The 72,089-nt window shown below is 36.4% G+C and overlaps 4 protein-coding genes across 4 annotated transcripts; all 4 read right to left on the bottom strand.

The window, feature by feature from the left end:
* Window positions 1-2,276: 2,276 nt before the first annotated feature.
* Window positions 2,277-7,082, bottom strand: LOC136706626 (uncharacterized). The gene is made up of 6 exons (XM_066680224.1): window positions 7,019-7,082; window positions 4,009-4,182; window positions 3,562-3,912; window positions 2,587-2,685; window positions 2,471-2,505; window positions 2,277-2,387 (listed from the first exon to the last, which is right to left on the bottom strand). The coding sequence occupies exons 1-6, from the start codon at window positions 7,080-7,082 to the stop codon at window positions 2,277-2,279; spliced, it is 834 nt and encodes a 277-aa protein (XP_066536321.1).
* A 22,576-nt stretch (window positions 7,083-29,658) lies between these two features.
* Window positions 29,659-31,727, bottom strand: LOC136706625 (uncharacterized). Its single transcript, XM_066680223.1, has 6 exons — window positions 31,659-31,727; window positions 31,170-31,537; window positions 30,714-31,032; window positions 30,153-30,254; window positions 30,001-30,035; window positions 29,659-29,913 (listed from the first exon to the last, which is right to left on the bottom strand). The coding sequence occupies exons 1-6, from the start codon at window positions 31,699-31,701 to the stop codon at window positions 29,791-29,793; spliced, it is 990 nt and encodes a 329-aa protein (XP_066536320.1). The 5' UTR covers window positions 31,702-31,727; the 3' UTR covers window positions 29,659-29,790.
* Window positions 31,728-38,074: 6,347 nt separating this feature from the next.
* LOC136706624 (uncharacterized) lies at window positions 38,075-41,529 on the bottom strand. Its single transcript, XM_066680221.1, has 5 exons — window positions 41,478-41,529; window positions 39,986-40,162; window positions 39,545-39,895; window positions 38,865-38,890; window positions 38,075-38,239 (listed from the first exon to the last, which is right to left on the bottom strand). Exons 1-5 carry the CDS (start codon window positions 41,527-41,529, stop codon window positions 38,075-38,077), a joined length of 771 nt encoding a protein of 256 aa, XP_066536318.1.
* A 4,789-nt stretch (window positions 41,530-46,318) lies between these two features.
* On the bottom strand, window positions 46,319-53,943 carry LOC136706623 (T-cell surface glycoprotein CD8 beta chain-like). Its single transcript, XM_066680220.1, has 5 exons — window positions 53,721-53,943; window positions 48,810-49,160; window positions 46,990-47,100; window positions 46,857-46,891; window positions 46,319-46,519 (listed from the first exon to the last, which is right to left on the bottom strand). The coding sequence occupies exons 1-5, from the start codon at window positions 53,941-53,943 to the stop codon at window positions 46,397-46,399; spliced, it is 843 nt and encodes a 280-aa protein (XP_066536317.1). The 3' UTR covers window positions 46,319-46,396.
* Between the last annotated feature and the right edge of the window lie 18,146 nt (window positions 53,944-72,089).

Below are 72,089 nucleotides of genomic sequence, written 5' to 3'. Positions count from 1 at the left end.
ATATTTTATATGTTACAAGATCACCATAATCTTCATAGAATTACATTTTGAAAATGAACGAACTAAAATAAAATACATTTTTATTAAATACTCAATAATTATTTTCAAAAGCTGAGCCGCATCAGAGGGATCAAAGAGCCGCATTCGGCTCTGGAGCCACAGGTTGCTGACTCCTGCCCTAGGGGGAGCCCCGGGAGCACAAAGAAACCCAAAATCTTACCTACTGTTCCTAAATGAGTATAAAAATATGATATTTACGCTAAGTGTTTTACTTAGTGTCCTATGATATTGTGAATGTTTATATTTGTGCATTGGCATCTACATCACTCTGCATTTACACCCCCAAACAGTAGGGCTGGATTTCAAACATCACTGTCACCCCATGTAGTATACAATGTAGTGTTGTAGTGGTATTAGTTTTACAAATCTTTAAAGTGCACTATTTAGGGAGTGTAGAGTAGAGCAATTAATATTTCTGGACTTCTTGACTTGAACCATGTTCAATTGACTGCAGACCAATCAAAGTTCCTGTGGTTTGCACAGATGCAACAAATTTCTGGAGAGGTGTGCATCAGGCTCAACACAAAAGCATAAAATGGGCTTAATACTCAGAAGACGGACCTCTTTGGGTTTGAAGGGGCAGTACCTTGGGTGTATGTACTAGTTTATATATCACAGTGTTTCTCAAGTGTGGGGCACGCCCAGCGCTACGTGTGTATTGCAGGCGGGGTACAAGGAATCTGAAGAAATGAGCAGTCTTTATTAATGCCTTTCTGTTTTACTAATAAACTACTTACTCCATAAAAACCCATTGTCCACCCACTGACAATGGATTCATTAATAGCCCTTAAACATACTAAAAGAACATTAGAAAGGAGACCAGAGAAATGATGCTTGCCTGGAAACAAAATATGCTTTTTTTTTTAAAATGCGCCACAAATATTAACGTGTTTTGGCAGCGACTCAGACAATATAAGCCTACTTTAAGTCTTTGTTAAGGCTCAAGTGTTCAAATATAAAGCTGCTCTAATCATCAGCCTCACTGTCCTCCGATTCACTGTCAGAGTCTGGAAATGAGAGCTCTGTCTATTCAAGCTTAAGGCTATATCCTGGTGCCTGATGTTTGACACATTAACAAGGAAACAAACTGTGGTAATATGAATATTAACATTATATATAAGCACTTACAAACATTAAAAAAGTGCTGCTATTTCCCTAGATATATTTTATTACACATCATATTTAGGTTTTGTAACTTTAGAACAAGATCCATAACATTGCAAACAAACACAGAAAAACATTACATTTATATATTTATTAATGTAGGCCCCAGTCAGAAAGAATTACATGAGTACCCTTTAACCTTAATGTTAATCAACTGTTGGAATCAGCTTATAACTATCGAACATTTTGGGTAAAAAACTTATTCCTATGCCCTTGAACCTGCCTTTGCTCATTTTTGCACAGATTGAAAAGTGAGAAACCGAAGTAGAGTTTAATTAGTAGGACAATTTTCTGTATTTTTGAACATTGGTGTTAATGTTCTATTTAGGGTTATGTTAAGCTACTGATTTAGATATAGAAGCTGATGTTACTTAAATAAATGAGAAAATTGTAAACTTGCATGTGTATTTTATTACAAATGTTTCGGGGTGGTATGGTACAGGTGGGCCGTGGGAATTCCCTTTCTTCTGAGGTGGGGAATGATAAAAAAAATTTGAGAATCACTGATGTAACATCATTCATTGTATTTTAGTTTTAGCCATTTCTGATGTGTTCAGTGTCAGCCTAATTAAAGACATTCTGGGGAACAAAGTGAGTCTTTTCACCTACAATTTGTTAAGCATGAGTCTAGTTAAAAAATTTATATTAGGACATTAGAGCCATAATACATCATGTTACTTTTGATACTGAAGTATATGTAAAGGTAAATACTTTTGTACTTTTGTTTTTAAGGCTACATCCTGGTTCTTAAGGCTACATCCTGGTGCCTGCTCTTTGATGCATTAACAAGGAAACAGGTTGTGGTGATACTAATATTAACATTATATATATGAGCACTTACAGCCATTAAAAAAGTATGTGCTGGTATTTCCTTAGAAATATTTTATTACACATCACATATTCTTTTTTATAACTTTCAAACCAGAGCCATAACATTGCAAACAAAGACACTTTAGAAGAACATAAAATGTACATACTTATTACTATAGGCCCCAGTCAGAAAGAATTACATGAGTACAGAAGAAGAAAGAGCATTAAAACCTTTACAAAGTTCACTTCTTTTGGTAGTAAATGATCTGGGAGAAAATATCAGCATTGTTAATGTGACGAGGTTCACTGGTGTAATTTCCTGCTGCAAAGTGTAACGCTTCATCACGCACAGCCTGCAGAAAAATACTTTATTTAATAATTCTACTGTTTATTAGCAGAACAAATAAAATTTAAAAATGTTGGGGAATAAAATCACCTGCTTTATTTCAGCTGACTGATATTCAACAGTATCTACATCAAACAAATACATTTTAAAAAATATAGTACTTTAGTAAAAGTCTTGGAACATCATCATCATCCATATAAACATACCTTTACGTTGATGTGTGAGTAATTTCTGTCCCAGATACAGAAGCACAACCACAGATATCATGACTGATACGAAAAAAACAAGATTCAAATCACCATCCTCTAAAAGAAGAAATGAGAAATTAATTGTAAAATAAACAATAAACTAATATGATTGTGAGCATGAACGAAAAGAAAAGTGGTTTTATAAATTTCAGTTTCTTGAATTTCAAAAGCAGATCAAAAGGTCGTTTTCATGATTTTGAGCCACAAGCTGCACTGTTGCATTTACTCTATTCAAACATTTGCCACACTAAAGCACACCTTGAAACTTTACTCAGCAAGTTAAGATCCTAATAAAAAATAAATAAATAAATAAAAATCTAAACTACACTGAAATACTAAATGCAAGTGAAAAGAAGTGTCCTCTGTTGTGTTTGCTGTTCATACTACACATTTATCTCCCTCCAAAAATACAAGGAATTACTAGGATTTTATTTTAAACAACAAACACTACTGATGAAAATATAATTCAGTGAAGTTGATTTTACACAGAGTATTTGTTTTACATTTAACTACTCATCATCAAAAATTTCCATCACAAGAACTTTTTTAAAAACCGTAGGGACAATACATTTAACTGTGATTATTTGCTGCAAACATTTTTTAAAATAATTCACTGATAGCCTCAATGTATATAAGCAGACAGTTTGAAGTACATGAGACCAATATTTATTTTGTTCCCCCCCCCAAAAAAAAGAAGAAACTGAGGGGAAAAATTTGATTGTTAATTGTATCAGTGCAAAAAAAAAAAAAGAAAATAACAGAACAAAAGTTCTAGTTTTACTCTGGGACATATGGAATATAACTTTATTTCTAAAGCTAATTTAGACAATGTAAATGTCACTTAAACAACAACAACAACAACGACAATATAATTTGAGTGAAAAGTTAAAGTTGGACATAAGATTATTTAAAAATATTTTGAATTTTTCTTACCCACAAAGTCCAGTTTAGTCCCGTTCCCAAACAGTATCTGTCCACACACAGCCACAGCACAGTAGTAAGTTCCAGCATCAGAGAGACTGACGTTGGTCTTGGGGAGTTTGTAGACACAGCTCTGTGTAGGAGAATCAGTCTCAGAACTCCTGCTACACTGACTGTTAGTGTCTCCATGAGTGTAAATGATTCCTGGAGGAGATTCTCCTGATCCATGTCTCAGCCAGTACACACTGTGTTCTCCTGCAGATGCATCTGTGAGGACTGAACACTGCAGAGTTGTATTGCTTCCCACTTCAACAGAGTCTAATACAGGAGTCTGGAGAACAGTGTAGAGACTTGAAGATGAACCTGAAGAGGAAACATTTATTGATTATGGAATGAGGAGAACATTTTGATATGGATTTTAAAATGCAAGGTGAAACAGACTATTAGATAGGCACTTACCATTAAGGACTACAACTGCACAGTCTGATAAAGCAAGTTCTGAATAATATGAAACTGCACAGTAGTAGGTAGCAGAATCCAATGGTTCTGCATTTGTGATGCTCAGATTAAAGCTACTCTCTTGTCTTATTGCTTTGAAGCGGCTGATCTTGTCGAAGCCGTTATGGTACTTAACTGTAGTAGAACGAACAACAGTAGCAATGAGAAGAGGCTTTTCTCCTGGAGTTTGTTTAAACCATGAAGAGACTAATGCATCAAGGGATGAAAAAAAGCAACTCAGATGTATATTATCTCCATTCTGAAAATACTTCAGTCCATTTAGGCATGGAAAGTCAATCTTAGAGGTGTCACCTGGAAAAACAAAGAAATAAAAATAAAATTAAACTACATTATTTTAGTTTTTAACAATAAAGTGTTCTATATTGTCCATGAATGCATATGTTTCTTAGGTCTGAAATGTAAAATTAACTTAGGAAATGAATATTGAAATGTAAAAAACATCTTACACTGTACCTAATGCTGCTGAGAGGAGAGCCAGTGCATAAAATCCAGTCAATGTGCAGCATTGTATCTCCTGATTAAAGAGAAATTATATGAAATAAAGGGAAAAAATTATACTATATAATATGTGTTAAAGTAAGTATAAAGGTAACAATTCAGCAAGTTCACCTACCATTGCACAGGTAAGAAGTGTGTTAAACCTCTAAAAGAGCTGCTTTATAACATTGCGCTGAAAGCTGATTGGATCCAGTGACAGGAAGTAGACTTTAATACCAGCCACTCACAAAAGAGGGTATAAAAATAGACAATTAATATGCAAATCACTCCTGTTACACAGACCAAAATCAAGTTTTAGAATCAAATGTTTAGTGAGCCCCTACCTGACGCACACCCCCCCTTCAGACTTTGGAAGAACAGTATTGTGGTGGCCATGAGTATATAGTGCAATCAGAATGCTAAAATGTTCTCATCACAACCACAACAATGTTCTTCCTAAGTCTGAGGTTTGTCTTCTAAGTATATCATTATTTCTCATAGTGTGACTCCCCCAAGTCCATTGAGACCATATTACACAGAAATTGTATGTAAATGTTTCACTTCACAGAGCTGAAGGAAATCTAACATGCACTGAAAAAAACTGAAATCTTTTATTTAATGTGTTGACATGAAGTACATAACATGAATAAATATTCACAGAAACGGTCTCATCCAGGAAAAAAATACTTTTATTTATACTAAAATGCTGCCATTCACATGATCTATGATCTACTATTGTTATTTTCCCCTTCTTATACTTTCTTCCTGTAAACTTTACCTTATATCTGAATATAGGTGCACCAGTAAAATCCCAAGCATCTGATTTGTTCCAGATCATCCCAGCTAAAGGAGGAGCTATTTTCTACCACTTGTCATTGGTCATAATTGCATGGGCTCAGGGGGAATTGATTTTATTATTATTAAAAATATCTTTACACTGTATTTACTTTTCCACACCCTGCTAAACAAAAGTGCAGACCAGTATGCCTGCTGTTGTATGTTGGCTTTGCTGCTCTGGTGCTGGTTTAGCTGGTCACTAAAAAGATGCCAGTGCTGGTTGTCCAGCATAACAATCTCCAGAATATAAACATAGCATATGCTGATTTTGCTGAAGACAAGACACACTAGTCGGTGCTGGTATTGAGTAAAATAGCCAACTGCTTATTTGATTATCCATTTCTACATATGATAATGTTATTTAATATTGAAGTTCATTTAGCTTTAAATCATATTTATTTGAAGTTTCTATTGCTTAATGTTTGTTTTACATTCAATAATTGTACCATTAAAACTACATTTAAACTGTAAAATATGGTCTTCATCAAATGCTACATTTTTTAGCATTGGCATATCCTGGGGTGATGAGGCCCACAGTCATATGTTTTCATGGGGCCCAAAATCCTTAGCCCTGTTTGAATATATATATAGAGTTTTAACCGAAGTGTAGATGTCACTCAGATCCTGTAGTGAGAGTGTATGGCTGAAACAGCTAACCACATCAAAGCTAAGGCTTAGACCATTAACAGCTTCTCAAGAAAAATGCTCTTTTGCACATTGAAAAACATACTTTCTATTGTCACAGCAGTTCCCACAATTACCTACCAGCAATTTCAACTGACACATTTTCAATGTACCCTTAAATATACCTTAATGTATGTGTTAATATTAACAGAGTATTAAAAGTATTAATGTTTATATTAAAACATAATGTTAAAAAGTAAATGCTTTGTCAAGTATTGGCTGCTAAAGTGAATCTTACAAGGAAGTGTTTACACAGACAAAACACAATGTAAATCAAAAAATACAATTGAAGTTTATAGCAGTTTTAATCAGTGGAAAACTTTCAGGTCCCTCCAGTAATTTAATTTTAAATGTAGAAATCTCAATTTAATTAAACTCAAATTTGTTTATAGAGCACTATATATTACTGGTGTTTTAAGGTAACATATTAGCTACTGAGTGCCACAGATGTGACAGCAGCAGGACAATTCCTCTCAGAGAATAAGGAAGAAACCATGCAAAGAATTAAGTCTTATAATGGTCTCTCTGAGTCAATATATCTCAAAAATAATTTGCTTTTTAGATATGTATATACAAAGCGGATTCCAAAAAAGTTGGGACACTAAACAAATTGTGAATAAAAACTGAATGCAATGATGTGGAGGTGCCAACATCTAATATTTTATTAAGAATAGAACACAAATCACAGATCAAAAGTTTAAACTGAGAGAATGTATCGTTTTAAGGGAAAAATAGGCTGTTTCAAAATTTCATGGCGTCAACAAATTCCAAAAAATTTGGGACAAGGCTATTTTTTACCACTGTGTGGCATCCCCCTTCTTCTTACAACACTCAACAGACATCTCTGGACAGAGGAGACCACTTTCTCATGTTTAGAAATAGGAATGCTCTCCCATTCATGTCTAATACAGGCCTTTAACTGTTCAATCGTCTTGGGCCTTCTTTGTCGCACCTTCCTCTTTATGATACACCAAATGTTGTCTATAGGTGAAAGATTTGGACTGCAGGCTGGCCATTTCAGTATCCGGATCCTTCTCCTACGTAGCCATGATGTTGTGATTGCTGCAGAATGTGGTCTGGCATTATCTTGTTGAAAAATGCAGTGTCTTCTCTGAAAGAGATGACGTCTAGATGGGAGCATATGTTGTTCTAGAACCTGAACATAGTTCTCTGCATTAATGGTGCCTTTCCAGACATGCAAGCTGCCCATGCCACAAGCACTCATGCAACCTCATACCATCAGTGATGCAGGCTTCTGAACGGAGCATTGATAACAAATTGGGTTATCCTTGTCCTCTCTGGTCCGGATGACATGGCGTCCCAGTGTTCCATAAAGAACTTCAAGTCATGACTCATCTTCCATTTGGCCACACTCCATTTTAAAAGACCCCTGGCCCAGTGCAAACGTCTGAGCTTGTGGAGCTTGCTTAGAAATGGATTCAGCTGGCAACGGCAGATGGCATGGTGGATTGTGTTCACTGACAATGCTTTCTGGAAGTATTCCTGAGCCCATTCTGTTATTTCCTTGACAGTGGCATTCCTGTTTGAGGTGCAGTGACGTTTAATGGCCCAGAGATCACGAGCATCCAGTAGAGTTTTATGGCCTTGACCCTTATGCATAGCAATTGTTCCAGATTCTCTGAATCTTTTGATGATGTCATGCATGGTTGATTTTACGCTGGGTAACACCATTCTGGTATTGCTGCACTATCTTTCTGCGCAACAATGGTGGAATTGGTGATCCTCTTACCATCTTGGCTTCAGAGAGACACTGACACTCTGAGAAGCTCTTTTTATACCCAATCATGTTGTCAATTGACCTAATTAGTGTTAATTGGTCTTCCAGCTGTTCGTTATATGCTCAATGTCCTTTTTCCAGCCACTTATTGCTACTTGTCCCAACTTTTTTGGGATTTGTTGACACTGTGAAAATTTGAATCAACATATTTTTCCTTTAAAATGTTACATTTACTCAGATTAAACTTTTGATCTGTTATCTATGTTCTATTACGAATAAAATATTGACATTTGCCATCTCCACATCATTGCATTCAGTTTTTATTCACAATTTGTTTAGTGTCCCAAGTTTTTTGGAATCCAGTTTGTATAATACAGCCTAAATTTGTAACGTATTTGTAAGATTTTGGTTTAATGCAGAGGTGTCTAATCTTATTCACAAAGGGCCAGTTTTTGTGTAGTTTTTCATTCCAAATAAGAAGCGCACAACTCATTTTACTTGTTTCATCAATCAATTTCAATTTTTAAACAAATGAACATTTGCTGCAACTTATATCTGCAGCCACACTGGCCCTTTGCAGTTAAATTTGGATATTCCTGCTTCAAAGAGGGAAAAACTGAAGGACACTTGATTTCATAGGTTGGTAAGGTTGGTAAGATCCAAACACAAATTAAGAGTCAGCAATGCAAGTCCAGCAATCTAACTTGCACTAGCACTAGAATTCCCAAGATTGCAGATTACTAGAATGGCCATAGTGGTCATATTGACCATTTGAAATTTGCATTCTTATTTATGATATAATATAAAATAATAAGAATAGATCATAAAATATCTGAAACACAATAATAAGCTTATTAGGTTTTGACAGTTATTTACTTATTGACAAAATGAAGCATTCAGTTCTTTGTTAATCAAAATATACAGTTACAATATATGGATACATTTCATATCCAGTTTTTTCTGTAAATTAAAAACTACTAATTACAAGAATATGTATTAATAGTAACAGTAAGAAGGTGACAACCATTATTAATACACATCTTATAATTATACAGTGATATAACTATCTAATTATATATATATATATATATATATATATATATATATATATATTTCATGCCTAATACTCCTTCCTATTTCTTCTTATTGTTGTTAATAAATAGCTTATATATTTGGCAAACTTGATCAACCTACCAAAAGAGTCTGAAATATTTCTATCAGTTGGTGTAGATTTTGATTTGATCAGATGCCTATTTTATAGTGTGATTTGTGCATAATGCTTTAAAATAAGACTACAATTATGAAGGTTTATAAATGGCTTATAAACCTGTTTATTATATGGTTATTAATTAGGTTGTAAACACCTTAAAGGCCATTGATAAACATTTGTAGCACAATGATAGGAAGTGTGATAGTAATATTTAATTGAAAATTAATATTTTTTTGACTAATACACAAAGTGTCAGAGAACTTATTGAACATATCAGGGAAAATAATTATCTCAGATCTGAGAATGTGAATATAGTATTTTAACATGTTAAGGTACAACATGTTTATTAGTTTATCAGGTTTATTATTACAGGTCCAAGTCCGGATAGGACAGCGTCTGGTCCCAGACAAGGACTGCAGTCTGCCTATTTGTGACCCTTAATGTAGATGAATGTGGGTTCACTATTTAGCATAACAACAAGTCACTGTGGCACTTAAAAAGTGTTAATAACTGATTACTAACAAATATTAATGTAATAACTACATAATAAATAACCCTTAATAAACATATTTTATAAACTTTTATAAGTGTAGTCTTTTTCTAAAGTGGTACAGTTTTTTCTAATTCTTTCACAGTGCCTGAGCAGTCTGAAAAAGTGCTGACTTGAAACCATCTGAAGTTGACGCTCCTTACCGCTGTCATCATTACTGTCTTCAGACTCCCTGAAGCATCATTACATCATTTTAGTTGCCTATTATGCTGATGTCGTCTTAAGGTATTTTCACAACTGCACTTTTTGGTCCAGTTAAATCTGACTCTGGTACGTTTTCACCCTTGGTGTGGTTTGTTTGTGCAGGTGTGAATGCAGTAATCACACTCAGATGCATGGTGTCTTTACATTATGGGATGGTATATTGCCCAGATAATTGTCAGTGCTATAACCAAGTGCAATTGCTGCCATTGTTTCATGTTAAATTGTACAGAAACATGCACAACTCCACACACATCTTTCTTGCACCCTCAACTTTCATAACAATGCCAGACTAAAATATGCTCTAAAAGTCACAGCTCTTTAAACATGGGTGGTTTATTATGTCAAATCTGATACATGTAAAATTTTAGTGGAAAAAAAAACATTTTTAGTGCTTGTCATATGGAGCAAATGCATGTTATTATGAAACCTTAAAGCTTGGGAAATGTAACATTATATATTATATACTGCATTTAACCCACCGGGTTACAGTGACGAAGAGAATGGAGCTTCAGAAACCGAGGGGTTTTATGCATATGATGAAAGAAAAAAACAAAGATATAGCTGGTTATAGCTTTTACACAGTGAAGCATATACTTATGGACAGACAATGACCTTTTACACAGTAACTTAAGTGTTATTAATGTTTCGTTTAGTCAAAGATGAATGAACATTTTGACCTGTAGAGTGAGAGATGACACTTTTACTAAAAAAAATGATTTTATTAAATTTAATTTTAGATGTTTATTACACATTTATACAGTATTTAATTCATACAATCTATTTTTGTGACCCTAAGACTCTGATAAAACCATTTCAGTCACAAAACAGTTAAACCACATGACCAAAGGGATTTATTCACTAAAATTAGATTTAGCTTTTTCAGGGTTAGAGACAGATTATCTCTTCATACAATGCTCTACATCACATGGGCATCTCTTAATGAGTAAGCTGGGATTGTTCGGAACATTTTGATATAAAACATGTGGGCAATATAATTATAATTAAAAAAGGATGACACCATTACTAAAAACAGTATGACACCAGCATCATGAAACAGAGACATTTATATGAATATTCAGTGGCTGGACGCAGAGCCTATGCCGTAAGCTATGCAAGAGCTTTTGTATTTTTGTGAGCATTTGTACTTCTGCGTTGGTGTCTATGTTGCTCTGCAATTACACCACTACACCATTAGGGCTGAATCTCAGACATCTTCCTCTACACTATGTAGTACACTATATAGTGGTGTAGTAGAATTATTCTTTACAAATATTAAAAGTGCACTATTTAGGGAGTAGGTCATTATTTGGGACAGACAAGTTTACATAAGGTGCCAGGAAAGTAGCTAATACAAAGCCGGCACGTTTTTCCCGCGTGGTATCGCTTCTCGTTGAGTTTTTTTTTTTTTTCCTGGATACCTGTGCATTTACCCTTTGTTCAACATTTTGATTGATCCCCAAAGCCCACACCATGTCTTAGGAAACCTTTCACTGTGAATATGCTGCTGTCTGCATCTCTGTGTACTGTGTACATGTTTCTGTACTTTGGTTCTGCATAAACAATGCCCATCCGACTCCTGACTAATCACAGCCATTTGGGTCTGCATCGATGCGATGCATAGTTAAATTTTGGAGAGGTGCATATGAGGCATGTCTGCGTCTGCGTGTAGTATAAATTGGGCTTAATCTTAACATAATATATAAGCACATACAACTATTAAAATATTTTATTACACATTAGAATTACTTCAGAAGAACCAGATTCATAACATTATAATCAAAGATAGTTTAGAAAACCCCAACATTTATGTATTTATTAATATAGGCCATAGTCAGAGGGTACAGAAGAATAAAAAATATTACAAGCTTCACAAAGTTCACTTCTTTTGGTAGTAAATGATATGGGAGTAAATATCAGCACTGTCAATGTGACGAGGTTCACTGGTGTAATTTCCTGCTGCAAAGTGTAAAGCTTCATCACGCACAGCCTGCAGCAAAATAATTATTTTATAATTCTACTGCTTATTAGCAGAACAAATACGATGTAAAAATTTGCAAAAAATAAATTAAATCACCTGCTTTACTTCAGCTGACTGATATTCAACAGCATCTACAACAAACAAATACATTTTAAAAAATATGATACTTTAGTAAAAGTCTTGGAACATCATCATCACCATCGTCATCATCATCCATATAAACATACATTTACATTGATGTGTGAGCAATTTCTGTCCCAGATACAGAAGCACAACCACAGACACCATGACTGATACGTAAAAAAACTAGTTTCAAATCACCATCCTCTAAAAGAAGAAATGAGAAATTAATTGTAAAATAAACAATAAACTAATATGATTGTGAGCATGAATGAAAAGAAGAGTGGTTTTATAAATTTCAGTTTTTCTTGAATTTCAAAAGCATTAATGATGGCTTCATGAAGTATTTTTTATGACTTTTGAGCCACAAACTGCACTGTTACCTTCATTTTCTCTATTCAAATATTTGCCACGCTAAAGCACACCTTGAAACATTACTCAGTAAATTAAGATCCTAATAAAAAACTAAACAACACTGAAATACTAAATTCAAGTAAAAAGGAGTGTCCTCTATTGAGTTTGCTGTTCACACATTTATCTCCCTCTAAAAATACAAGGAATTACTTGGATTTTATCTTTGATACTAGACACTACTGATAAAAATATAATTAAATCGGGTTGATTTTCCACTGATTATTTATTTCATTTATTTTATTTATTTATGTTATTAAAAATTTCAGTGTTTTAGAAAACAGTCAAAAGAAGGAACAGTAATTTTAATTGTGATTAGTTGCAGAAAATTGTGCATTTTTAAAAAGTCACAGACAGCCACACAGTTTTGAAGTACATGAAAGAATATCCTGTAAGTCATAAAACCAATTAATTTTGGCCACATATAAAAGAAACTGAGGGGAAAATAACATTGTTAATTATATCTGTACAAAAAAAATTATTTTTTAAAGTTAGTTTATACAATATAAATGTCACTTTTAAAAAAAATACTGAGAAGTGAAAGTTGGACATAAGATGATTTATTTATTAAACTTAAGATGATATTTCAAAAGAATTTTCTTACCTGCAATGTCCAGTTTAATCCCATTCCCAAACAGTATCTGTCCACACACAGCCACAGCACAGTAGTAAGTTCCAGCGTCAGAGAGACTGAGGTTGTTCTTGGGGAGTTTGTAGACACAGCTCTGTGTAGGAGAATCAGTCTCAGAACTCCTGCTACACTGACTGTTAGTGTCTCCATGAGTGTAAATGATTCCTGGAGGAGATTCTCCTGGTCCATGTCTCAGCCAGTACACACTGTGTTCTCCTGCAGACGCATCTGTGAGGACTGAACACTGCAGAGTTGTGCTGCCTCCCTCTTCAACAGAGTCTAATACAGGAGGCTGGAGAACAGTGTAGAGACTTGAAGATGAACCTGAAGAGAAAATATTCACTGATCATTGGGAGATTTTGATTAGTAATTTTAAATGCAAGGTGAAACAGACTGTATTAGATAGGCACCTACCATTAAGGACTACAACTGTGCAGTCTGATAAAGCAAAATTTGAATAATATGAAACTGCACAGTAGTACGTAGCTGAATCCAATGGTTCTGCGTTTGTGATGCTCAGATTAAAGCTACTCTCTTGTCTTATTGCTTTGAAGCGGCTGATCTTGTCGAAACCGTTATGGTACTTAACTGTAGTAGAACGAACAACAGTAGCAATGAGAAGAGGCTTTTCTCCTGGAGTTTGTTTAAACCATGAGGAGACTAATGCATCAAGGGATGAAAAAAAGCAACTCAGATGTATATTGTCTCCATTCTGGAAATACATCAGTCCATTTAGACATGGAAAGTCAATATTAGAGGTGTCACCTGTTGGTAAAAATAAATAAAAATTATAATGTGCTCAGGAATGTGTGTGTTATTCTCGGGTCTGAAAAATAAAATTAACTTAGGAAATGAATCCTGAAATATAAAGAAACAGTTTAAAGTGTACCTAATACTGTTGAGAGGAAAGCAAGTGCATATAATCCAATCATTATGCAGCAGGGTATCTCCTGAAAAACAGATAACTAGAAGTGCAATACAAGTTCAAAGAAGTATAAATAGAATTCAGTTAATTCTTTGAGTTCACTTACCCAAGTCTAAGAAGTGAGCTAAATGTCTACAAGAGCAGGTTTATAACACTGTGCTGGAAGCTGATTCGCTCCAATGAGAGGAAGTAGAATTCAACACCAGCCACTCACAAAAGAGGGTATAAAAATGGACAATAAATATGTAAATCAGTCCTGCTGCACAGACCCAGATCATTTTTTTTAAGATTAAACACTTTCAGTTAATCTTGTATAATTTTTATTTCTTAGTGTTTGTGTTTTGTTGGTCTATCATTCTCTCTGTTGTAATGCAACCTTGGATACTAAAATGCACTATAAACATTTTTATTACTATTCTGATCATGTTTAAGGCAAGAACTATTATTTCTTTCTTTCTGTGAACATTAAATTAGATCTGAATATATTGTGTATAAATAAGTTTGAAAAGTGATTTTGTTTAACATATAATTGTAATTAAACATTATTGTATTATAATTGTAGTATTAAAAATGACAATTGTCATTTTATTCAGCAAATAATATACCTAAAAAATTGAGTTTGTTGTATATGGCAAGTGAGAATAATTTATTGGTCACTGCATTAATTATTCCATCAAGTAAAACATGCTGCAAAAGCATCTGCACTGATTTGTCCTGATCTTGGGGATAATACTGTATCCACAATTAAGGGTGAATGTCTGTGAGGAGTTTTGGTGTGTTTTCCCCCATGTCCACATGGGTTTAATCCAGGTGCTCCGGTTTCCTCTCACAGTCCAAAAACTCATGTTGGTAGGTGAATTGGTGACTCAATAGTTTCCATTGTGAATGTGTGTTGCCTGTGAAGGACTGGCAAACCCTCCAAGGTGTGATCCTGCGTTGTGCCCAGTGATTCTGTGTAGGTTCCTGACCCATTACAACCCTGAACTGGATAAGCGGTTATAGACAATGAATAAATTAATATATATAAAATAACTGTATGTATATATGAACTTGTTGATGGCATTATGCAGCAGCTTCTCTAGCCCCTGGTGTTATCGTTAAAGTTAGCATTACTAATTTTATCATGTCACCTGCTTTGAATGAGTCTGAGTATGCGTCTATAAGGACAAATAAGGAATGAGCACACACTTCCTAATCACTGGATTCAGTTGTTCAATTCAATTTCATTGCCACATGTGTATAACATCAAGCATCTAAGCACACAGTCTGCCTTTACAAACATTTCTGAAAGAATGGGTCTTTCTAAAAAACTCATAAGACTTGAGTGTGGTACTTTCAATAGCATGCCATCATTGTAACAGTAGGTATTCTATAAGCCACTGTGAGTGGAATTATTTAAAAGTGGAAGTAATGCACCACAGGAACTGAAGTGGCAGACCACAGAAAGTTACAGAGTGGTGTAGCCTCGCATTGCCAGACTCTCTATAGCGAGTCTTGACCACTCTCCTAACATGGCCAAGAACCATCTACTACTGCAAGAAAAGAAATTTGAGTGACACCCAAAAAACATCCATAAGCTATTTTGACATAATGTGTGGAAGTAGTCTTCCATGTCAGACCAGTACCAGATCTGATACAAACCATGCGTATACGTGGGTGTACCGAGAGCCAATCAGAATGTAACTGGCAGAATCATGACAGAGAGGCCAGATTAGTGCAGACTTGGCGTATCTATTCCTTAGGAGCACAGTGCATAAAAGTCACCAATTCTGTGCTGATTCAATAACTGCAGTGTTCCAAACGTCCTCCTGCATTAACATCAACACAAAAAGTGTCTGCCTGGAGCTGCATTGCATGAGTGTCCATGGCTGAGCAGCTGCATATCTGATCAAGGCCACGTAAGAAAACATGGTTGGAATCACTGGGAAAGCCCTATTATGGTTCAAATCTTACTTAAGGGAACGTTATCAATTCGTAAAAGTAAACAATCTAAATTCAAATTATTCTAAAGTAAGATTTGGAATTCCACAAGGCTCTATTTTAGGATCATTATTATTTACATTATACATGTTACCGCTAGGCACAGTTATAAGAAACCATGACATTAACTTTCACTGTTACGCAGACAACACGCAATTGTATATTTCAGCCTAGCCCGATGACAAACACAGATTAAAGAATATAGAGGACTGTGTAAAAGACGTGAAAGGCTGGATGTTGCGTAACTTCCTCCTTCTAAACAGCAACAAAACAGAGGTCCTGCTTTTGGGTCCAAAGGTGGCAAGAAATAAATTATCAGATTTAATTTTAAATCTAGCTAACTTTCCAGTTAAACCTGGTTCAGCAGCAAAAAATCTTGGTGTCATAATTGACCCGGATTTATCATTTGATCAACACATAGGTAGTATCACTAGGACAGCTTTTTTACATCTTCGCATTATTGCTAAGATTAGAAATGCCTTATCCCTGCAGGACGCAGAAACATTAGTACATGCCTTTATTACTTCAAGGCTTGACTACTGTAACGCACTACTGTCAGGATGCACCAGCAGCAATTTAAGTAAACTTCAACTAGTTCAAAATGCTGCAGCCAGGGTCCTCACTAAAACTAGAAAATTTTAACATATTAGCCCAGTTCTATCATCACTTCATTGGCTGCCTGTAAAATTCCGCATCGACTACAAAATTCTGTTACTAACATATAAAGCTCTACATGGGCTCGCTCCTGAATACCTTCAAGATACTGTTTCCTATTATGAGCCTCCACGTTTACTCAGATCACAGAATACTGGATTTTTAATTGTTCCCAGAATTCAGAAGGCCTCAGCTGGGGGAAGAGCCTTTTCTTATAAAGCTCCCAAATGTGGAATGATCTTCCAGAAAATGTTCGGGTCTCAGACACAGTCGCAATCTTCAAATGTAGGCTAAAAACTCATTAGTTTAGTTTATCTTTTGGTAGCTAATGCTCCCCCATAAATAAAGGCGGCAGATCCGGGGGGTCCATGGACACAGGGAATTATAGTAAACTGAGACGCTGGTGCTGTCGTCCCTCCGCTTCACGCAATCACTCAGGTTTGTTGACGGTGGAGCGGAGGGATGTCAGTGTTTCAGTCTGTGTGTCCTTCTGGTTCTCTCCTTTTAATTAAAGCTGTCATAGTCAGATCTGCCGGAGTCATTAGCCACACTCTGGAAATGTTCACATTTTCTGCTTTACAAACACCAAACAGTTCAAAACTAATTCCATCCCTTTACCTTTTTCCGAGTAAACGACTGCCCACCTGTCAGTCTGGACACTGATGGATGACTGTCGAGATCCTCCTTGTAGCTGCCCCTACACTGAAGTTCTCACAAACTCCTAACTATTATTACCAGTAGATTGACCAGAGAAGGATGGGTCACCCCTTGTGAGCCTTGGTTCCTCCCAAGGTTTCTTCCTCAGCTGAGGGAGTTTTCCCTTGCCACTGTCGCCCCTGGCCTCGCTCACTTGGGGTTTTTTTTTTACATTTTTTTTTACATTTCATGTCAAATCTTTGTTTTACTGGAATTCTGTGAAGCTGCTTTGTGACAACATCAGTTGTAAAAAGTGCTATACAAATAAATTTGATTTGATTTGATTTGCATACAAACCTGACCTCACTAAGTACAATGTTATGTGCCGGATGGAATGGTGTGTCGTACGCTGTCACAGTTGTAGAAATGTGCTCTGTGGAGTGATGAATCACTCTTATCTTCCCAGCAGTGTGATGGATGAGTGTAGGTTTGGCATATACCAAGAGAATGTTACCTGCCTGACAGCAAACTCCAAGATTAGTGGAAGAGGGATTTGTGGCAATGCTTGGGGTAAGGTTCAGTTCCAGAATGGCTCTGCCCAAGTGCACAAAGCAAGGTTCATAAAGGCATGGTTAGGTGAGTCTTATTTAAATAAGTAAATAAATAAATAAATAAAAAATCTCTGGAACAGATTAATATCATTCATTCGTTCATTCATTCATTCATTATCTGTAACCACTTATCCAATTCAGGGTCGCGGGGGTCCAGAGCCTACCTGGAATCATTGGGCGCAAGGCGGGGAATACACCCTGGAGGGGGCACCAGTCCTTCACAGGGCAACACAGACACACACACACACACATTCACTCACACACTCACAGATTAAGATCATGTGGCCTGAAAATAAAACAACATATAGATGGCCCTCTAGGAAAATCTACACATAAAGCTTTTCTAGTTTTAACGTGAGAGATTGTATTGCATCACTGTATAAAATAGCTTTTTAAAAATGTAAATGTGCCCTCAAATTTAATAAATACATATATTTATTTTTAATTCATATTTAAATAAACTTTACCCTAGTTCCTCAAATAAAAGCTTCTGAGAGTGTAAGTTGGTTATAAGTTGATTTATTAAATGATTTATCTTACCAACATTGTTTTCTTTAGTCCTGTATCTGTCCACATACCATTAAAGCACAGTTATTCAGGCAACACAGAGACAGGTCTTCTTTCTTTTAAATAAATAATATGTAAGAATGGGATTTTTTTTGGTCTCCTAGGCTCTCTCACACACAGACAAACACATGCACTTTCTCTCTCTCACTCTCTGTGAGCTTCTGAGTCAAGGGGTATTCACATCAGTCACTGGCTGTTGGCTCTTCTAGTGATAAACTCTCATTCTCTCTCTCTCTCTCTCTCTCTCTCTCTCTCTCTCTCTCTCTCTCTCTGTGCAGTGCTGAACTTTAATAGGTTGAGCCTAGGGAATGTAAGTAATCAGATAAAGTGATGTTAATATCATGATAAACTGGACATTGATATTACATGAAAAACTGTAAAACCGTGACAGTAAATGACTGTAAACTCTAAAAAGGCTGAAAACTATTTTGTAACAGTGAATTACCCTAAATATTTTTTCAGCCCAAACACTAATTTTTACATCTCTTAACTGTAAAAAAATATATTATTTCACTCTTAAATGCGCCAACTATTATGATAGGTACAAGTGTCCAATGACTGGGAGGAGCTGAGACTCATTAGAGAGGTCCCAGCATGCCTTGCTGCTCCATATTTTCTGTGATTTCTCTGTTTCTTTGTTTTTCTCTGTCTTTGATCAGGGACAGCTTTGGTCAGGAAAGCTCACCAATAGCCTGTGTTCTGAGTGCTGGAGTGTGGCACCCAGATGTTGCACATTTCTTTGCTCCTTTCCTCATTTTAAAGGCTGTATATAGGATGCAGTATAGCTATATCTATAGTATAGCTCATTTTATGTTTAAAACATAGTTTACAAAACAATGTTTCTTTGTTATTTTTTTTTATAAAAATGCTTTCATTGTGTATATCTGTTTTTTTTACAGAAAAGTACCATAAACAAAATAGTTCTTGAATGTAAAATTAATGATTGCCAAAAATAATACTATCCTTCCATCCATCCATTATCTGTAACCGCTTATCCAATTCAGGGTCACGGTGGGTCCAGAGCCTACCTGGAATCATTGGGCGCAAGGCGGGAATACACCCTGGAGGGGGCACCAGTCCTTGGAGCTGTGTGACTGCGACACTACCTGCTGCACCATATATATGAGACTGTATATTTTACAGTGAAATTTTGGCAACCACTGCTGCATTTTGTTACCATGAATTTTACAGATTTCTTATTTTTACAGTGCACTTATTATAAGAAACTATGTCTATCGCATAAAAGTGACCTAATCCGGCTTAAGACAGCAGTGGCAAACCCTGGCTTAATGCTCAGTAACTCACAAAACCTTATTATAACACTTTTATCAACAAATTTTTTCACTAACACAAAAACACACAAAGAAAGTGTAACAACATATTATTAGTCCAACAAGAAGAAGGCATATGTCTTGCGTCATGTATCTCTCAGCTCTCTCTGCCAAGTTAATGGCAGTCCAGTATTAACTCTTGTACAGCCACTCTATCTCTGTTTCTTACTTCTCCTTGCTTGCTCAGGCCCAGAGTACACAGCAGTATTTATGCTTAATATTGATGCATGGTTTTCCCCTTGCATAACAGAATTTCTGGTTGTTTCATGATTCAGTATGTAAAGTGACAACAGTTTTTCAAAGTACTCCCAAGCCCATGTGGCAGTATTTATTACAATAGCATGTCAGTTTTTCATGCAGATCCATCTGAAGGCTTGAAAGTCAAGAACACTGTAACCGCTGGTATTTTGTCAGACGTCCCGAATCTTTTCTTAAAATAATGTATGACAGAGTCTTAGTTATTTGCAAAATTGCATTCAGAAATTTTATTCTTGAATTTTTGAAAATCCTTTCATGAAAATAGCGTGGCAATGTTGAATCAAATCAAATCAAATCAAATTTATTTATATAGCGCTTTTCACAACTGATGTTGTCACAAAGCAGCTTCACAGAATTCCAGTAAGACAAGATTTGACATGAAATGTAAAGACAAATGTAAAACCCTCAAGTGAGCAAGCCAGGGGCGACAGTGGCAAGGAAAAACTCCCCCAGCTGAGGAAGAAACCTTGGGAGGAACCAAGGCTCACAAGGGGTGACCCATCCTCCTCTGGTCAATCTACTGGTGATGATAGTTAGTAGTCCATGAGAACTTCAGTGTAGGGACAGCTTCAAGGCACTTGGTGGTTGCTGGAGCGTGGGCAGCTGGTCTGAAGCGTGGAGGAGGATCTCGACAGTCATCCATCAGTGTCCAGACAGACAGGTGGGCAGTCGTTTACTTGGAAAGATGTAAAGGGATGGAATTAGTTTTGAACTGTTTTGTGTTTGTAAAGTAGAAAATATGAAAATTTCCAGAGTGTGGCTAATGACTCCGGCAGATCTGACTATGACAGCTTTAACTAAAAGGAGAGAACCAGGAGGACACACAGACACGGGAGCATCCTGAAACACTGGCATCCCTCCGCTCCACCGTCAACCAACCTGAGTGATCGCGAGAAGCGGCGGGACGACAGCACCAGCGTCTCAGTATACTATAATTCCCTGTGTCCATGGACCCCCCGGATCTGCCGCCTTTATCTATGGGGGAGCATTAGCTACCAAATGATAAACTAAACAAATGAGTTTTTAGCCTGCATTTGAAGATTGCGACTGTGTCTGAGTCCCGAACATTTTCTGGAAGATCATTCCAGAGTTGGGGGGCTTTATAAGAAAAGGCTCTTCCCCCAGCTGAGGCCTTCTGAATTCTGGGAACATTTAAAAATCCAGTATTCTGTGATCTGAGTGAACGTGGAGGCTCATAATAGGAAATTGTATCTTGAAGATATTCAGGAGCAAGCCCATGTAGAGCTTTATATGTTAATAACAAAATTTTGTAGTCAATGCGGAATTTAACAGGCAGCCAATGAAGTGATGATAAAACTGGGCTGATATGTTCAAATTTTCTAGTTTTAGTGAGGACCCTGGCTGCAGCATTTTGAATTAGTTGAAGTTTTCTTAAATTGCTGCTGGAGCATCCTGACAGTAGTGCGTTACAGTAGTCAAGCCTTGAAGTAATAAAGGCATGTACTAATGTTTCTGCGTCCTGGAGGGATAAGGCATTTCTAATCTTAGCAATATTGCGAAGATGTAAAAAAGCTGTCCTAGTGATACTACCTATGTGTTGATCAAATGATAAATCCGGGTCAATTATGACACCAAGATTTTTTGCTGCTGAACCAGGTTTAACTGGAAAGTTAGCTAGATTTAAAATTAAATCTGATAATTTATTTCTTGTCACTTTTGGACCCAAAAGCAGGACCTCTGTTTTGTTGCTGTTTAGAAGGAGGAAGTTACGCAACATCCAGCCTTTCACGTCTTTTACACAGTCCTCTATTTTCTTTAATCTGTGTTTGTCATCGGGCTTGGCTGAAATATACAATTGTGTGTCGTCTGCGTAACAGTGAAAGTTAATGTCATGGTTTCTTATAACTGTGCCTAGCGGTAACATGTATAATGTAAATAATAATGGTCCTAAAATAGAGCCTTGTGGAATTCCAAATCTTACTTTAGAATAATTTGAATTTAGATTGTTTACTTTTACGAATTGATAACGTTCCGTTAAGTAAGATTTGAACCATAATAGGGTTGTCCCTGTGATTCCAACCATGTTTTCTAACCTTTCTATGAGAATATTGTGGTCTATTGTATCGAAGGCTGCGCTTAGGTCAAGAAGCACCAACAGGGATACGTGGCCTTGATCAGAGGCAAGAAGAAGATCATTTGTTATCTTGACTAGAGCTGTCTCTGTACTATGATGTTGCCTGAATCCAGATTGGAATTTTTCATATATATGATTCTTATGTAGATATGAACTAAGTTGTTGGGCCACAGCTCTTTCTAAGATCTTAGACAGAAATGGCAAATTAGAAATAGGCCTGTAATTAGACAGTGTACTAGCATCAAGATTTGGTTTCTTGATCATAGGTTTAATAACTGCTAGTTTAAAAGCTTTGGGTACATGGCCCAGACTAAGCGATGAGTTTACTATAGTTAAAAGAGGATCAATAATAGCTGGTAGTACTTCTTTGAGCAACTTTGTGGGAATTGCATCAAGTGTACAGTTGTACAGTTTGCGGAGGTGATAATCTTCTCTAGTTCTAATTGTGGGAGTGGGTAAAAGGTTTCAAGTCTTTCTTTTACAGTTATATTATGTTTTATTTCATTCACATCAGGTGGCAGCCAGGATAGATTTGATCCTGTGGCTAGAGTTTGTTGTCTAATATTCTCAATTTTATTATTAAAAAAGTCCATAAAATCTTTACTGGTGAGAGTTGCTGGAATTAGTTGTTCAGAACCTGCTTGATTTTTTGTAATTCTAGAAAACACACTAAACAGTGCTCTCGGATTATTTTTATTATGGGAGATCAGCGAGGCCAGATATGCTGAGCGAGCTTTAGTGAGGGCATTTCTATACTCTATAAGGCTGTCCTTCCAGGCAGAATGGAACACTTCAAGCTTGGTTGATCGCCATTTCCGCTCTAGTTTTCGTAATGTTTGTTTTAAAGTACGGGTCTTATCGTTATACCATGGTGCGAGCTTTTTCTGTCTTATACTTTTATGTTTAAGTGGTGCTACCTTTTCTAAAGTAGATCGACAGGTATTTTCTAGGTAATCAGTTAGTACATCTAGGTCCATTGGGTCTGATGGAGTTGGAACTGGGGTCGATAGTTCTGGTAGGTTTTCTATAAATTGTAGGGCGGTAGATGGTTTTATTATACGCCTTGTAGAATAGCGAGGGTTCTTACATATATTATGGATAAAACGTAGCTCATATGAAATTAAGTAATGATCGGAGATTGCTGAGGATTGCGGTAAGATATTAATTTTGTCAATGTTAAGACCTAGTGTCAGAACTAAGTCTAAAGTGTGGCTGCAGTAGTGTGTAGGCCCTGTTACATTTTGAGTAATTTTGAACCATGTTCCCTTTTGGTATAAATTGAATGTTTTATAAATTCTCAAACTTTTTCAGCCCACAAGGCAATATTTTATGAATGTGTTGCATGTAGGAAATTCTGAAATTTGTCCTTGGATATTTCAGCAAGTCTATACAGGCCTCATTTTACTCATATATACACTGTAATTGTGTGGCTTTGAAAAGAGTACCTGTGTTTCACTGACCTGCTTGCAGCAGAGTTCTGGGTTCTTATTGTAAATATATCATGCATCACATAGAGGGGAATCAGACAAAAACAGCTACAGATTTTTGATCAGCTGAAGTCTTTTAATAATGGGCAAATATTTCATGTGGATAAATACAAAAATTAATATTGTCATTTCCCAAAACTAAAGAAATGCCAGTGCCTCTAACTTTTGTTGGAGTGTATTGCAGAAATAAAATTGTAAATAGATTTAGCACAAAAAGAATCAGATTATTAAATTATTATATTTGATAGGTTTTCATTTTACTTTTGTCAGTTAAATGTTCATTATAGATATATTGCATTCAAAAATTGGGTTAAGATCCCATATTATTTAACACAGTGTAAATACAGCACAATTAGAATAATATGTGAGACTCCATGCCAGAAAATATTTGATATAACACAAGAAGAGGATTCTTCCTTTTCATTGTAAAAATTAAGTTTTACTTGGGATGTTTGACCTGGGAGTAAACTTCAGTGTCTGTAAGCTTCTGTTGTCTTCTAGCTGTTTTGGAGGACGATGCATTATTGGTGAAACTCAGAGCTGCGTAGTTCAAATCTTCATCACATGAACCCTGCAGAAACACAGTGTTTAACATGTTTACAGCTAACTAGCCAAGAAAAGTAGAGATTAATATAAATATTCCATACTTAGTACATTTACATAAAGAGAATAACATTTCACGAATGTTATAGACTGTAGAAACTTATTCATTTATAGTGTCTTTTACAATAACTATAAAATCTGTATTCATCAGTATATTTTGATCACACATTGTTAATGAAATCTGCTTGGTTCGAATGATGTAGAAGAATACTTTATTTTTGTAAGAACAATGTATTTATAAATTGACCATTTTATAATTAGATTCCATAGCTTGATTTAAACAGAAAAAAATAGTTGAATTAATTAATCACCTTGTTTACTTGGACTGAGTAACTTTCAGCAGCACCTTTATCATAAAAAATAAAGACAACATATCAAACATTCTATTTTTTAAAGTTCTTAAATTATTAAATAGCAAGACTAAGTGTAACTTGAACAAACTCATAAATCTCAGTGTAAAACCTACCTATCTGATGACTGCTTGATAATTTTCTGCACAGAAATAAAACCACAAACCCGAATATGATGTTTGATGCAGATAAAACAACAATGACGGGGACCAAAGTGTTTCCTGTAGAAAAATATTACTAAACATTAAAAATTATTAGCACAAATTAGATCAATCATAACAGGAAAAAGGTGTAATTTTGGAAAGTATCTATTGGCCAAACCATCCTGAAATGTTAGCCTGAGTCTAGAAGTGCCATGGGTAGAATGGAACATTTTTTGACGGAGCAATTTAAAAATATATATATTTTAAGGAAAACAGCTTTTTTATTAATTCAATTTACAAGTCCTCTTGTTGTTGAAAATTTGGATTGCATGAAAAAGAAATAAAGAAAATAGGGTGATTTTTTTTTTAAATCTGTGAAACTAAGGTAAATGGCAGAGCAAATTTAAACCCTGAAACAAAAGACAAATTGTTGCCAATTATTAATTATTTACTTTTTTTTATCTTATCACATATTCTTATATTCTGTAGCTGCATAAAAATGTTTTGCTATTCATAACAAAAAAAAAAATTGTAATTTTTAGTAATGATTCAGTAATGATTTACAGGTCACTGGATATAACAGGTATGCTTACAATAGAGTTAGGCTTCTCAACATACATATACCTTTACATTTAAAGAAATTTAAATATTCACTCTTACCAACAAGGTCCAGTTTAATCCCGTTGCCAAACAGTATCTGTCCACACACAGCCACAGCACAGTAGTAAGTTCCAGCGTCAGAGAGACTGAGGTTGGTCTTGGGGAGTTTGTAGACACATCTCTGTGTAGGAGAATCAGTCTCAGAACTCCTGCTACACTGACTGTTAGTGTCTCCATGAGTGTAAATGATTCCTGGAGGAGATTCTCCTGATCCATGTCTCAGCCAGTACACACTGTGTTCTCCTGCAGACACATCTGTGAGGATTGAACACTGCAGAGTTGTGCTGCCTCCAACTTCAACAGAGTCTAATACAGGAGTCTGGAGAACAGTGTAGAGACTTGGAGATGAACCTGAAGAGAAAATATTCACTGATCACTGAATAAGATGTAGATTGGGATTTGAGTTTTAAAAGGGATGCCCTATTAGACTAGCACCTACCATGTAGAACTACTACTGTGCAGTCTGATAATGCAAGATTTGAATAATGCGTGACTGCACAGTAGTATGTAGCTGAATCAGATGGTTCTGCGTTTGTGATGCTCATATTAAAGCTTCTCTCATTTCTTAATGCTTGAATGCGGGTGATGTTATCCAAGCCATTCTTATAATCAACTGCTGCAGGATGAACAGCAGTAGCAATGAGAAGAGGTTCTGCTCCTGGAGCCTGTTTAAGCCATGAACTGGCTGATACACCAAGGGGTGAGAAAAAACAACTCAGATGGATGTTGTCTCCATTCTTAAAGTACTGCACTCCATTCATGCATGGAACATAAATCTTTGAGGAGACACCTGGAAGAGAAATAGATAAAATAATAAAATCTCTCTCTCTCTCTCTCTCTCTCTCTCTCTCTCTCTCTCTCTCTCTCTCTCTCTCTCTTTCTCTCTCTTTCTCTTTCACACTCACTATAATATATATAAAAGAAACACCTTAAACGTTACCTAGTGCTGTTGAAAGAAAAACTAGTGCATACAATCCAATCATTTTGGAGCAGTGTGTCACCTGAAAAACAAATAACTATGCAGAATGTGGTTTATTACAGTGGCAAAGTGTGCTAAACTTATTGAAGTGTAGCTATATAACACTGTGCTGAAAGCTGATTGGCTCCAATGACAGAAAGTAGAATTCAATACCAGCCACTGATAAAGTGGGTATAAAAATAGACAATAAATATGCAGATCACTTCTGCTGCACATATCTGGTTCATCAAGGTTTAGACTCTGAGCACAAATGTTTTAGTGGGCCACTAACTAAACCTCTTTCTTCTGGTGGTTGAGGACATTTTAGCATCCTGATTACAACATGTTAACTCATCATCACCACCACACTTTTCTTCCAAAGACTGAGATTTGCCTTCTAAGTGGTGTGTGCCTGGTGTGTGACTCCTGCAATCCTGTTTATTTTTGGGGTCCATACATACCCAGGTCATTTGTAACCAGTACTTTTGTGTAACATTGTCAATTTTCTCTGCGCTGCCAGAAATCCAGCTTGTTTTTTTCAGACTGACTGAAAATAAACCCATAATTTTAAAGTGCTTTAATTTGATATTTGAAGTACATTATATATAGCAAAGGATTCACTGAAATCAACTCATCCTGGAAAATCTGTTTAAACTGAGTTGCTGTGTTTCATGAAATCTGATGAAGTCAACAACTCTTCCTTTTTATCTTTTTCTTCTTTCTTCCTGTGAACTTTATCTCATATCTGAATATATATGTGTAACATTAACAAATGTGTTGATGTTGTCACACTAACACTGCAGTGAGAGTGGACTGCTGAACGTGCCAACCACATCAAAGACAAGGTTTAAACAGACTTTTAACGGCTTTCAACAGAAAAAATGTTTTGTTTGTCACTCTCTTAACAAACATCTTCATGTTGTCATAATGACCCACAGAATTAACTACCAGCATTTACTGAATTACAAAACATTGTCATTATTAACTGTAAAAATAATCCATTTATTAATAGCAGTAATAATCCAGAATAATTAGTAATAATCCAGAATTCTGAGTCCAAGACCAAAGTGAGCACTGTAGATGTGATAGCAGCAGGGACATCCACCTCAGAGAATGATGAAAAATCCTGGAGAGTAACCCATCCTTCTCTGATCCACAGCCATGTAGAGAGTGAGAAAGAGAGAGAGAGAGAGAGAGAGAGAGAGAGAGAGAGAGAGAGAGAGAGAGACTTACTTCATCTTTTTACCTTCTAATTGTAGAGCATCGTTTTTTTGTGGAAATTAGCAGCAAATAGCAGAGCTTTAGAGTTGCAGTAGAAAAGAAAGTATATGGTGCACATTTAAAGAGTAAGACAAAACTATCAACATTGATACGATAAGTACAGCTAACATATATCAAAGCATGTTATTAGGTTTTTACCCACTATTTTAGTAGTTTTAAGAAACATGATATTAGAGTATAGCACTTAGTAAAGATGGCATCATAATATTAACCACGAATTGTCTGTTAAATGACCTCCACTTAATGTCATTTCATGTTTAATTCTGTTGTGTAATTAGAAAAAATATTCGAACATTCCGGGCGGCACGGTGGCGCAGCAGGTAGTGTCGCAGTCACACAGCTCCAGGGTCCTGGAGGTTGTGGGTTCGATTCCCGCTCCGTATGACTGTCTGTTAGGAGTTGGTGTGTTTTCCCCATGTCTGTGTGGGTTTCCTCTGGGTGCTCCGGTTTCCTCCCATAGTCCAAAAACACACGTTGGTAGGTGGATTGGTGACTCAAAAGTGTCCGTAGGTGTGAATGTGTGTCTGTGTTGCCCTGTGAAGGACTGGTGCCCCCTCCAGGGTGTATTCCCGCCTTGCGCCCAATGATTCCAGGTAGGCTCTGGACCCACCGCGACCCTGAATTGGATAAGCGGTTACAGATAATGAATGAATTCTAACTAGAGAAAAATCTATCACTGTATAATTTGCTTGTTGCTGTAAATCATTAGAAATGGTAAGATTGCTCCTGCTGACTTTTACCAAACAATCTCCTCTCAGTGGGGAAACTAAATTTCAGCTCTTTTTTCCAAACCAGGGGCAACATTAGACCCATTTTGCAGGGGCACAGGTTCATGAATGTTTTGGTTGTAGCCATTTATTACTGTATAATCTAACACAAATAAATACACCACTAAAGCAAAGGCAGTAATTAAACACAAAGAGGTATCAGTTACATTAGCGTTAGCTTTATTTTAGCTTTCTCATGAAATGTGCATTGATAACACAAGCTCAAACATGGAGGATAATTATACCATTTCCTTATATGTCTTTAAGAAATGCACATAAACAAAATTAATTCAATTTTTTTTCTTTAAAGCACACTTTATTAATAAAATGAAGGAATCTATGTAATGGGCTTTTTACTGGATTCACAGTTGTGCTGATTGGCAGTACAATACAGTAAAATAGGTAGTCTAATATGGAGAGAGATTAGTCTCAAAATACTTTACTGATGCATAAATATTAATCCACAAATTAACACAAGTCACAAATATGTTTCACTGTTCACAAATGAATACATCCCAATCTGTTTCTCACAGTGTGCAATTTGTACAAATACATTTAAATTCATATATGTTTTGTTTTTCATAGATATATCATAATTCTATGTGAAAATAAATACATTTGTTTTAATTTACATTGCATAAATTTGTAAAGTTAAAATCTCTAATTTAAAATTTATTTTTAAATTGTTGAATCTGCGTTTGTGGATCAGGTCGCTCACATGTTTTCCGTGACGTGCATTTGTTCATTTTCTGTCGCAGGTTTTTGGATTTTGAGACTTTCCTTTAGCATTTCACCCGATCCAAATAGAAATGCAGCCTGATCCACAAATGTGGATTTGTGGATTAAAATGTATGCATTTGTAAAGTACTTTGAGACTAATCTCACTCCATAGTCTATCGCCCCTGCTCCAGGCGATCACCATGCAGCACATAAATGTTGAAGAATATGTACATGGACAGCATTGAGGAAAAGTCACAGACAATGGCAATTAAATCTGAATTTATTAGAGATTAATATTTATTTATATTGAATTAATTGTTTCTGGTAAATAACTTCATACCAAAATGAGAAGTTACATAAACTATATTTTTTTCATATATACAAACCTAAGAATGTGTTTTATTGTGCTCCTGTCAGTACACATAAGATAATTTGTTTAAAAGAATAAATTTTTAACAGCTGGTTTCTACAGATACAAACCAAAAAGATTTTTATTTGACTCATCCTCTTGCTTATCTTAGACATTAAGATTACTTAGGTGCTCAGTTACCCTAGGCTTACTGAAAGTATCATGAAATAAAGATATGTTAATATTAGAAAATAAGCCCAAATTTAATTATAAAACATTAATTCAACACAATTTAAATATATCAGGAAACTTCAGGATATGTTTTTTGTTGACTATTGTATATTGTGAAATTGCTCAATGAGAAATGAGCAGGAATCTGCAAATCTTGAGGTGGGTCCTAGGAGAATTGTTGGTTCTGTCTCATGCTCCGTGGTGAACACCCATCTTTAATTAAAAGTTTATTTAAATCAGTGAGAATTACATGAGCATAGAAAAAAATGAATCATTTCACAAGGTTTGGTTCTGTTGGTAGTAAATGACCTGGGAGTGAATGTCAGCATATTTAATCTTCTGCTCTGGTTCCCTGGTGTAATTTACTGCAGCAAAATGTAAAGCTTCATCGCACACAGCCTGCAGAAAGAGACTGTATTTTATCTTACTGCTTAATAGCAGAATGAGACATGAATTTAACATTTTTGGAATGAATAAATTAATCACCTGCTTTACTTCAGCTGAGTGATATCCAGCAGCATCTTCAGCACATAACCAATAAATAATGTATAGTATTTAAAAAATTTAACACCTATTACTTATTCAGACATGAGCATTAATACCTGACAAATATTCTATTATTATCAATGTAAACCTACCTTTATTTTGATACATGAGTAATTTTTGTCCCAAAAATAGAACAACGATCACAGTTAAGAAGATTGATATGATCAATACAAGAAGATTCAGACCACCATCCCCTAAAATAGGAAAATAAATCTTGATTGTAATTGACACAGACAATAAACTAATATGATTGTGTGCTTGAAAAACAGCTGTAAATAATAATTATTTATAAATTATGAATAAATACTTGTGTGTGTATATGCATGGGTAAGGCAGGTAAAAGTACACACTATTAAGTAAAGAAGAATAAGCTGTATGTCATGAGAAAAATTTGTTTTGGCCATGGATAAAAATACAGTAAATGGGAAAAAATAAGAGATTACAAAATGCAAATTAACTTAACTTAACTTAAATTAAAAATCTATCATTGAATGAAATAGCTTCAAATTTATGAAAAATGTAATGAAAAAATACATTCACATACACATTAGATTACTACCCCAACAACGAGCTTCTGAAATTTAAGTTGGACTAAAATTAATTTTAATATTTAGATTTTAAAAATTTAAATGAAATTAAATATTCACTCTTACCTACAAAGTCCAGTTTAGTCCCGTTCCCAAACAATATCTGTCCACACACAGCCACAGCACAGTAGTAAGTTCCAGCGTCAGAGAGACTGAGGTTGGTCTTGGGGAGTTTGTAGACACAGCTCTGTGTAGGAGAATCAGCCTCAGAACTCCTGCTACACTGAGTGTTAGTGTCTCCATGAGTGTAAATGATTCCTGGAGGAGATTCTCCTGATCCATGTCTCAGCCAGTACACACTGTGTTCTCCTGGAGACGCATCTGTGAGGACTGAACACTGCAGAGTTGTGTTGTCTCCCAATTCAACAGAGTCTAATACAGGAGTCTGGAGAACAGTGTAGAGACTTGGAAATGAACCTGAAGAGAAAATATTCTCTAATCACTGAAAATGATGTAGATGGTATTTTGGCTTTAAAAATGAGAGTATTTTCTAAAACAGTTTCTATCAGTTTAAGACTATCACCTACCACTAACAACTACAACTGTGCAGTCTGATAATGCAATATCTGAGTAATGTGCGACCGCACAGTAGTATGTAGCTGAATCAGATGGTTGTGCGTTGGTGATGCTAAGATTAAAATGGGTTTTGTCTAATGATGCATTAAAGCGATCATTCTTGTCAAAGAAATTATAATATGCAGCTGGTGTAGAAAGGAATGCAGAAGCAATGGGAAGAGGCTTTTCTCCAGGAGTCTGTTTGAACCATGTAGTTAGTGATGCATCATGGGGTGAATGAAAAATGCAACTCAGATGAATATTGTCCCCATTCTGAATGTACTTCAGTCCATTTAGACACGGAACATCAATTTTTGAGGGCAGTCTTGTTTCACCTGAAGGAAATAATGCTATATTAATATTTGAAATTTCGTAAAATCCATATGCTTTTCATGTAACATACTCATATTAAATGAAATTAATGTTTAAAATGAAAGAGAAAAAATGAAACTGTACCAAATGTTGTTGAAAGGAAAACCAGTGCATAAAATTCAATCATTGTTAAACCTTCTTAAAGAATACTTCCTGAAAGAAAAATCATGCTTTGAGTTAAATTGTACAAAGAGTATTGACAATAATAATCAACATGCAAAACTAGATAATAGTAACATAATTAATTATGTAGGTCACTTACTCTTTTTGAAGGACAAAAGTACCCATTCAAGCATTAGTTAACAAGTGTGAAAGTCCTCTATAAGTGCAGCTTTATAACACATGCTGAATCCTGATTGGTTCACATAACAGGAAGGAGAAATTGGTTCCAACCACTCACACCAATGAGAACAAATATGGAACTCACTACATAATAACCAACTCAGAATTTGTTTGTTTGAGATTTTACTGAAAATCTATTAATTTGTATAATATATATTTGAAATAGTAAATTGAATAGTTGAACATTAGAAATATAGAATAATAGAATGTGGTAAAATCCCTTTGTTGTTTATTATAGTACTAGTACAGCTAAAGAACACCAGGGATCTTATTATATCACAAAAGCAATATCCATAACTGCAGTAAGACTTATAAAAGGCCTTAACTAACCAGTAAAACTCCTTCCTTTAATAATTGGCCGTTGTAGCTTTAATAAACAGTGCTGGACCAAGGCCAGGAAGACTGTGAAGGAACTCAGTTTTCACAGCCATAAATACTTTTTGTCTCTTTTGTAATCAGGGAAGCTTTTTTGTGCTTGATGAAGGCTAACACATGGAGAAAGAAGAGGAGCTATAGGTCCCTATAAAGATATTTTTACACTCTGAGCTGTAATTGGTATAAATTGTGTGTTGACTGTGGTTTATTTTTTATTGTCTCTGAAAAAAACATAACTTGGTTTGTACAAAGGCAGGGCTGGTACACAGCTCTATAGTAATGAGAAGATGTATCCAAACTTTTGACTGGTACTGTATATATCTGTGTATATATAGTAGCAACAGGGACCGTGAACTGGATAAGCATTTACAGACAATGAATGAATTAATGAATATATAGCAGCAGTTTATAATACTGACAAAAATAATTTAATATAGTTAATACACTCCTTAATCAAAACAGTAGAACATTTTCAGCTCTATGTCTCCCAAATGTATGTTGCCAGCTCAAGGAAAAGCATATATGCAAAAAGGCTACTCAAAATGGTTCTGCTGCCTTCAAGGCTGAAGGAACAATGCTGGTTAGCAGCCAGCAGGAGGGGATGCATGTGATTTGTTATATTGGGCTGAGATATTTTCAAATACCATGCAATAAACCAGTCAAGGTCTGCCTAGAACCTCATGTTTGCCTGCTGTGACTGTCAGAAATGACTTAGTGACATTTAGTTCTATTTCATAATTTGTTGAAAGTGGTGCAAAATCTAAGCATCTTGTTTTACTTGAATGGAGGAAAAAGTATCCCGCTGAGAAAGCTGCAAAATGTTATATTGCTCTGCTTCCTCTGAGACAGATTCTAAAGAAGTACATTCCTGCACACTTAACTTTGTAATTCATGATTTGAATTACATGACTTCATCCAAGAAAAACAACAGTTGGTTTTTTTCTCCTCAAACATGCCATTTCACCTTAAAAGATGCTTAGCGTTGGAATGTAAACAACCAGACAGAACTGTGCTTGGCCAGAATTGTAGACGTTCCCTTTAAGTTATAACTGCTGTAGTGGAGTATAGATCGAGAAATGAAAAGTTCTTCATTAAAGAACTGTCCTCTCTGACCAGGACCTTCGCCTGCGACCAAGTCAGCATTCCACAAACCGCGGGGGTGGAAAGACCCTGCAGCCCGCACACACATAAGATACATCAAAGACGGAGCGGGACACTTTCCAGCGACACCTGGCCCCGACACCCCTTCCTCCCTTCGGAAATTTAAAGATAACAAACTTCATGATGCTCTTAAGGAACAGGACATCAAACAAGTTAGCCGTTTATGACTCCTAAGTGTCTCAGTCCTTATCTCGAGCCCACTAAACAGACAGCCCAGATGGTCAAACTGATTGAACTCGACATGACCTCTCGTTAACCATCCGCACCGGACGAACAGCATGGATCAACGACATGGACCAACAGCGACCCCAGGTGGACGTTTGCGAAATCACGTCTCGCCTAAGGCCGTCTAAATACATGATGGACTTAATGAAATTTTAATAAGTATGTCTATGCAGTATGTATAAATGTCACTTTCTGTGTCCTAAGATTAACGTCCCCCTTCTAATGAAATGATGTGTATTACTGTTGTCAATCATGAAGGAAGTTTCTGTCTCTGATTAGAAAAACGAATTAATACTAGAAATAATACTTCTAAAAAACGATATTGTGAATGGGACGTAAACACAACGCACCCAAGATGAAATCTTATGTAAATGTTTGATATTAATAATCCAGGGCGCTCATTGTTGTATATTACTTACATGTATAAGAAATTTCAATACACGAAATTTCTATTCCTTCTGTGTGAATCGCTGATTCAAACTCCCCCTCCTCTCTCTCTCTCTCTCGTGAGAGTCACGTGAGCCTCGAACTCGCACCCAATCGGAAAAAGGACACCTCCCAATAGGGCGTGACCGCGCTGGCTTTGAAAAGAAGTTCAGCTCGGCACATCAGATCAGTTCAAGAAAGTTCAGAAGAGAGATCAAGAAGAGTGGAGAGAACAACACAGTTCGCAACAGGAAAAAGAGAGCGTGCAGTTCATCAAGTTCGCCCGTGCAGCTCAGAAGCTCGGAAGCTCAACTCAACTCAACTCGCTCTTTCTCTCTGACTCTTAACTTCGCTTCCGCTCTGAACGCCTGCACGCGTTCTCTTTGTTCTCCTTCAAGTTCAACCTCTCCCAGCGAGAAGTTTTCTCCTATCTACGACGATGAACCAAAGACTTTTGAAGAAACCTCATTAAGCTCCCAGGAGACGTCTTGAGTTAGCTAGTGTGAGAAAGTCTAAGAATACGTCGAATGATTTGAATACTTTCTTTTCTTTTAATTGTGTTTTTGTTTTATCGCCCAATCTAAGTTTAATCTCACGACTGATCAAAGCAGGTGAACTTATTCGTGGCCAGAGTAAGAAACACCGCCGAGATATAAAAAAGTCGTAGAATAAGTAAGTCTATTGAATCGATTTTCAGTTCTGGATCTGCAGTAACTAGCGAAACTTTTCGTCCAAAACGTCCATATGGTTGGAACCTCCTGCTCAGGACAGTAAGCCAAAGAGAGGATCCTGCCGCCTGCGTCATCAAGCTCCGAGTATGCCCGAGGCGACTCAACCGACGAAGAAAGACCTCCACGCTGACTCAGCCTGGAAACTTCCTCAGGAGAACTGCGAAACTAAGTGAGACGCCTTCACTCCCAGGACCTCAGAGAGCCTCTGTATCCAACGAGTGGTGAAAATCGACGAAAAGTAAGCTAAACCTACGCATCTCCAGAGCTGAAAATTGAATCAAGTCTCTTGATAAATTTTTGTATTAATTAAACCTCAGTTAGCAACACTTTAGTCACAAGCCAGAGTGCCTAGCTTATCTTTAAAGTCGAATCGGCTTCCCCTGCGTTGATGCCGAGAGATTTCAAGATTACGCTATGTTAATTAAATATCCTTCTCTTTGTTAATAAAACTTTCATTGTTTGGAATCACAGTGTATGCAGTTTGTTCATTAAAATCTCTGAAAATCCTGAAGTACTCACTTAGCTTGACTATTATCCATTCTCAAACTAATTATTAACGTTTTAATTGCTTAAGCCAATTATAAAATTTAATTAATATCATTAAGTCAAATATCAGAGATCATAAGAGTTTGGATAAGGTCAACGCTATAAACACAAACTATAAATATAAATATAAAAATATATTTATATTTCACGGTGTATGACCAACATACACTACACTGCTGTCTCTGAAATAGCTACAGAAGGTTATACAATAATGCTCTGTTGCCTCTGAGGAAGCAAAGCATTATTATATATCATTCTGCAGCATCTTCATGAATCATGTGTTCACTTCTTTAGAATCTACCTCATAGGCAGCTGAATTGTTTTGTATAACATTTTGCATCTTCTTCTGAAGCAGTATTCATAACTCATATGTACTGTACTTGAAAGTACATGAGAATCTGCCTCAGAGACAGCAGAGCATTGCAGCATTCTGCAGCTTTCTCAAAGTCATTTAATGTGTGTGATGCCCTTCGATAGACTGGCACAATGCCCAGGGTGTCTTCCTGCCTTGTGCCCACTGATTACAAGTTGGCTTCACCCTAAACAGCATACGTGGAATATATTATGACATACACATAATCTGAGCATCAGTGGTGAACCTTGATGTAGTTCTCCACTTGAGTAAAAGTACAAAGGTATTTACTTTCAAATATACTTAAGTATCAACAGTAAAAGTACCATGCCATATTTTTATAATTTTTGTAAAAAGACTAATGCTTAACACATTGTAGGTGAAAAGACTCTAGTGTCACTCTTGGTTCTCCAGTCTTTTAACCGAATGTCATTAATTAGTCTGACACTGAAGACAGCAGAAATGGCCAAAGATTAAATACAATGAATGATGTTGTATCAAATACACCCAAGGTGCTGCCCCTCCAAACCAACAGAGGTTGCTGTCTCCAGAGTATTAAGCCCAATTTAAGCTTCTGTGTTGAACTTATGTCGTAGACAGCATGGCCCGATGCACTCCTCTCCTGAAATATAACTTGTCACATCTATGCAGACCACAATGACTATGATTGGTCTGCAGTCATTTGAACATGGTTCAAGTTGCTCAAGTGAAGTAGTCCAGTAATATGAACTCCTCTACACTACACTCCCAAAATAGTGCACTTAAAAGATTTGCAAAACTAATACCACTACAACACTACATTGTGTAATACATAGGGTTGAAGGTGTTTAAAATTCAGCCCTAGCGGTTTGGTTGTGTAATTGCAGAGCGACGCAGATGCCAATGCACAAGTATAATCTTTCACAATGGCATAGGATACTTGGTGCCTAACATAGTATTTTACTAATTTAGGAACACTAGGCACAATTTTTCTTTCTGCTTCTGGGGCTCCCCCTAGAGCAATTAACTTTTACAGCACTGTACTGATATTGGTAAGGAAGGGAAGGGGTGGTTTCCTACCCTTCTCCAAAAGTTACATAAGGCAGTTTCTGCAGTGCTGAGCTGAGAGTAGCAGCGACAGAAGCTATGTTTTCCCTATTACAGGTCAGTGAAGCATCACAATGATTTTGAAGCCGTAATTTTAAGGTAAAAATATCACATGGTGTTCCTTTAAGCTTTCTGCATTGACTACATAGTTGCAGAGTATAGTTTGAACTATTTCTGCAATTCTGAGACACCTTTTTATTCAACAGGCTACGGTTTGATGTTTCAGACTTTTTGCCTGATACATGTTTTTGTCTTTTGGACTTGTTTATCTCTCTGTACTGATTTCTGCGTTCATTTATCTCCTAGCGAGTGTTGCTGTGTGTCGATGAGACGGTACGGTTTTGTACATACATAAACCAAAAGGAACAGCAGATTTTCACAATGTAGTGGAGTAAAAAATAAGATATTTGACTTTAAGTTGTAGTGGAGTTGTTAGTTGGTCAACCAAAATGGAAATACTTATAATATACAGTATCAAATTACAATTTACTTACTGTCCACCATTGCTGAGTATGACATTTAGTATAATCTGTCTACAGAATTACTACATTTTCTTTTCCTGTAAAATTATCTTTTGGAAATATCTTTTGAAATTTAGCACCATTTTGCTGTACTTACTTTTCCATTTGGATATGTAACATTAGCCAATTAATACTGCAAGTGATGATGGGCTATTGAAACTTTCTATCATGACAAAATAAGTTGTTTAAACAGAACTTTGAAAAGCTGAGGTCAGGTGTTACCTAGGGTGCTGTAGAGGTGAGATTGTTCATATTTACTATGAGAAACCACAGGAATACAAAATCAGATAATCATTGTTTCTGTGTCCCAGTAAATTAAAGTGAGGAATCAAGTCTAAAATCAAAGACCCATACATGTTCAATGTTCTTTCGTGATTGAAATTTGATTGCATACTTTTCTTTGTACGTTTGTCATCTAATATCTTTAAGAGCTGTAGCCAATAACACATTCCTGTTTTTATTGCATTTCACAAAATTGTCACAAATTTTCTTCCTTTCTATCCTTACACAAGGATACATTTAATTTGCCATATTTTATATATGCACAAAAAAGAGACATGTGCTATGTTAGATGGTCTGAAAGACAGTTGAAACATGGATTTGTATGTTAACAACAATCCTATATTATTTTATATCATTTTTAAAATGTCTTTTAAAATCAACTGTAAAATTATGAAGCTTTGTGTCTAAAAACAGGAAAAGGACAGTAAATGTTTTGCCATTTGGAATCGGGTTTTATTGGAGACTTTTGATCTGGGAGTAAATGTCAGTGTCTTTAAGCTTCTGTTGTCTTCTAGCTTCTCTGGAGGATGGTGGTTTACTGGTGAAACTCAGAGCTGCATAGTTCAAACCTTCATCAAATGAATCCTGCAGAAACACACTGTATTTAAACTTTGACTGCTACTAGCCAAGACAAAGGAGATATTATCAGAAGAATTAGAGCACCTACTAAATAAATAAGCAAGTTGAACACGAGAACAATTGCATTTTTAAATATTTACAAACTTATTAAAACATTAGTCAGTCAAAAATGCGCGTGCGCACACACACTCACACACACATATATATATATATACATATATATATATATATATATATATACATATATATATATATACATATATATATATATATATATATATATATATATATATATATATATATATATATTACATTGAATAATAATCAAACATGATATAGTGGTAATCTGCTTTGTTCAAATTTGGAGGCTTTAAAATCGGGGAAGTTTGTATACAGATATGTTGGATAATAAATATTATATAATAAATACATTTATCACAAGACCTGTTGTAGACAGACAGACAGCTAAGATTACATAAAGTGATTTAAACAGAAAAGTTATAAAAAGTGAAAGAATCACCTTGTTTACTTGGACTGAGTGACCTTGAGCAGTATCTTTAAGAAATAACAAATGTAACAAGGCAACAAATTAAATTATTCAAACATTAACAAAAATACATTACAACAGCAACTACACATTCACTCTATTCTCATTTCTACTTACCTTTCTGAGGATTGCTGTGTAATTTTCTGCACAGAAATAAAACCAGAACCACAGATATTATGTTTCCTGTGGCTAAAACTATAATGACAGGGACCGCAAGACTTTTTGCTGGTAAAAGACAAAATATGTCATAAATGTGAAGCAGAAAAAATAAATACTAATGAAGTACAATGCTAGAGCAACACTGTATGTACTTTTGGAAAAATTATATTGTTCTAATCATTCTAAAAATTTAACACAATATGAACAACAGCCATAGGTAGTGCCATAGGAGGAAAATAAGTCTATTTTGTAGGACCAGTTAACAAATTGTATGCATGTTTTTTTTTTTTTTTTTGACACAATTTCTTTCTTACTAACATTGACCAGAAAGGATTCAAGATGACCTTCTCTTCATTTCTGTACATTGTGCACATCATTTATTTTATTTGTGGCTTTTATTACATATTATTACATATAATAACCATTTAAATGGTTCATTTCAGAGTTTTAACATTGTTGAACAAGTTACTAGGTATTTCAGATACGATGCTATAGTATCTTAAATATGTACCTTTCCACATATTTCTATCTTTAAATTGTTGTGTGAAGGCCACTGTCCCCTGTCGTAGATCAAGAGAAAAAGATCTCTGAATGAGGCTAAAGATTTAACTGATATATAAATAAACAATCACTCTTACCTACAAAGTCCAGTTTAGTCCCGTTCCCAAACAGTATCTGTCCACACACAGCCACAGCACAGTAGTAAGTTCCAGTGTCAGAGAGACTGAGGTTGGTCTTGGGGAGTTTGTAGACACAGCTCTGTGTAGGAGAATCAGTCTCAGAACTCCTGCTACACTGACTGTTAGTGTCTTCATGAGTGTAAATGATTCCTGGAGGGGATTCTCCTGATCCATGTCTCAGCCAGTACACACTGTGTTCTCCTGCAGACGCATCTGTGAGGATTGAACACTGCAGAGTTGTGCTGCCTCCCACTTCAACTGAGTCTAATACAGGAGTCTGGAGAACAGTGTAGAGACTTGAAGATGAACCTAAAGAGCAAATATTCATTGTAGATTTTATTTGAGTTTTAAAACTGATGGGTTTTAATAAAAAATAGCCAGTATTAAACTAGCACCTACCTTGAAGAACCACAACTGTGCAGTCTGATAATGCAAGCTCTGAATAATATGAAACTATACAGTAGTATGTAGCTGAATCAAATGGTTCTGCCTTTGTGATGCTCAAATTAAAAGTGTTTTTCTCTCTTATCACTTTAAAGCGGCGGGTCTTATTGAAACTGTTATGATAGTCTACTGCTGAAGAATGTAACGCAGAAGCAATAAGAAGAGGCTTCTCTCCTGGGGTCTGTATGAACCATGAAGTGGTGGGGTGTGAATAAAGGGATGAAAAATAACAACTCAGTTGAAATTTGTCTCCATTTTGAATGTACTTCAATCCATTTACACAAGGCACGTCAATCTTTAAAGTGTCACCTAAAACAACAACGACAAAAAGAGTTTCTACTGATGTTTGAAAATTCATAAATAATTGGATATTGAACAGAAATCATTATGGTTCTCATGTGAGCTAAGCAAAATAAACTCATGAAAAGAATGCTGGCAATTAAAGAAACACTTTAGACAATACCTATAGCTGCTGAGACTAAAACAAGTGCAAAAAATCCTATCATTGTGGAGCAAGGTTTTTCCTGAAAACAGAATTAAATAATTACTTAATTACATATGTTCTAATTTTTAACCATGAATATGAATGGAATGAAATTACTTCTGTGAGCTGACTTACCCTGGGTTTGTTCTCATGCCTGATACATTTCTGCCAGAGCAGCTTTATAACTCTGTGCTGAAAGATGATTGGTTCCCATGAGAAGTAGCAGAATTAGGCCACAACCTCTCATAGACCTGGGCATAAAAATTACTTTCAAATCACTACTGCTGCATTGTATCTAGGCTGCACAGACAAGATTTAGAATCTGAGTCGAATTGTTTGTCCCCACCTGACCCCTTTTATTTCTTAAATTAAAGGTTCACTAGACAACATTTCACCACCAGAGGTCATGCCACAGCACCGGCATCTCGGGTCCAAACAAATACTGCTAATTCAGCTAAGTTCAACCTGGCACCCATGATATTTTCACTTGCTCAGAAATCGGAAGTCATACCTTGAAGTTACACCAACCCAAACCTTGCTTATTCATTCATTCATTCATTATCTGTAACCGATAATGACACGGGGAGAACACACCAACTCCTCACAGACAGTCAACCAGAGCGGGAATCAAACCCACAACCTCCAGGCCCCTGGAGCTGTGTGACTGCGACACTACCTGCTGCGCCACCATGCTGCCCACCTTGCTTATAATATTCACAATAATTTCTAATATACATAACAGCTAACATTATCACACTGGCACTCATAAAAACAGACATGGGACATTAAAATAATAATAAATATATTCTTATTTATATAGTGCTTTTCCATAACCCAAAGCAGTTATAGAGGTCGACCAAACACCAAGAGACAGGAATCGAAGCAACATGGAACAAAACACAGTTAAGATAGAAGTCCAGGCTGAATAGGAACAGTTAATGTATACAGTGGCAGTACACTCACCATATACACTACAACACCCAGAATGCATTGCAGTGCCTGTTAACACCGTCATGTTGATCTGTCGAAAAAGAAAGCCAGAGACATTGTTTTAAGGCCCTCTCTCTAAAAATATCTCAGTCCCTAATCCTAGAATGTTCTCACTCTCTGCTGGGTTCATCGGCACAAAGGTAATAAAAGCAGATGGTCTTCATTTACGAGGAGGGTAGAAAAAGTAGTCTCCTCTGATTCTGAAGAACAGGATAAAACTGCGACGGAAGGATGACTTTGGCTGGATAGGTGAGCCAAACACCAATAAATCAGTCTCTCCTTGACAGCTCTCGTTAAAATGTCCTGCTCCAGGTTAAATGGTGCTACAGAAGGGTAAGTGCCACTGAAAAAACTAAAATGCTGTGAAAATGCCTTGAATGATAAAGGAACATCACACAGAGCAATGATACACATTTAATTTAGAGCTCCGTTTAAGGTGGAATGGGAAATCGGGATAAGAATCTAATTTTAGCCTCATTTTCCCATTCCACCAGCAGCACATAGGCAAGTTTATACACTTAATGTTCTCCATGTTGAAAAAGCCAGTCCAATGATGATACTTGTCACCTCACACTTTTGCTGAAACTATGTTTATTCCTCTGTGGACGAATATGTGGAGAGTCACTTTGTCCTGAACACATTTGGAATTTGCCACCTAGCAGACGCAACGATTTGTGGGCAGTCACTATCATTTCTTGAGGAAGGATAAACAAATGAGGTTGGTCCAAAGTTTTCATAGGGTGGGACTAACATGCACATGCAGCCATCTCTTTGATTGTTTGACTCTTAAAAGGTCTGTACGTTTCTGGGGTCTCATGAATACAGGTTTATATTTGGGTTTATAATCCTTCATCATACAATGATTTTATTTGAAATTTTCTTGATTCTGAGAGCCACAGGAAACCTCACTTAGCCTCTATTTGTCCCAGGCGCACTAAAATAAATCCCATTATAAAGGTGGTGAGATGTCATAACACATGCAGGGTGGATACAAATTCAAAATCTTTTTAATAACTAATGAACACAAAAATACTGGGGAGCAGCTGAAAGACCTAGGGACATGAGAATACAAACACAGTAGCAGAAAAAACGAACAGCAGAACAAATGCTTAAAACGCCTTAGGCAGTAATTGACAGACACCGAGGGTAAACCCAGGAAACACAAGGGCATGATGTAATCAAACATGTGGAAACCAAAACATCACACATGATGAAGTAATACCATGACACTCACACTTTTAAACAATTTTTATTTGTGCTGTAAAAATGAATACTATATCAACAAGCATTTCTTGACACTTGCTTATCCAATATATAAAAAAAATGCTACAATGATCCATGATGTATAGGCTAAAATATATATATATATATATATATATATATATATATATATATATATATATACACAGCAATTAACCAGAACATTATGCCCACCTTTGTTTATACACTCAAAGTCCATTCTCTCAGTCCCAATGAGCATATAGGAGCACTTCATAGTTCTATAATTACAGACTCCCAGACAGCGAGCATGTATCGGTCTGTTTAATCACCAGTGGTCCGCCCAGAAAATGCTGTGCAACACACTCGTGAACTTCCAACTTTGCCCTCAGTGGGCCAACAGTGGTCTGCCAGCTCCTTGCTATCAGGGCTGTAGGACATCTTATGATGTGCATTAATTGTTAGCCTCCTACAACCCTGTTCTTCAATAGGACCCCTACAGGACAATAAAAGAGCAGGTATGAGTTTGGTGGTGGATCATTCTCAGCGCTCCAGTAACACTGAGGTTGTGGTGGTTGTGTTAGTGTGTGTTGCACTGTTACAAGTGACTCAGACACAGCAGTGCTGCTAGAGTTTTTAAAGACCTTTGTGTCACTGCTGGACTAAGAATAGTTCACAGACCCAAAATATCCAGTCAACAGTGTCCTGTGAACAGCATCCTGTGTCCTGTTTTTGACCATTGACAAACAGGGTGCAAAAAAAAAAAACTTTGCACAGCAAGAAATAGATTACAGTCTGTAATTGTAGAACATCAAAGTGCTCCTGAATGACCCATGGAGCTGAGAGAATGGACAGTGAGTGTAGAAAAGAGAGTGTAGAGAAAGTGGTCATTATTAAAGAGATTTAGTCTTAAAAATTCATTCATTCATTCATTCATTCATTATCTGTAACCGCTTATCCAATTCAGGGTCGCGGTGGGTCCAGAGCCTACCTGGAATTATTGGGGGCAAAGCCGGAACACACCCTGGAAGGGGCACCAGTCTTTTGCAGGGCGACACATACACACACAATCACACCTATGGACACTTTTGAGTCGTCAATCCACCTACCAACATGTGTTTTTGGACTGTGGGAGGAAACCGGAACACCCAGAGGAAACCCACGCGGACACAGGGAGAACACACCCAACTCTTCACAGACAGTCATCTGGAGTGAGATTTGAACCCACAACCTCCAGATCCCTGGAACTGTGTAATTGCAACACTAATTGCTGTCATAACATACAACATAATTTAATTTAGGAAAATTGTGATTCATTTGTTTTATCTTTTCATCTGTCAACAGCATTATATATAAAGCTTGCTGTTTTGCAAGCCAGAAAAGTTTTTAATGGTAAGTAATATTAATGTTAATTTAAGTAGCTAACAAACTAACTTGTTTAACACACATTATTGCCTTGTGTGTTTCTGAATTAGACTTTGTCAGATACCTATGGATAAATGCTATTATAATAAATATTATTGTAAGAATTGTAAGTTGTCACTGTATAACGTGACTGCATTCTCCTGGTTGTCCTTTATGTCCTGAACAAAAATTTGACCCCTGAATTGTCACTGTATAATATGCACTCTGCTTGTTGGCAATAAAGTGCTTAGACCATGTTTTTCATGCAAAACCGTGGTTAACAGAGCTCAGCTGATTTTAGAGATGGGCATTACCATCCTTTGGGGTGGTGTGTGCCTGGTGCTGCCAATAATCCCTAAGTGTGATCAGCTTAGGACAGGTCCATGCAGTGTAAAATGCCATTTTGTGTAGCAGACACAAAATTAATCAGGCGGCATCATTTGGAATTTGACACATTGCATGACACATTTTTGTGCAGGAAAAAAAGAGAAAGCAAGTGTTTTTTTTTTTTTGTTTTTTTTGTTTTTTTTTTGCTGCCAGCGTTCACTGATCAAACTACATCTGAACTACACAGGTCAATTGTTGTGAGTAATTAGGCATGCTCCAATTTTAAATAATCCACAACATTGCATAATTTATTTTAGTCATTGCTGGAACTTTCTCAATTCAGCTCTAAGCTGTAACTGCCCGTTTATGTCTAATCCTAGTCTCCTGAACTGAAGTTTATCATTAAGTTAAACAGGACCTACAGATTTTATTAGGATTATTAAAAAAATTGTTGGGGCGGCACGGTGGCGCAGCAGGTAGTGTCGCAGTCACACAGCCCCAGGGACCTGGAGGTTGTGGGTTCGATTCCCGCTCTGGGTAACTGTCTGTGAGGAGTTGGTGTGTTCTCCCTGTGTCCGTGTGGGTTTCCTCCGGGTGCTCCGGTTTCCTTCCACAGCCCAAATACACACGTTGGTAGGTGGATTGGCAACTCAAAAGTGTCCGTAGGTGTGAGTGAATGTGTGTGTGTGTGTGTTGCCCTGTGAAGGACTAGCGCCCCCTCCAGGGTGTATTCGCGCCTTGCGCCCAATGACTCCAAGTAGGCTCTGGACCCACCGTGACCCTGAACTGGTTACAGATAATGAATGAATGAGAAAGATTGTTGAAAGTATTGCTAAATCCTTTACACACAGTCAAGTCTGAGTTTAGACTAGAATTTTAAAGTTTTACTTTTATGCACTGTTGTAAACAACAGTCCCAAGGGTGATAGATTTTGCAACACATATTTAAGTGGATCCTCTGAAACACATAATACTACAAATGACACGTACTACAGGGTGGGCCATTTATATGGATACACCTTAATAAAATGGGAATGTTTGGTGATATTAACTTTCTGTTTATGGCACATTAGTATATGTGCCACAACGTATTCTCAGACATATTGGGAATTTCACAAGAAAAAACCATGTTGCTTGGTTTTAATATAACTTTATTCTTTTATGAGTTATTCACAAGTTTCTGACCACTTATAAAATGTGTTCCAAGTGTTGCCCATTGTGTTGAATTGTCAATGCAACCCTCTTCTCCCACTTTTCACACACTGATAGCAACACCGCAATGCTAGCACAGGCTTCCAGTATCCGTAGTTTACAGATTGTTTTTCTTGTGAAATTCCCAATAAGTTTGATGTGTCACATGACCCTCTTCCCATTGAAAAAAGAAAAGTTGGATCCAAAATGGCCGACTTCAAAATGGCCACCACCCATCTTGAAAAGTTTCCCTCCCTCCCATATACTAATGTGCCACAAACAGGAAGTTAATATCACCAACCATTTCCATTTTATTAAGGTGTATCCATATAAATGGCCCACCTTGTACAAATGATTACAAATTTCAGCATGCTGAAAGTGAGCTACAGTGACTACCTAGACACATGACTCTGTAAGTCTACTGTTATACAATATTATTAACTTTGACAAAATTAATATACTATTTTCCACTCCTTCATATGACCACACACAGTCAGCACCCTTTCATATTTTGATATGGAAAAAATACTGCATTCTGCAACATGTTTGGTTTTTATTTTTATGGCTATATTAATGACATCTATATACATATGAACTCCAAATCCATTTCACAACAAAAATGTAAAATGCAATAAAAACAAAAATCTGAATTATAAATACAAAATTTTACACCTGTAAGAAATCAGTTTTATAACTTAAAATTCATAATATGTTTGCAACATATATTCATATATTCATTTCATATATTCACTTTTATTGGGAAAGTCTGATCTGGGAGTAAACTTCAGTGTCTTTAAGCTTCTGTTGTCTTCTTGATCCTTTGGAGGTTGGTGCTTTCTTGGTGAAAGTCAGAGCTGCATAGTTTAAAGCTTCACCCTGCAGAAACATACCGAATTTGACACCTTTACTGCTACTTAGTGTAGGTAAAAGTTAGTTAAGCAGAAGAGAATATGCAATGGTATGTGATAATACTTAGAATTTATAAGTAGCAGCACTTCCAAAATGCCCTTATATTACATTTTACAAAAATCATAAATTCTTTATTTTTCCATTGTTAATTTGCTTGCTCCGTTCAAATGAATAGTGTGGAATCTAAATAGTTTGGAGAACAGCAATAATGAATTTACAGTCTGAGAGCTGAGGATTTCCGTAGCTGGAGAGGAAGCTTTATTCATGCTAGATTTAGAGAGGAAAGTTGGTAGAAAGTAATTACCTGGTTTTCTTGGACTAAATGACCTTCAGCAGTATCTTTAACAAATAAAAGATAAAAAAAATCTAATTTAACTTACCAAGTTAAAACATTTTAAAAAATACATTAACTAAAAATGTCTCGTTGTAAAACCTACCTTTATGATTCCTGCTGTATAATTTTCTGCATATAAATAAAACCACAACCAGAGATATGATGTTTGATGTGGCTAAAACAATAATGATTGGGACACAAAGACCAACACTTTCTGTAAAAAGCACAACAGATTTTTGTAAAAACAAAATAATCAAAATGTGATGCAAAACAAAAATACTGAAGAACAACATTAATCAACATTAATCTTAAAAATGTTAAAAAGCTAGAGTCTAGTCATCCTGAAATTTTCACACAAAGTAATCAGTAGCTAGAGGGAAAATGTTTTTTTTTTTTTATTATTTAAAAGTCATTAGCTCTAACTGATAGGATCACAATAAAGTAGGTCTAGGCATTGGTGTAATTTTTTTTTTCCAATTCGATTTATGTATATTCTAATCATATACTAGTTGACTTTGAAAACACTTTTAAAAACTACAGCGTGACACCCTCTTACATCTAATGATATTGTCACAGTTTTTAGATGCAAACTATGATTTTTCAAAGTCTGAAAATCTTGCAGTGTCGCTAATTACAAGACTGCAACTAGATGCCACAGTCTCAGAGAAAAAACAGTCACTGATACATATTCAGTATTTTTAGACAGAGAACATAATTGTATCATATTCAAAATTAATTGTAGGTTTTTAGGTTTTGTTGATTTGAACACCCTATTTCATCTCCAGGACTTATAATTAATAATTTTATTTTGCATGTACTATAACGAAAGCTTACAGATATATTTCCTTCTGTAGAAGAGGATCTTTAGGGACAATAATATACATATACAGTAACTTTTTTCTAACATGGTTTGGATCTCAGCGAGTGACCTGCTAAATTACTTCACCCACTACACCACCACCACATATTATTGACCATCGCTTCATCGTCAATTTTATTAGTGCCCCTACTTACACATTCTCACTCTCAAGAAACCCTTGAAATTTAGCTTCTTGGGCAGGAGCCCTTGCATCAATAATCGATACAGTGGTGCCGCGTTATTGCATGTGCAAGGTCAAGCGTGAGATGCACTTTGGTAGATTATGTGACTTTTTTAAATAATCTGGCTTACATTAACATAATTAACTCCAAATATGAGCGATTTATGTACAGTAAATACAGTACCTTGCAGTGTGTACTGATTATTTACAATGTCCATGTCACCATTTGCATGAGCAAAGACTGAAGACTTGTGATAAATTTAAACACAGTTGATTTTTTTCAGAAAATCAAGATGAGAAAAATACTGAGTTAAAACAGCTCTCCTGACACCCTTACACCAAAGGATCAAGATGATGGGAGTGTGACTTTGGAAAATAGTCTGCAACATTGATATCACTTGAAAAATCATTTCGTGTAAAGCTGGTGTGAGTTGTGCTACCTTGACAAAATGCTCTCTGCATGCTCAGCCCCAAACTGTTCAATGTTTTCTTTTCATATGTTTTATGTGATAAATCTGTTTTTTCTTCATCATGTTTTTATCTTAATTTACTACTTTTATTGGCTTGAGTGGTCCAAAATTGTACATGATATATTAAATGTAAAAAGGTATAAAATTATTTCTTATCACTGTAATATCTTATTATTTCTTTAATAAGGGATTTTAGGCTGTGGATATCTCCTGCTTATACTTCTGCAGGCAGCATTTTCTGATACACTATATTTAGCTTATCAGAGTATCTTGCAGACTGTTTTATTTAAGCAACCAATCAGAAAACCAGCATATGTTGCTGTGAGTAACCAACAACTTTCTGACACTAGTTATCAGAAATGTATTTGTAAATAACGCTAAACATTTTAATGAATTTAAATATTCACTCTTACCTACAAAGTCCAGTTTAGTCCCATTCCCAAACAGTATCTGTCCACACACAGCCACAGCACAGTAGTAAGTTCCAGCATCAGAGAGACTGAGGTTGGTCTTGGGGAGTTTGTAGACACAGCTCTGTGTAGGAGAATCAGCCTCAGAACTCCTGCTACACTGAGTGTTAGTGTCTCCATGAGTGTAAATGATTCCTGGAGGAGATTCTCCTGATCCATTTCTCAGCCAGTACACACTGTGTTCTCCTGGAGACGCATCTGTGAGGACTGAACACTGCAGAGTTGTGTTGTCTCCCAATTCAACAGAGTCTAATACAGGAGTCTGGAGAACAGTGTAGAGACTTGGAAATGAACCTGAAGAGAAAATATTCTCTAATCACTGAAAATGATGTAGATGGTATTTTGGCTTTAAAAATGAGAGTATTTTCTAAAACAGTTTCTATCAGTTTAAGACTATCACCTACCACTAACAACTACAACTGTGCAGTCTGATAATGCAATATCTGAGTAATGTGCGACCGCACAGTAGTATGTAGCTGAATCAGATGGTTGTGCGTTGGTGATGCTAAGATTAAAATGGGTTTTGTCTAATGATGCATTAAAGCGATCATTCTTGTCAAAGAAATTATAATATGCAGCTGGTGTAGAAAGGAATGCAGAAGCAATGGGAAGAGGCTTTTCTCCAGGAGTCTGTTTGAACCATGTAGTTAGTGATGCATCATGGGGTGAATGAAAAATGCAACTCAGATGAATATTGTCCCCATTCTGAATGTACTTCAGTCCATTTAGACACGGAACATCAATTTTTGAGGGCAGTCTTGTTTCACCTGAAGGAAATAATGCTATATTAATATTTGAAATTTCGTAAAATCCATATGCTTTTCATGTAACATACTCATATTAAATGAAATTAATGTTTAAAATGAAAGAGAAAAAATGAAACTGTACCAAATGTTGTTGAAAGGAAAACCAGTGCATAAAATTCAATCATTGTTAAACCTTCTTAAAGAATACTTCCTGAAAGAAAAATCATGCTTTGAGTTAAATTGTACAAAGAGTATTGACAATAATAATCAACATGCAAAACAAGATAATAGTAACATAATTAATTATGTAGGTAACTTACTCTTTTTGAAGGACAAAAGTACCTCTTCGAGCATTAGTTAACAAGTGTGAAAGTCCTCTATAAGTGCAGCTTTATAACACATGTTGAAAGCTGATTGGTTCACATAACAGGAAGGAGAAATTGGCCCCAACCACTCACACAAATGAGTACAAATATGGAACTCACTACATAATAACTGACTCAACATTGAATTTTTATATTTGTTACATATATTTTCTTATTTTCTCCAAGTGCTCATGTTTCCCCTCCTCATAGTCTAAAAACACATGCTGTTCGGTAGATTGGTTGTAAAAAATTGTCCATACTTGTGATTGTGTGTGGTGCCCTGTCCGGCGTGTGTTCCGGACTTGTAGCCAGTGTTTTCATGTAGGCTCTGGACCCGGAAGGATGGAGAGTTCTGGACAGGATGAAGTTGTTACAGACAATGTATGAATGAAAAATATTTTTTTATGTAGGAAATACTAAAATACGAATATAAACAGTAGTAGAATAAACCAGGTTTTTTGGAAATCTGATTTTTTGTTGGCACTTGTACTGCTAAAAACATAGAGGCCCATATTCATTAGAGCCAAGGCTGACCAGATTTTTCTTTGTTAAAAACAACATGGATGTTTCATTATACCACAAAATGGACCTGCTGAAAGACATAACAAATACACAAAACACTAAATATAGAGTAGAAAACATTATGGCATCAAAGAGAGGGAAACACTCAGTTTCAGATAAAATGTTTGATGAGCAGGTGTCTACATGCATTTGCTCATACAGTGTAAATATTTCATGTTGATTGGACCAGTATTGGGTCAGTTCAGAAGTAGTGTCAGTGACACAAAGCAAGATTGCTACAATTGTACCTGATGGATTTTGTGACTTGTAATTCGTTTGAATCTAGATCATATTTTAACCATGTGATAAAACAATGCAGCTAAGGTCACCTCCAAAAATTCCGTAATTTAAACACATTCAATGTAGAAACAAGCTCATTGCCTTTGGGTTATCAGCATCATCGTGATATTAAAAGTGCTTTATAAATGTAATTTATTATTATTATTATTATTATTTTATTAGTAGTATTATGATTAACAATTACACACAGGGACACACTGCCAATGTCTCTCTAAAATTAGCAATAAACCTCCACATCAATGGAAAACTCCTTTGCTGGGGGACTGATTCATCCCCATGCATTTACAGTTCATGACTTTTGTACTTGTTGCTTAAGTCTGAATTGCCCTTCATATTTGTAGCATAGTCCAGAAAGGGTTTTTTTCCCTTAAAAACATGCAGAAGCAATGACGTTTGAGACCAGAGCACATTTCCACTGTCCTAGAGGACTCAGCTTTGTTACTGAATGTAATTGATGCATGATTTTCTCTTTGTGTAATAAAGTTCCTGGCTGCATGCCCTGATGCAGAAGCAGACTGTTAATTGACAACAATTTCCAAAGTATTACAGAGCCTATGTGGCAACATTTAGGTTTTTCATGCAATGCATTTGAAGGCTCGAAGGTTGGTTTCTGGCCTTTCCCCAGATTTTACGATTTTTTTCAGAGAAAATTGTTTACTTGTTGCCACATGGTGGCAAAACAATACTAAAGCCCCACATCAGATCACTGTGTCTGTGCCGAGGTGCTCTGGTTTCATTCCAAGTTCCAAAAACAGATACTGGTAGGTTATTTAAATTTGCCCTTTGTGAGTGAGTGTGAGTGACCTCTGATGGACTGGCACCCCTTACATTGTGTGTAATCACAAATAATTTTTCCTGTTTTTTTCCTATTGCAGTCTCCAGAATTTGGTGACATGTCCACCTTAAATCAATATTACCATCAGCAGAGAGCAGAGAGAAAGCCTAGCATGCCTGATCGCGACACTTTGTTTGCAGAAAATAGTGTGGAAACATCTGAATTTTATTAAATGTGTTTATTATAAATTGTTTTTTTAATCAATTTGTGAACCTCACCTTTATAAGTTTCAGCAGTCACTAGAGTTTACCACATGTCCATTTTAACTTAAAATAAAAACATTAATAACAGTCTGGCATCACAAAATGTTTAAATTCCACCTGAAATTTAGCTATAGTTACATTCTGGTGCCTACAGAACTTTCCACTCCACATTAAATGGAGCAGAAATTAGAGTGGCAGAAGTGTTAATTCCATTCATATTTTCACAACTGTTGTGCCATCTAAGATCCCAGTATTAATAATTAAATTAATAAAATTAATAAACTCTTTGAAATAAATGAATAAATAAATGGGAACAATTTAAGAAGCGATGGCCACAAATTTAAACTTTTCTTCCATTTTTAAACTCCAGGCTCTTCTGTGGCGCCACAGAATTCACAGTTTAGGGCATAGGGCACTGCCAGAGGTGGAAAGTAACAAATTACATTTACTTTTTTGTATACTTGTAGTTTTTAAAATGTGTAACTTTTATTTGTACCTAAGTATATTTTGCTTTAAGTATTGCACTTCACTTCATTTTAAGTCACATCAGTTACTGAGTAAAAATGTAAATAAAAATGCAAGAAAAAAGCTACCGGAGTGAATGAAACCACTTAAATCACAAGAAATATGGAGATGGATAAGTCCGTTACTGGTGCAGACCCAGCTGAATGCAAACGTTAAATTCTGAGTTTCTCTGGAAAGAAATTAACCCGGGCCATATTTAAGGGACAACTTCGGTTTTAAGTGCAAGAAAAGCGACATCTTTATAATGCAGTGTAAGCAGTGTTTGCCAAGAGAGAATTAGCAGCTTATAAAAACCCAACATCAAACCTGCACATGTAGACCATGTACAGGTATGTTAATTAATAGTCGCACTGCTGCATTGGTAGAGAAAAATAAGTTTTCCTATTTTAGTAAGACCCTTCCTGGACTGTGGACTTGTCATGGCGGAAGGACTTGTGTGGTCTAATGATTTCCAGGGCTATGTCATCAGGAGCTGTTAGCTCCCAGTAGGGTCTCCCATGGCGAACAGGTCTGAGTGAAGATCCAGACAACCATGATCCAAGAAGCATCCCTATGACTAAATAATGTAAAACTAAGTGTACCCTGCCGGGGAGAGGGTTACTGGGACCTACCCCTGGAGCCAGGCCTGGCGTTATTGTCCAGCGGCGAGTGCCAGGTGGCCGGGCAGCCCAAAAAGGCAACATAGGAGGATCATGTGGGCTCACCACCCGGTGTATGAGATTCTATGGGAGGTGCTCAGGGAGTATGGGATCCTAGGATCACTCCAGCGAGCTGTACAGTCCTTGTATTCTCAGAGTTTGAGTTGTGTTTGCATCCTCAGTAGTAAGTCAAGCTTGTTCAATGTGGGCATTGTCTCCACTTCTGTTCCTGATGTTCATGGACAGGGTGGCAAGGTATAGCCTGGGACAAGAAGGCTTCTGTTGAGGGGCTCGGGAGGTGGCATCTGTGCAGTTTGCATACAATGTTTCCTTCTGGCTTCTTTGCACGACACCTCCAGCATTCACTTGAGCAGTTTCCAGCTGAGTGTGAAGCGGTCTGTATGCAGATCAGTACTTCCAAGTTTGAGGCCATGGTTATCTCCCAGAAACAGATGGCATGCTCCTTTCAGGTAGGGGATGAGAACCTGCCCAAGTGAAGGAGTTCAAGTATCTTGGGTTCTTGTTCGAGAGTGATGGGAAGAGGGATTGTGAGGTTGACCGTAGGTTATGTGCAGCATCTACAGTAATGTGGTCACTGTGCCGGACCATCGTGGTGAAGAGAGAGCTGAGCTATAAAGCAAAGCTCTCAATTTACCAGTCAGTCTACGTACCCACTCTTACTTGTGGTCATGTGCTCTGGGTAATGACCAAAAGAATGAGATTGCGGATACAATCGGCCAAAATGAGCTTTCTCAGATGGGTTGCTAGGCATACCCTCCATGATTGGGTGAGGATGAGTCAGGTGTGGTGGTTTGGGCATCTGATGAGGATGCCTCCTGGATGCCACTGGAGGTAAACCAAGCACATCCAAATGGAAGGACACCCCAGGGTAGAACCAGGACATGCTGGAGGGATTATATCTCCCAGCTGGCCTGGGAACACAAGGGGTTCCCCAGGAGGAGCTATGGATACACGGAAAAGATGATGATGATGATTTTAGTAAGAGGATCAAATTAGCAAACAATACATCAGTGTGTTTTGGTTGGTATTACTGAGTGTTACCTCTATTGGCCTTTGTGTTATGACTCAATCTGCACCAATTAATTTTATTTATCTCACATGCTTTTCTATTCTATATGTGTTTTAACACACTTCACTTCAAGTTTTTTTTGCACATTTCTCTATTTGAGGAATTATAGCCCTGTATTTAAAAGCACCTGGCTGCTAAGATAACTTAATGTCCCTCAAGTGATTCAAAATATTCATACAATCTAGCTAGTACTAATGGCACAGTGTCACTGTCACGCAGCTCCAGGGTCCTGGGGTTTTTGTTTCAAGCCCCGCACCAGGTGACTGTCTGTGAGGAATTCGGTGTGCTTCGCGGGTGTCCTCAGGTTTCCTTAATGTCCTCCTCTTTCTTCCTATGGTTTCCTCACATGTTGATAGGTGAACTGGCTTCTCAAAAGTTTCCATAGTTGTGATTGAGTGAATGTGGGGGTGTGCATCACCCTGTGAAGGACTGGCGCCCCCTCCAGGGTGTGCTCCCAACTTGCACCCAGTGATTCCTTGTAAGCTCCAGACTCACCACAACCCTGAACTGGATCAGCTGTTACAGGCAATTAATGAATGAACAGATCTTCATTAAGAAATAAAAACTAAACAGATATGTTAAAGGCTGATAAATTACTCTCCATTATCTCTGATTTGAAAACTGCAAACAAATTAAAACGTTTTGTTGCCAGGGCAATGAGGCAGATTCCCTTTCTGAGCTGTTGCTCAGAAAACTCCAAACCACACTTGGCAATCATTTTACATGTGGCATAAAAACGCATTTCAGTATCTGCTGCTATGTTGCATGATTATGGGGAAGAAAGATGATTTTGGTTTAAAATGGCATGAGTTGACTCTATTTCTCTCTTAAAAATAAACCTTATTTCTTCCTCACTTCACTGACATATTTTCAGAGTCCTGTTCCAAAGCCATATTGTTGAGCAGTGTCTCTGTTCATAGTGAGAGCTGCTGAATATAGAATAATGATTTTTGTGAGGAAAAGTCAACCCACAATAATTGTTTTCTTCCATAATTTGGGTGCCGGCTATATCAACTCTTCAGAACCAAGACCCTGAAAACTCTGCTGAGCTGAATCTGTGGCCATGCCCAAATCCATAACACCATATTGAGTTATGTCTAGTGACATGCCCTGTGAAGGAGGCTCCCCCTCTGAGGTGTGTTCCTGCCTTGTGCCCAGTGATTCTGGGTAGGCTGTGGACCCACTGCGACCCTGAACTGGATAAGTGGTTATAGGCAATGAAAGAATGAATGAATGTTGAGTGACATAAACCTAGCACAAAAAGTAAGGAAATTTACGTTTGGTAGATTATTTCTTTGTTGCAACAATGCTTCTTGGCAATAAATCTTATACCATTGGAAAACCTGTTAATTTCCCTTGTAAATGGTGCTACATTTGTAAGAAACATGCATTTGTGGGATGAGCAGTAGAGCTGATTATGTGGGTTGTGCCCATGAAAAATTTGCCAAATCCTCTCTGACCACGGATTATATGAATTAACTTTATTATTTAACAGCATATTAATGTGGCTTTCAACAAAAAAAATACAGCATTGTTATAAGAAATCTAAGATGAGAAGCTAAGAAAATATTACATCAGCAAAAAGGATATGATTGTCTAATCTCTTCCATTGAAAAATACAATTTTATTTGTAAAGTCTGATCTGGGAGTAAACTTCAGTGTTTTTATGGTTCTGTTGTCTTCTAGCTCCCCCGGAGGATGATGCTTTATTGGGGAAACTCAGAGCTGCGTAGTTCAAAGCTTCACCCTGTAGAAACACAATGTATTCAACACCTTGACTGATATTTAGCCTAGAAACAGGGCAGTAAAGTAGAAGATGATATACTGAAAAAATAATGCACTTCATAATGTAATTTTACTATGTTTTCTTTTATTGTATATTTTTTTGGACTGTCGGAGAAAACTGGAGCACCTGGAAGAAAACCACACGGACACAGTGAGAACACACCAAACAGTCACCCGGAACGGGACTAGAACCCACAACTTTCAGGTTCCTGGAGCTATGTGACTGCGACACTACCTGCTGCGCCTCCGTGCCACCCATTTTAAATGTCTTTTATGATTTTATTATTCTTAATTTAACTGCCTTTTACTTTTTTTTCCCTTTTGACTCCGTAAAGCACTTTGAATTCCCCTCATGTATGAAAGGTGCTTTATGAATAAAGACTAGTCATTTTTAGTAATCTTCCTAAAGCTGCCCCCTGAGGTCAACTATCCCGTCGGCTGGATATTGCATAACTGAAATTCCACCTAAATACGTATATTACTCTGCGAGATTTTATCCTAGAAAAAAACATACCTCGGAAACCTTGAGATTTCAGAGTTTTCTCTAGCTGCATTTTGAAAGAAAATTTGTAGAAAGTAAAGTAATCACCTGGCTTTCTTTGACTGAATGACCTTCAGCAGCATCTCCAACACATAACAAAAGTAATAGAGAAACAAAATAAATAGTCAAACTTATTAAATTATTAAAATAATAATAATATATTAACTAATAACATCTCATAGTAAACCCTACCTTTGTGACACTTGCTGTGTAATTTCCTGCACAAAAATAGAATCACAATCACAGATATGATGTTCGATGCGGCTAAAACGATAATGATTGGGACTAAAACATCAGTGTTTTCTGTAAAAAAGAACAACAGGAGATTCATGTAAAAATTAAACAATTCAAATGTGTTGCAAAAAAATAAAAAATAAAAAATAATAAAAATATGTACTAAAGAAACACAAAAACATTAAACACAAACATTAAAAATGATTAAGAAAACACATACACCCAGATAATAATAATAATATTCTCTGAAAAATTCTGAGAATAATCTCGGAATAATTCGCTACATGTATAATGGGGCAGACACACAGTGTAAGTGTGGAATGCAGTGTGTTGCTTAAGTCATAATATGGTATAGATTTCAAGAATAAACACTCAGGTTTATTATAGTTTCACAGGATACAAACAATAATCACGAAAATGCCTTGAACTTGAACTAAAGACTTATGCATCGCAGTCAGGGGCTGCACTGACGGGGTCGTCATGTCGTGTGGATGCATTTGATAAATAATTCTGTTCACTTCAATGACTGCTTTTACAACTCACTCATGGCACACAGACTGTTAGTCTGTCTGTCTACATATTATGGAAAATAATAACCCACACAGTGTTTCTCTAAATATTCTGAATATATTCTCTGAATTATACAGACCTTTTTTACTCAATTATTCCAAGATTTTTCTTAGAATTATTCAGAGAAAATTCTCAGAAATTTCGCAAGATTTTTCTCAGAATTCTGACTTTATTCTCTGAATCTTATTTTTTTTTTCCAACGTTGTGGCCCTAAAACTCTGTCGTAAAAAAAATGAATGACATAGGTTAACAAAAATATTTTTGTAAATGAGACTATCAAATTTTCACTCTTACCTGCGAAGTCCAGTTTAGTCCCGTTTCCAAACAGTATCTGTCCACACACAGCCACAGCACAGTAGTAAGTTCCTACTTACTACTACGTCAGAGAGACTGAGGTTGGTCTTGGGGAGTTTGTAGACACAGCTCTGTGTAGGAGAATCAGTCTCAGAACTCCTGCTACACTGACTGTTAGTGTCTCCATGAGTGTAAATGATTCCTGGAGGAGATTCTGCTGATCCATGTCTCAGCCAGTACACACTGTGTTCTCCTGCAGACACATCTGTGAGGACTGAACACTGCAGAGTTGTGCTGCCTCCCACTTCAACAGAGTCTAATACAGGAGTCTGTAGAACAGTGTAGAGACTCGGAGATGAACCTGAAGAGAAAATAGTTACTGGTCACTAAATGAGCCTTATACTGGGTTTTAATAATGATGCTATTTTATAAAACCAGTCTGAATTAGACAAACACCTACCATTAAGAACTACAACCCTGCAGTCTGCTAATGCAATATCTGAAAAATATGTAACTGCACAGTAGTATGTAGCTGAATCAGATGGTTCTGCGTTTGTGATGCTCAGATTAAAACTGCTTTCATCTCTTAATGCCTTAAAGCGGCTGATCTTGTTGAAGCCATTATAATAGTTAATGACTGCAGTACGAAAAACAGAAGCAACGAGAAGAGGCTTTTCTCCTGGAGTCTGTTTCAACCATGAAGTAACAGATGCAAGGGTTGATGTAAAAAAGCAACTCAGATGAATATGGTCTCTGTTCTGTAAGTACTTCAGCCCGTTTAGACACGGAACCTCAATCTTGGAGATGTCACCTAAAAGAAAAGAAAATAAAACAATAAACAACATTTTTTGAAAGTACATGAAAATCTGTACCACTGTACATCTGTACATCAAATGAACAAAATGAGCTTATGAATATTGAAAAATAAATAGAGTAGAATAGAATAGAAAGCCTTTATTGTCATTATACACAGCATACACAGTATACATAGAAACACTGTAAACAGTACCTAATACGGCAGAGAGGAAAACCAGTGAAATAAATGTAGTAATTGCAGTGCACTGAATTTCCTGAGAAAAAAAAAAAAACTCAATTTGAGTTATATTTTAAAAATAAATATTTGAATGCAGTTAAATGAGATCACTTACCATGCTGGAGTTAACAATCGTACTAAACTTCTGCAAGAGCAGCTTTAAAACACTGTGCTGAAAGCTGATTGGCTCCAATAACAGGCAGTAGAATTTGGCCCTACCCACTCACAGACATGACAATGAAAATAAAAACAAATTTGAAAATCATTCTTGCTGAACAGACCCAGATCATCAGGCTTTAGACTCTGATGAGAAATGTTCGGTGGGCCCCTACCTACCCCTTTTTTTTGGTGGTTAAGTATTCTGCAGCAGGTTAACACATGGCCGCTATTTTCATAGTATGAGGCTTGTGGCATGTAACAGAGACATTTCTAAATTTATCATTATTTTGACTTCTACAGCAGGAGCAGAAATTTCTCTCTGGTTATTGGTACCACTTTTACACAGTAATTTTATGTTACCTTCTCACATTTCTCAGAGCAGTAGGAAAGTAAACCTTGCTTCTTTTGGTCTCAGTCAAGGTGAAAAATAATCATAGACATATAAACAATTTTTATTTGATGATTTTATGCACAGCGTTACAAATTGTATTTGAACAGGAGTTTGTGGACATATGCACATCCATTTTTTTGTTTGTTTGTTTTTTATGTGTGTGTGTGTGTGTGTTTTTTTAATAAAATGGTATTTGATACGTGATATCTAATTTTGTTAAAGGCAAGTTTTTTTTTTCTTTTTCTTCTACTTTCCTGTGAACTTTATCATATATCTGAATGCATATGTAGCATTAACCAAGGTGTTGATGTCACACAGACCCTGTAGTGAGAGTGGATGACTAAAACTTCCAACCACATCAAAGACAAACTGTAAACAGATCTTGAACAGCTTCTTAGGAAAAATGCTCTATTTTTAGTGCCATAATAGTTCCCACCATTAATTACTCATAGTTACTAAATTACAAACACTGAAAACCATAAAAAGATTAAATGTGTGAATTCTGATTATGATCAGAAACCATATGAAACTAAAAAGATTTCCTTTCATTATATTTAGCTTCATCTGTGTGTTAACATTAGGGTGGCATGTTGCTACAACTATTAATGTCATTGTCACACAGCTCCCTCTCATTAGTGTTTCCACTTGTGCCTCCTTTGTTACCCTGCGGTCTCGTTATGTCTTCCAGGTATGCTCCTTGTATATATAGTCTCTTGTTTTATGGACTCCCTTGTCTGATCTTGTGTGTAGATGTGTGTTTCAGTGATTGTCTTATGTTTGCTCATGTCTACATCAGTTCACGTTTTTTTTTTTTCATTTTGTTCAGTTAAGTCTAGCTTGTGTTTATTTTCTGCTTGCGCTTTTGTTTTGTTAATAAAAGTCATCCCTTGCATGTACGTCTGCCTGCATCCGTGACAGTGAGTGAGTTTTGTATGTTTTCCCCGTGTCTGTGTAGGTTTCCTCTTGGTGTTTTGGTTTTCTCCTACTATCCAAAACACATGTTTAAATAGTCTCCATAGTCATGAATGTGTGTGTGTGTGTGACCTGAGATGGACTAATGCCCCATTCAGAGTGTGCTTCTGCATTGAACCCAGTGATTATGTATAGACCCACTATGACCCTGAACAGGAGAAAGTGGTTATAGACAATGAATGAATCAATGAATTAATGCTGTTATATTTGTATAGTATTAAATGTATGTGGAATGTGTGTGGAAAGGAAATGTTTAGTCCGATATTGTCTGCTGAAGAGAATCTTACGTGAAACTGATTCACATTGAAATCAGTGAATCAAAGAATGCAATTCAAGTTTATTTTTTTCAGTGGGAAATCCTTAGGTGCCTTCTGAAATTTAAGTTCATAATTCTCTGACCTGGCCAAAAGTAAATACTGCAGATGAGATAGTGACAGGAAGAACTCCCTCTAAGAATGAGGAAGAAACAGTGAGAGGAACCAAGCCTCTATAGGGGAACCTTTTATGGGACATGTATGGGGGTATCTCATGGTAAATACCGGTTGGACGTCAGGCAGATGGGGGCATCCCAGTTCAGATATTCATTCACCAGCATCAAGGAAGACAGAATGGGCAGTAATTCAGCTTGACAAAGTCACAGACAACATACTGTGACATCTCCAGAGGCAGGGTATGGAAACTGTGCCATTACTGCATTTCAAGAAACATTTATTAATACATTTAAAACGCACAGGGAAAAGTATGCAAGGGAGTGAGGAGCAATTTGGGCTTGGTGTGTGCAGGGGCACCCCATGCAATGAAAACTCCATTGAGGGAAGTCCCCAACACCCTCACATCATGCTATCCACCAAGTCCAAATATAAACATACACAAACACACACACCAACACAACTCCCAAAACAAAAATAAACCCTTTAAATAGCCCACAAAAGGGTGGCCCCTGAGCAAATTCAGAACTACCCCTTGAGCTCCTCTGCCCCCACCCCCAAACCCATACTCTGTGCCCCCACAGTATCATCATTGTAAGTGTTGAATGCCCTTATATCATTGTTAATATTAGCTTGGAAACAAAAGGGTAAATACTTTTTTACAGGTAATTCAAATTGTACAACACCATCCAGGCAAAATGGCAAGAATTTGTGGACACATGCTCATCCAGCATTTCAAAAAGTGATTTGTTCCTCTTTGCTGCCACAACATTGCCTACACTTCTGGAATGTCTTAACACTAGATACTGAATGACCATGACTATTTGACAGCATTCATTCACAAGAACATCAGTGAGGTCAGGTACTGATATCTGATTATAAGTTATTAATCATCACATATTGCATACCAACACATCTAAATGTTTCACTGCTTTACAGTTCAATGTTGGGGCTTTATGCCCCACTAGCCTACACTTTAGACCCCTGAAGCTGACATAGCTATTGTGCTTTGTGAGTACAAGCTGATGTGCAGCTGCCCCAAAGTGTTTCATTCTATTGGCAGTGTTTTCTAGAGAGATTATACAGACTGTGCGTACTTGAAAGAGCTTAAAATATAAATACTGTTTCCACAAATATGGGAGCATGAAATTGTTCAAAATCTCTTGGTATGCTGAGGCATTAAGAGTTCCTTTTACTGAAACTGGACTATTTAGTAGCGAGGAAATTTCATGACTGGACTTGTTGCACAGGTGGCATCCTGTGACAATACCACACTGGAATTTACTGAGCTTCTGAGTGACCCATTCTTTCAAGAATGTTTTTAGAAGAAGTCTGCATGCCTAGGTGCTTGCTTATATACACCTTTGGCCATGGAAGTGATTGAAACTCCTAAATTCAATAGTTTAGATGGGTGATCCTCTGTGAGGACTTTGGTCTGTTCTCCCTGTGTCAGTGTAGTTTTCCTCCAGGTGCTCTGGTTTCCTCCTACAATCCAGAAATAGGTTGGTAGGTGGATTGGCTACTCAACACTGTCCTTAGGTGTGTGTGAGTGAATGTATTAATGTGTGTTCCCCTTTGATGGATTTGTCCAGGGTGTCTTTCCCCCTAGTGAGCAGATATCCCAGGTAGGATCCAGATCCACTTCGACCCTGAACCAAGTTGTTACTTCTGTCAACAAGCTTCTCATTTAAGGTGGAAAAGAATATCAGAAGAAACCTCAATCTCACAGTCATTTATTTAAAAATGAACACAAAGAAAAAAAATATAACAAAACAGAAATTAAAACACATGTTAAAGAAGACTCAATTTCATTATTAAATCAAAATTATTTTTATGATAAAATCAGTGTGCAAAAGTATTTAGAAGCCCATCCAATTAGTAAATTAAATAATGCCTGCTTGCTTTTGCCGTTCATGTATATATCAGCTCTTATTATCAGTTAATAATCTCAAATCCAGTCTGATCTGATGTTGCAGAAAGTTTGTTTGAATAGGATGTACTTGCCTGCTTGTTGTATGTCCAGCTCTGACCATGACACATTACCAGCATGTCCTCTAGAACACACTCATCTCTCAGGAATCCTTTGCATACTCTTGATATCTCACAGTATCATCATTGTAAGTGTTGAATGCCCTTATATCATTGTTAATATTAGCTTGGAAACAAAAGGGTAAATACTTTTTTACAGGTAATTCAAGTTGTACAACACCATCCAGGCAAAATGGCAAGAATTTGTGGACACATGCTCATCCAGCATTTCAAAAAGTGATTTGTTCCTCTTTGCTGCCACAACATTGCCTACATTTCTGGAAAGTCTTAACACTAGATACTGAATGACCATGACTATTTGACAGCATTCATTCACAAGAACATCAGTGAGGTCAGGTACTGATATCCGATTATAAGTTATTAATCATCACATATTGCATACCAACACATCTAAATGTTTCACTGCTTTACAGTTCAATGTTGGGGCTTTATGCCCCACTAGCCTACACTTTAGACCCCTGAAGCTGACATAGCTATTGTGCTTTGTGAGTACAAGCTGATGTGCAGCTGCCCCAAAGTGTTTCATTCTATTGGCAGTGTTTTCTAGAGAGATTATACAGACTGTGCGTACTTGAAAGAGCTTAAAATATAAATACTGTTTCCACAAATATGGGAGCATGAAATTGTTCAAAATCTCTTGGCATGCTGAGGCATTAAGAGTTCCTTTTACTGAAACTGGACTATTTAGTAGCGAGGAAATTTCATGACTGGACTTGTTGCACAGGTGGTATCCTGTGACAGTACCACACTGGAATTTCCTGAGCTTCTGAGAGTGACCCATTCTTTCAAGAATGTTTGTAGAAGAAGTCTGCATGCCTAGGTGCTTGCTTATATACACCTTTGGCCATGAAACTCCTAAATTCAATAGTTTAGATGGGTGATCCTCTGTGGGGAGTTTGGTCTGTTCTCCCTGTGTCAGTAGTTTTCCTCCAGGTGCTTTGCATACTCTTGATATCTCACCTACACGCAACAGACTGACCAATAAAACTGGGTCTGAACTAGAGCTGTTCAATCCTTACCTAATTCAAACTATTCTCTATTTACATCGCTAGGCATTATCCACACATTGCCAGTTTGTTTTCTCTGGGGTTGACCAAAGCAGTGTGTCTTTGTGTCTTGGTTCCTCACAAAGTTTCTTTCTCATGCTCAAAGGGAGTTTTTCCTTGCCATAGTCACCTATACTTGCTCTCCTAGGGCTAAGACCCGGAGTCCTTTAAATGTACTTTTTGACAACTTGATGTAAACAATCTTACTATAAATAAAATGTAACTGATTTGACTATATTACATTATTTGATATTATTTTAGTCAATAAAAGGCAGACCACATTCTGCATGAGCTACAATAGCATAGCTTCATAAACACAGAGTGGGTGTGTCTGACTGCCCTGTCTGCAGTCCACGGCTATCTCCTATCAAAAAATATATAGTGCATCATCAGACAATGGTGAAATCAGATTGCTGAGCAGCTAAATCTTGCATTAATGTGAGATTTAAAACAAAAATGGGCATAAAATGTCCTAGACTTGTAAAACTGCAGAAAAATGATCCTCACCTTACAAATAATAAGTGTAACCAAATGGAAAGATATTCACAGTGGTAAACATGCCTCTGTGTTAACCTTTGTTTAAGTGTGCTGCAGAAATCAAATTCTAAATTTATTTACAAAATACAATCACATTTTCCAATTAGTACATTGTAAAAATTCTTATTTTTTATTGCATTATAAAAATTGTCCCAACACTTCAGAAAATGGGGTTACAACTAATATTTACAACTATCCTATAGGGGCGGCAAGGTGGTGCAACATGTAGTGTTGCATTCACACTGCTCCAGGGACCTGGAGGTTGTGGGCTCAAGTCCTGCTCCGGGTGACTGTCTGTGAGGAGTTTGGTGTGTTCTCCCCGTGTCTGCGTGGGTTTCCTCCGGGTGCTCCAGCTTCCTCCCACAGTCCAAAAACACACATTGGTAGGTGGATTGGTGACTCAGAAGTGTCCATAAGTGTGAGTGAATGTGTGAGTGTGTTTGAAGGACTTTCCGCCCCCTCCAGGGTGTATTCCTACCTTGCGCCCAATGTTTCCAGGTAGGCTCTGAACTGGATAAGTGGTTACAGATAATGAATGAATGAATGAACTATCCTATATTATTTAACAGTGTGTTAATGTGGCTTTTGACTACAAAAATAGAGCATTATTATAGTATAAATTAAAACTATTATAGCATATGGAATTATGAGACATCATGTCACAAAACCTTAGCAAAACAATTATTATTACAGCATAAATTAAAACTAATACAGCATAATGACTTATGAGACCAAATATTAGCAAAAAAAAAAAAACAAAACAGAAAATTCAGTTCTATTTAGGAAATTTGACCTCGGCGTAAACTTCAGCGTCTTTAAGCTTCTGTTGTCGTCTAGCTCCTCTGGATGATGGTGCATTACTGGTGAAACTCAGACCAGCATAGTTTAAAGACTCCTCACACAAGCCCTGTAGAAACACACTATTTAAACGTGTGTGCAAAATCACTATACAAAAGGCTACTGGAGGTTCTGCCTTCAGGTTGGAATGACTTTAATTGGTTTCTAAACAACAGGTGGTGACGGATGTGGTTGGATAACACATTAGGCAGAGATTTTCAAATACAGTGGAACCTCTACTAACAAACGCCTATACTAACGAACTTTCCAGATACAAACCGAGGATTTGAATATTTTTTGCCTCCACCAACGAATCATGACTCTAGAAACGAACCCAAGCCTCCACAGAGCCGGCGGCTAGAAATGGCCTCTGACCCCAATAGGCGAGTCTCCCAGCGCGCCCAGACTTGAGTGAGCTTTTAAGATTAGCAAATTGTAGTTTTAGGAATTTAGCGTTTGTGAAAATAGCAGATATCCAAATTCGTGCTAAGTTAAGCCCTATCTAAGATTTGCCTCCCCGCATTCACCCGCCTACTCTCCGTTATTCCACCCATCCCCACGTCCCGTCATACAGCCAGTGCCTGTGTTACTCCTCCAGCCAGTCGTCACGTCTTCAAGGTAGCGATATGTAACCACTTAAAACTTAAACCACTGTATTTCTTTTTTATTTTTAGTAATGCTACATGTATATTTTTTACAAATTTGAGGGTGACTTTCGGGGTGGGGGCTGGAACACATTAATTGCTTTTCCATTATTTTAAATGGGGAAAATTGACTCGAGAAACGAATTTTTCCACTTACGAACCGGGTCACAGAACGGATCAAGTTCGCAGGTAGAGATTCCACTGTACCTTCATAAACCAGTAAAGCTCTGCCTAGACCTCTCTGGTTTGCCAGAAATGTCTTTGGAAGAAATAAATGTGCAATATGTTTTTTTTTTTAACAATTTACTGTTGACATAGTTCTCTTTTATATGTTTTATTGTTTTTCATGTTTTGCAAAAACATTAGGATTTTGTTTTGTTTGAATGCAGGATAATGTAACTGTCTCCGAGGAAGCTGCTGAAAGTTATAATGCACTGCTCCCTTTGAGGCAGATTCTGAAGAAGTACATTCCTGCACACTTGAGTTATGACTGCTGCCTCAGAGGAAGTTGCAGAATGTTACAATAAAATTCCTCTGTAAATACAGTATATAGCAACTTAAACACAAGGCAAATTGCATTTCACAATATTTAGAAACTAGGAAGAAGTCATTCTAAAGTGAATATTGCATTGTATAGTAATAATAAACATTGATTCATCTTATTCAAACTCCTATATTCGTTGTTCCATTGGTATAACACAGTGTCAATTAAATCTACTCTGTTCAAATTAATTTGAAAAATACAAATGGGGGAATAGGATCATTTTTGGGACACTTTTTTTTTAATACAAAAGTGAAATAATCACCTGGTTTACTTGGAATGAGTGACCTTCAGCAGCATCTTTATCAAAACAATAGAAATGAGGAAACAAAGTAAATAGTTAAAATATATTACAGGTGTTAACAGCTTGTAAACACATTAAATAACAGCACTTGCACAATCACTTTCATCTCAAAGTAAAACCTACCTTTCTTACAACTGTTGTGTAATTTTCGGCACAGAAATAAAACTAGAATCACAGAGATGGTGTTTGATGCTGCTAAAACAGCAATGACTGGGACCCAAAGACAGTTCTCTGCAAATAGAAAATGAATAAAAATGTATTTAATAATACTGCTAGGCAAAAGCTATATATACTATTGAAAAGTTTGTATTTGTGTAAGCATCCTGAAATTTTAACAAAATTTAACAGCAGGTAGTAGCTTCAGAGGTTGGGTGTGGCGGGTGAGAAAAAATGTCTTGTTTTGAATTGTTTAAAATGTGCACACAAACCACCTTTACCTTTTTATCACTATCTTCAAATCAGGAATTTTATACACAGTAAGTGCACTAATTTTCTAGTTTTCACACCAAAAGTATTTTGGTAGAGGTAGAAATACTAGACACAACTTCATTCAGTTTAAAGTGCTTCATCATATCCATTATAGTGAGACTAAATTGGCAAAAATTTACAAGGGGTTGATGAGTTTTGTGATCATTGTCACATTGCTAAAGCAGATCTTGCACATATGTTTTCGTCTAGTTCAGTTTGGTCAATGGCTCTGTGAGTTTATGCTGGGAAATTTTATGAAACATGGGGTCCAGTAATATCATATTTTGAGAAATTGAAGAGTCTTCCTACCACATAGGACTCCCTATGTACTCCCTGCTATTATATGGGAATTTATATATGTATGTGTGTATATACAGTGGTGTGAAAAAGTGTTTGCCCCTTCATGATTTTTTAATTTTTTGCATGTTTGTAAATATACAATTTTTTCTGAAAAGTGAATTGCTCCCAGTTATTCTAATTGATGGGAACATAATTTAAAATACATATAAACAAATAAATGTATGGGCATTAACATTATCATCCCCTCCAGGGGAAATTTTTTTTGGGCCACCCAAAAAAGAACTGCATTACATAAAACCAAATAACATTATTTCAGTAAATGTGATATTCTGTGTTTGAATGTGTTGGTTAAACGTTTTCCAAATCTCTCCTTGTGGAGTCTGTATTATTTGTGGTGATCATCCAATACCTAGTTTTAGTGGTTAATAAATAATGCTCATGCATTATTTCTACAAGCTCTTGCACAAGCTTCTACAAGCTCTACAAGCTCATGCACACCGTTAAAGAAAAACATTCATTTCATTCATTCATTCATTCATTCATTATCTCTAATCGCTTATCCAGTTCAGGGTCTCTAGTCAAATCCCTGACCTGAATCCTATTGAGATGCTGTGGCATGACCTTTTCATGCTCGAAAAAACTCCAATGTCCCAGATGAAAAACTCATTGCAAGTTACCGCAAATGCTTGATTACAGTTGCAGCTAAGTATGACCCAACCAGTTATTAGGTTTAGGGGGCAAAGACTTTTTCACACGGGGCCATGTAGGTTTGGATTATTGTTCTACCTTAATAATAAAAATAAGAAATATAAGATCATTTTTTTTCTATAAAGGTGTGCGTGAGTTGAAGAACAATGTTTTGTTCAGATTCTCCTTGATCGCATGATCAAGGAGGATTTAAATAACATGTGCTGTTAAATCAACAGCACATGTTATTTAAAATAATTTATTAACCACTAAAACTAGGTATTGGATGATCACCTCAAATGATAAAGACTGCCACATGGAGAGAACTGGAAAAAAAATTAAACTAACACATTCACACAGAATTTCACACTTACTGGAATAATGTTATTTGGTTTTATTCTAATGTTGGGCATTATTTGTTGTTTGTATATATATTGGGTGGCCCAAGACAAATTTCCTCTGGAGGGGGATAATAAAAGTTCATTTTAATCTTAATGCCCATACATTTATTAATTTATTTTGTTTATATGTTTTTTAAATTATGTTCATATCAATTAGAAAACTTTAGGAACAACTCACTTTTATTTATAAAAATATATATATACACTTTTCCAAAAATAAAAGTTTATAAAAACAGAAATATGCACACAAAACTTTTATATTGTTGGTGGTGACAGTTATTTTATTTCTTTAAAAGACATATCTTAATACCTATGCCCAGTTTATATTTATTTATTTTTTAATTACATGCTTTTCATCAACTAAAGGTGGTCCCGGGGTTCTGGGCTAAATTCCCACCTCAGGTGGGTGTCCTGCAGGGCCTACGTTCTACATAAATCTATAAAAACAAACATCATTTTAAAGGAAATGAATGCCTATGCTACATGAAATACTACATAAAATTTTGTAAAAAACAAAAATTAAATATCAAATAAATGAAATGTGTTTAGAAATGAAAGAAAATTCAATTATTTTTTTTAAATATTTAAACAATTATAAAATATATGGCTACAAATTTTTTAGTATGCTTGGCTCTATTGTCTTACACTCAAATTGTTTTAATATTGATTTACAATTGTTTAGTTACAAGAGCTATGACATACAGTAGCTCTACACTTTGATTTACCCTTTATTCGTCCATGATTTTACATTAAATTTGCTGTGTGTAGCCCATAACACTCTGACATTGTTCAAGAGACAATTACATGTGAAAGTGATTTAAAATATTCACTCTTACCTGCAATGTCCAGTTTAGTCCCATTCCCAAACAGTATCTGTCCACACACAGCCACAGCACAGTAGTAAGTTCCAGCATCAGAGAGACTGAGGTTGGTCTTGGGGAGTTTGTAGACACAGCTCTGTGTAGGAGAATCAGTCTCAGAACTCCTGCTACACTGACTGTTAGTGTCTCCATGAGTGTAAATGATTCCTGGAGGAGATTCTCCTGATCCATGTCTCAGCCAGTACACACTGTGTTCTCCTGCAGACGCATCTGTGAGGACTGAACACTGCAGAGTTGTGCTGTCTCCCACTCCAACAGAGTCTAATACAGGAGTCTGGAGAACAGGGTTGAGACTTGAAGATGAACCTGAAGAAAAAATATTCACTGATGATTGAATGAGATAAAGATTAGGATATGAATTTTAAAACTACTGCTATTTTATAAAACCAGACTGTATTCAACTAGCACATACCTTTAAGGACTACAACAGTGCAGTCTGATAATTCATTATGTGTATGATGTGAAACTGCACAGAAGTATGTAGCTGAATCTGTTGGCCCTGTGTTTGTGAGGCTCAGATTAAAGCTGTTTTTCTGTCTTATAGCTTTAAAGCGGCCAGTTTTGTTGAAGTTGTTGTGATAGTGTACGGCTATAGGAAGTAAAGCAGAAGCAATGAGGAGAGGCTTTTCTCCTGGTGTCTGTTTGAACCATGCAGTGCTGGGCTGTGAATATAGGGGTGAAAATAAGCAACTCAGTTGAATATTGTCCCTGTTCTGAAAGTATTTTACTCCATTTAGACACGGAACCCCTATCTTGGAGGTGTCACCTGAAAAACAAAATAAATAAATATTAAAATGAATATAAACTTCTATTGCTTTCTGAACATTAGTAAGAACTGCCAATTGTTCAGCAATTCTGTTCCTTTTTAAGCGAGATAAACTCATTGAAAAACATAGAAACACCTTAAACAATACCTAATGCTACTGAGAAGAAAACCAAAGCAATAATTCTGGTCATTGTGGAGCAATGTATCTCCTGAAAAACAGAAAAAACAAATATGTGTAATATTTGTTAGCATAAATACCACTGTACTAGAGGTAATTCTGTGAGATCACTTACCATGGTGTAGTTAAGAATTGTGGCAAACCTCTCCAAGAGCAGCTTTATAACACTGTGTCGAAAGTTGATTGGTTCTAATTACAGGAAGTTGAATCAGGCCACACCCACTCACAAAATTGTGCATGAGAATAGAAATGAATATTCAAATCACTCCTGCTGCACAAGCCCTGATCATCAAGTTTTAGACTCAAAGCAGAAAGGTTTTTGGGCATCATATTCACAACACTGTCCTCCCAATGTCTGAGGCTTGTAGCAAAAACTAAATCTTTCTATATTTAGTGTTTTAGTTAGTGTGACTGTGTTTGAAGTACTGTTTGTTTCTGGAGTCTCAGACTGATACATGGATAATATCTGATTTAATGGATAGCAGTTTAACAAAGTAATTTTATGTGAATGTTTCACTTTTCTCAGGGATGCAGGAAATGTAATCATGCTTCTCTTTGTCCCACATACACTGAGAAATATTCCCAGATATGTAAACAATTTTAATTTGTACAACCCCAATTCCAATGAAGTTGGGACATTGTATAAAACATAAATAAAAACAGAATACATAGATTTACAAATACTTTTCAACCTATATACAATTGAATACACTACAAAGACAAGATATTTAATGTTCAAATGGATAAACTTTATGGTCTTTTTGCAAATATTGTTGTAAAATAAAGTTGGGACAGGGGCAACAAAAGACTGGGAAAGTTGAGGAATGCTCAAAAAACACCTGTTTGGAACATTCAGCATGGTGAACAGGTCAATTGGAAACAGGCGAGTGTCATGATTGGGTATAAAGGGAGCATGCCCGAAGGGCTCAGTCTTTCACAAGCAAGGGCATTCACATTGTGAACAACTGTGTGAGCAAATCATCTAACGGATATTATCACATGGGCTCAGGAACACTTCAGAAAACCATTGTCAGTGAACGCAGTTTGTCGTTCCATCTACAAGTGCAAGTTAAAACTCTACTATGCAAAGCGAAAGCCATATATGAACAACATCCAGAAACACCGGCCCATGCCTTTGGGCCCAAGCTCATCTGAGATGGACTGAAGCAAAGTGGAAAAGTGTCATTTGCTTTGACGAGTCCACATTTTAAATTGTTTTTAGAAATCATGGACGTTGTGTCCTCTGGGCCAAAGAGGAAATTGACTGCCTGGATTGTAATCAGAGCAAAGTTCAAAAGCCAGCATCTCTGAGGGTATGGGGGTGTGTTAGTGCCATGACATGGGTAACTTGCACATCTGTGAAGGCACCTTTAATGCTGAAAGGTACGTACAGGTTTTGGAGCAACATATGCAGCCATCTAAGCAAAGACTTTTTCAGGGACGTCCCTGAAGCAAGACAATGCCAAGCCACATTCTGCACATGTTATAATTTATTTTTTTTTAAGTTTACTTTATTAATTAATACAAAGAAAAAAATATATTACTTACATAATCATGTACAGATTTTTTAAAAATCCAGCTTACATAAATTATATACAGTTACACCTAGGCATTTAACTACAAACATAATTCCCAGAGAATAGTCTTTAAAAAGTATATTAAGAGTCTTTTGTCTTTTTAATTCAGTCCTAATGCTCTTCATAATTACATCACTAGAAACAAAAGACTGTTCTGTAGTCATTTTACATCGTGTTTTCCACAACTTAGATTTTACCAGACATATAATATACCACATAAAACTACATTTAACTTCATCAATATTATAATCAAAAATGGCAAAATATATACATTTAATATTCACATAAAAATTTAAACCAATATCTTTTACTTTTTCCCACACTTATTTAGACCTGT

This window comes from Hoplias malabaricus, chromosome 9 (assembly GCF_029633855.1).
Source record: "Hoplias malabaricus isolate fHopMal1 chromosome 9, fHopMal1.hap1, whole genome shotgun sequence".
Taxonomy (NCBI): Eukaryota; Metazoa; Chordata; class Actinopteri; order Characiformes; family Erythrinidae; genus Hoplias; species Hoplias malabaricus.
The sequence above is the reverse complement of the archived record's forward strand: the minus strand, read 5'-3'. Positions and strand labels throughout refer to the sequence as shown.

Bases quoted from the DNA above. Each gene is read 5' to 3' on its own strand.
- LOC136706626 (XM_066680224.1), bottom strand. From the start codon at position 7,082: ATGGCCAGCCTGCAGTCCAAATCTTTCACCTATAGACAACATTTGGTG. The intron at 2,506-2,586 runs GTATGTTTATAT...TGTTTGATGTAG, and splicing joins ACTCACACATCAACGTAAAG to ATACTGTTGAATATCAGTCA. The intron at 2,388-2,470 runs GTGATTTTATTC...ATTTTTCTGCAG, and splicing joins AGTCAGCTGAAATAAAGCAG to GCTGTGCGTGATGAAGCGTT.
- LOC136706625 (XM_066680223.1), bottom strand. From the start codon at position 31,701: ATGATTGAATTTTATGCACTGGTTTTCCTTTCAACAACATTTG. The intron at 30,255-30,713 runs GTAAGAGTGAAT...TTCCTATTTTAG, and splicing joins GACTAAACTGGACTTTGTAG to GGGATGGTGGTCTGAATCTT. The intron at 29,914-30,000 runs GTGATTAATTTA...CTCTTTCTGCAG, and splicing joins ACTCAGCTGAAGTAAAGCAG to GCTGTGTGCGATGAAGCTTT.
- LOC136706624 (XM_066680221.1), bottom strand. From the start codon at position 41,529: ATGACGGTGTTAACAGGCACTGCAATGCATTCTGGGTGTTGTAGTGTA. The intron at 39,896-39,985 runs GTAGGTGCTAGT...TTTGCTCTTTAG, and splicing joins CACAGTTGTGGTTCTTCAAG to GTTCATCTTCAAGTCTCTAC. The intron at 38,891-39,544 runs GTAAGAGTGATT...ATTTCTGTGCAG, and splicing joins GACTAAACTGGACTTTGTAG to AAAATTACACAGCAATCCTC.
- LOC136706623 (XM_066680220.1), bottom strand. From the start codon at position 53,943: ATGTCCTGGTTCTACCCTGGGGTGTCCTTCCATTTGGATGTGCTTGGT. The intron at 49,161-53,720 runs GTAAGAGTGGGT...TTTTCTCTTCAG, and splicing joins CCCAGAGCACATGACCACAA to GTTCATTTCCAAGTCTCTAC. The intron at 46,520-46,856 runs GTAATTACTTTC...ATGTTTCTGCAG, and splicing joins ATTTAGTCCAAGAAAACCAG to GGTGAAGCTTTAAACTATGC.